Below are 72,089 nucleotides of genomic sequence, written 5' to 3' on the forward strand. Positions count from 1 at the left end.
GCGATCATCCGATTCTGCTTGATGAATCAGGGGCATTGTGTTCCTGAATAGAGAACCTCTATCCAGGAACAAATACTACAGGGCGACAAGGGTTGCAGCCTTGTAGTATGTGTTCCTAGATAGAGTTTCTCTATTCAGGAACACAGTGTGAGTCTTGCTGGCTGCTCATGAATGAATGCAGCGTGGAAAAAATCCTCTGATTTTTCCCACGGCCGCCTTCATTCATAACTGCAAGTCGCATGACTCACTCTGAGAAAAGGAGTATCACGGCTGCATTTATGAATGGACCTGTGAGAATCCTCCTCTCAGTGAAAGATCCCTGAGATCTCTCACTGACAGGAGGACTCCCACGGCTGTATCTATGAATGAAGCCGTGGTAATCTTCCTATAGTTATTTCCTGGATTTCCTGGATTTACCCGTCAGAACTTCGAGGAAATTTTGGCAAGAATGCCGGAGGCATTCTCACTCATCCCCATCCAGTCCCCTGCATGATAATTGCTGATTGATACTGCATTAAAAAGACATGTCTTAACCTATCAGGGACCCCACTGTCCTTCTGGGTAGTTCTTGCTATCAGTTTTGATAAATAATTTTAATTTTGATACATTTTAATTAACTTTCTTATCATATTTAAAACCGTTCGGCACATTTACATTTTGATTCCTAAACTTTTCTTCTATTCTGAAAATTGAGAAAGAGGGATCTTTGTATGACGGAGAGACTGTGACCATGCCCAACCTGGGGCAAGGTTATTGTATCGTTGCAAAAGTCTCAGGCCACTCTTTACTAATATTCATGTAGTCAGTTCTCCCTGCCATTTTTTCCTACTAAGGGAGTAAGGATGTCACTCCATTAGGTGACAGTATTTGGGCCCAGTGTTCAGATACTATTCATTGGTTGATTAGTTGGTTGGTTGGACAGTTGGTAGCAAGATCCAAGCAATATAACATGGGGAAGGTCATATGCTTTACAACCAGAAGCACGGTATTGTTGGTGACTGTAATTAATTCAAAGTATCAGTAAGACAAAAGGGACATTTTACTTTTCAGACCAGCTTAAGCATATTGAGGAAGAGTTGCCACATACAAGAAAGCACATTCTAGCTTTTGCACATGTACCTGGTGGCTGACCACCATCTCTAAATGCACAGGTACAGCTGAGATTTGGTGAGTCACTTGATAAACATACTTTTTAGTAACAATACAGTACTGAAAATACAATTACTAATAAAATTACTTTCTTCTTTCATTGAGAGTGTTTTAGTGGACTAAGTGAACATATATGTAAATAGAAAATGATCTTAAGACTATTTGATGGGCCGTTTGTGCATTAGAAGTGGAAAGCTTGATACAAATTGAATGCTGAACAGAAAATAATTATGTCTTTGAGCAGATTCTGCCCTTCCTGGACTACAAATTAATATTGGGATTGAGAAGAGGCAGCTGCTTTGTTATTCTATCTCAGAGTTATGTTAATTTATTAATAGGAAGAATTTTTGAGTAGTGTGGTGGTGTGAAGAGGATGTAAAACATTAAAAAATTTGTAAAGACAGATATTTAGGCATGGATATAATAGACCTGGTTGGCAGTGGGAGACCTTCAATGTCAAACCCAGGGGGACCACATGTAAAGTTAAACGAAAACATCACATAGACACATCTTCGAAGCTTAGACCATTCTGTTAACCTCTAGGGCCGTATACTCACAATTTTCTGATTACAGATGTCTGAGACTCATCCACATCTTTCTACTGGCTTTCATTCTTGGGTTTCATCCAGGAAATCATGAATCTCAAAGAAGTCCAGTCATCTCTAAGTCCTTGCCAAGGTCTAGAATCATGAAGACACCTTTTACTCTTGTAGTTTGGCTATACATATGCCAGCTATTCCATTCCTTTCAACTAACATTCATTTCACTTTTGACTCCAAGATTCTTTTGATAATGCTAATCTACAGAATGGAGTTAGGAATATCTAAGCGATCAGGAACATTACTAAATACATGCAAAATGTTGATCAGAAGATTGGGAAATATACCAGTTACTCCTTAAAAAAACCTCCCAACAGTTTTTCATTAGGAGGAACTGCACCTCTTATGAACTCAAATTCTCCTTTATATTAAAAGCACCATTTGACTTTTAACTACCAGTTTGAACCCCTGTCAGGTGTTATTTGCCACCTATGTCCATGTTGGGAAAGAAAATTCTCTCTCTTGCCTTGTTGATCAACAGCGTATAAAAATTCTAAAATTTAATGTATTTACCAAAAGAGAAATATCGAGAAAATCTTCCTTATTTTAGTGGTAACTCTCTGAACTCATTCTGGACAATTTCTCCCTGGTTTCATGTTGTGTCTATAAGTCATGATGTCAGTGAACCTTTACTCAAAAACATATATAGATTGCCAAAATGCATTATGGGTTTTACACTTCCTTTCAAGATTAATAAAACTTTACAAAAAAATTGATTCAATTTGGGGGGGACCATTTTCTGTATTCTTTTTCCATTTCCATGATTTACCCTCACTTCCTGCCCTGTATAGTGTTAGTCCAATAGCTCAGTGTTCGATTTGGCGGCTATTCGATCGAACAGCCTGATATTTTGAGAACACATATTACATTTCCGCTAGGGCTGCAAGAGCAATCAGGGGAGCTGAACTGACAGCCGATTGCTCTCGCAGCCCTAGCGGAACTGTATGTGACTCCACAGCCCGTGACACTGACAGGATGATTCCCACGGCTGCATTCTTTCTGAGCACAGCCGTGGGAATCCTCCTGTTAGTGTGGGATACCAGGGCACTAGAGGTTAAATGGGGACGTCTCCCCGTTCATCACCTCTAGCGCTCTATGATTGGCTGAAGAAAGGTAAACCCTGATGACAGCTCAAGCTTCAACACTAATCCTGTAAACTCAAATGGTATTGGGGATTTTTTTTTCTGAAATGAGAGAAATGCCCTCTTAGTTGTCACAGAAACATTTGTCCCTACCGTTGAATTACTGAAGGATTGATCTTCTATTTCTGCTAAATCCAGTGGATATTTAGAATTTCCCTCACTTTCATGCCGGGAGACAATGATCAGAACAAATAGTGAGGCTGGGGGTATTTTACTAAAGGAGCTTTGGCTGTTTACTTAGCAAAATAGATGATTAATCTGGGAAAATTAACTAAAGGGATAGCTTGCCTTGGAATGTTTTGAAATTTACTCTGCAAAGAATACTCAACCACATGTATTTACAAAATAAGAATTTTGCTTGCATCTGATTGATTGGATGGATTGGATGGTCAACAGCAAACCTGGGTGATCCAGCAAACCTGAAATACATCTGGTTCAGGATTGAAAACATTTGCTAACAAACAGTAAATGACTTTTATGAAATCTGTTTCAGGTTTGCTGAATCACCCAGCTTCACTGATGAAATTGTATCTGCTCCAGCAAGTGAACTATCCCTTGCGGATGGATTTTTCCCTTTGCTAAGTAATTAGCCCACACTCAGTTAGTAAATCAACCCTATTCTTTCTATTTGTCATTGATACTGAGAATAAAAGTGAGGGTAAATACTAACTTTCCACCATATTTGCCAAATATGCCAACAAAAGACGGGCTGTCCTACAATAAAAAACATGTTTCCCTTTGTTTTGTTTTGTTTTGGGTTTGTTTTTGGGTTTACAGGAAAGGAAGTGAAGGTAACTGTAGTAAGTCAATCCAATAACTTTCCCTAATGGGAATACAACCAACAATAAAAACCTAACCCTATCTGACAGTTTTGCCTTCAGTTATAGTTTATTAAATTGTGTTTTTCAACCAGGGTTTCTCTAGAGCCGAGGTAGCCAGTATTCCAATCTTGCCTATTGCCCCCTAGTTATTTATTGTTGGATCCGGCCTAATTGAATTGTCGTGTTATTGCGAGTTCCTGCGATATCATTGAGTTCCCGCACAGTAACCCCAATTACTATGCCTAAAGAGCAGAAGCAACGTGCAGCTACCAGTCTCCAGAAAGTTGACCTTGAACGTCGTGTCTTCAACCACGAATGGATCGACGAATTATTCTTCTTCCAACGCAGCAACAAAGACCTGTGTTTTGTGTGCAACGACACCAACAGCACTTTCAAGCGGTTGAATCTCAAGGGGCATTTCGATGCCAAGCATATGCACACGTACAGAGACTACACCGCAGATGAGTGGAAGACTGAGGCTGCTCGCTTGCAGTCACGGTTGGAAAAAACCTTCTTTGGAAACCTTGTTTCTTCTGGCCTAGTGTGCCTTCTTGACCTCCTGAAATGGCCTTGTAGTCCAAAAACGTTGCCGACACTTGCTCTAGAGGTTGCTGGTAGTTCTTTAAAAATGAGCAATCTGTGTCTCCCATGCACCCGTGATCTTTTTAGCCATCTGTAAGGGTGAAATTCTTCTTATTGCCAGCAATGTAAGAGGCATTCCCTCCACTGACTGCCATGCCATTGTACTGTGAGCTGGGGACATAGTAATTATAGCAGGGGTTTCCTGAAAGACCAGAAAGGTATTTCAATGGGTTCCCCATGTTAAAAAGGTTGGGAAACACTGCTTTATTCTATTCAACAAGAAAATTCCACTCCAAGTCTTTAAATGTCTGTTTTTACTGGCAGAATGTGGTTGGCAACATAAAACTGAACAATCTTTAAATCTGGTTAACTCTCACCGCTATAACACAACACCACGTATCTTCCCTCCACAAGCCTCCGGCTCTAGCGTTTTATGAAAGCTGTAATACAGCTTATTTTCACCGAAGCAATGACTCCCAGGACAATGATCTCCTCTAAAATATTGATAATTCTCTCCCACAAATGTCGAAAGAGTTTTGTTTTCTCCTCATTTGTTTTCATAAGGCAATGAATTTTATTCAGGTTCACAGTGAGATAAACTCGATCTTAGATTGCGGCGTTCCATGCAAACACTCGGGAAATAGATCTATTTTCACTCTTGGCTCGCCTCTGCAGGTGGTCATATTCAAGGTTTAATCACACTGTCTACAAGGCAATTCACGGCCAAATCAGGCAACAACAAATCCAAATCTATATTTAAAGTTTTTTCTTTTTGCGGCAAATAGTTTTTGGACTCATTTTGCTTATTGCTTTCAAATCCACGGCAGACTTTAATGTAAAAGGGTGTCATGGAAACAAATCACACCGCCAAAAGCATCAGGATGAAGAGCAAATAACATACAAAGAGAAGTTTAAACTTCAATGGCAAAGCAATAATGGATTGTGTGAGATGACGAGGACAAGAGGTCGGTTACAATCTGGCTAATTTTATTCCAGAATGTAAAATGGACTAAAAATAATAGGAGAAAAGGTTACATACAGTTTTTATTGTGTGTGAGTTTGAATTTTGCTTCTGGTCTGCTGGGAAGTCGGATGTTTTGCTGTTTGGTAACTTGGTGCACTGCCTAGTTAGCTTATACAGCAAGACAGTCCAGAAAGGAGAGATGGTAACCTATTGAAATTAATTACATTTCATTTTAATCCAGCCTTAAAGTGAAAGCTATACTCTCCCTAGACTAGGGAGGCTTAGATTTCTGTAAATTATATTTCTTTATTTTCAGACTCAATATTTATGCACAAAATATATTTAACTTTTTTTTTACTTAGAAAACTTGAAAGATTCTCTATCAATATCTGCTTAATAAGCCAGCAGAAGAAGTTTTACATTCCTTTTAATGTTTTTAAGTTATCGTTATCTGCTTTGCTGACAAAGAGCCTGTTTTCTACAGATCTTAATAGCTCAAGCTGAAGTTTCAATGAGAATGAGGGAGAGAGCATGAAGGCAAAAAGATCCCCTCTGTGCTCTTTCTTTTTTTTCTTTAAAAGAAACCCAAATCCTCTGTGAATCACCTGCATCATGAAAGTAAGTCTCCAATCCACCACAATATTTTGTCAGCTTCTGATGAAGCTTATAGTGATTGGTGACATAATCTCTTCCATTCTAGGAAATCATATACTCCTACATATATGACGATAAAACAGGGGCAGAAGCAATGGGTGATTCTTAAAAAATCAAGTATTAGAAGACCAGGGTAGGGAGTGAATAAAGGAACATTTAAAATCAAATGTATCCCAAAGAGTTTTACCTTTAAACGCCTCTCCCTTTGTACTTACATGATAACTACAGTATTGCATGGCCCTATTGTAGGCCTTCCTAGAAAATTCCTAGGCATATGTACAAGTGATCTCTACTATATGACCAAAATACCTAGGCAGTCTGTGTTTCATGCAGCATAGCCCTGTGTCTTGTTGTTCCTCCTATGTCACCACATGTCTATTAGAGGGGATTTGTCTGATTGAAAATACACCTTTTACATAATTCCATTAAACCAGCATAATCCTTTGCCCAAATAATAGCAAGTACATGTTGGGGTTGAGTTATTAAAGGAACATAGGCTGTGAACAGCCTGAATTTGTCCTTATATTCGACCCGAATATGGCTGTTCGAATTCGGATAGACCCGACCCCACAATAAACAAAAATTCTACGGCAACAAATTTGGATTAAAAAAAATGTGGTAAAAAAATTAATGTTAAATTAATTTATTGAGTGTTTGTGTTTATTTACCATTTTTTTTACAGGTTATTCTACAATGACATGATATCTCTGTAACGCACTTTCCAGCACAGTAATATTCTGATACATTTGTTACATTTTTCTTTAATCCACTGCAAGAAAAATGTAACAAATCTATATATAATATATATCATATATTATATCATATATATACTGTGCGTGTTGTAGAGTAAGAGATACTTGCGGGGCATCTTCTCAATGATTGCAGCCAAGTCTGCAATCATTGAGAAGAGTGTGCGATCCCTGGGCACAGGTTAATTAACCTGTAGTGCCCCGGGGATTGTAGTGGAACTGCAGAGTTCATCTGCAGTTCAGTTCCCATGGTCACATGACCGTGGGAACTTTGCAGTCACAGCTGTGACTGCAGGCGATCCCCGGACACTAGAGGTTGAATGGGGACAAGTTTTCCCATTCATCACATCTAGCACCCTGTCTTCTTGGATAGAGAAACTCTATCCAAGAACACATACAACTAGTAAAGGGCTGCAAGAACAATCTGATTGCTCTTAGAGCCCTTAATAGTCCCTAAAAATAACCCGAATTCTGCCACCATTGACTTTATTCGGCATTCGATCACCCAAACAATTTCTCGCTATTCGATCGAATAGCTGTTGAATCGAATAGTGAGATATTCGACCAACACTACTAAAGACAACGCCCGGTTATTACAGCCACTATAAAGTCCCTTTGCTTACGCATTGTGTTCAATCCATTCTTTTGTTCGGTTAGTCTTCTAATGGGCTCTTGTGTCACCCCTTTGGACATTAGCACATCACCTTGTATACCAACTTAGTCAAAGTTAGGCCAAACTATTTGGTGCTAAGCCCCTCCCTGTTTTTCAACTCCCAACTTTAAAAGCAAGTAGAGGCTTTGGCCTTAAAGTGGACCTAAAAAAAAATTGGCTTCTTTTTATGTCTAAATCTTTTTTTTTTTTTTTTTTTTTTTTTAATAGAAAAGGGAAAGACCCTTCCCTTCTGTCTTTACTGAATCGGAAAGCAGTGCTTTCTGGGAAACATATCCCAGGAGGCTTCGGAAAAGAGTCTTTTTCCTGCAATGGGAAAAAAGCAGGATACATCACCCGATCTCATGCCTGCGCAGTACAAGATCCGGTGTTGTAGGCAGCCAAAAAAATAAGACAGAAGAAGATGGCGCCACATGTGGATTCCAGGGCCAAAACAAGGCCAGGTGTGGAAGGATCGGGGGCTCTGTGAAAGTAAAGCTAAGTGGTGTTTAGGGGGCCTAGGCCAGGAGGGGTTCAGAAATTAGAAGTCAATGCTGTACATACAGAGGTTGAGAACCAAGAGAGCTCCATTAAATGGTGAATTTATAGACTAAACCAGTGCACTTCAGCACTTTTCTCTCCTTAGAAACATTGTAGGCCCGGTTCACTTTCATAGTCCTTATTGAATCTGTAATATGTACGCCAGGTGTCACCGGTTTAAAGAAATATTTACCCTTGCTCAATCACAAGAAAGTTGAATAACAAAATGACCATACTGTATGAAGAGGGTGGCAATTTTATCTAACCACCAAGTTCTACTTAGTCTGAAATACACATTTCTGAGTGGCTCGGAGAAAATGATACCATCGCTGTGTATCATTTCTCCAGCAAATCTTCCAGAAACAGATTCAAAGAGGTTGGTTTTTTTTCATGTCAGGTGAGGTAAAATGGAAAAAATACAATTTATACGCTCGCGGACTGTAATATTTTCAAATGGAATTTTAGACAAAGAAGCCAGATTCCACGCTGCGTTTTACATTTGTCATTGTGATAAGGATATTTCAAGCTCTAAGAACAGCTGAAAAGATACTTGTACATTTGCAGAATACGACAGTATGTACGTGTTTTTTTTTCTTCTTCTTACAAATTGTTCTGCTTTTTTATCCTCCTGATTGTAAGTCTGCTGCGTGCGGTCATTTAAAGCAAAGAAAAAGAGCACGGCGGTGTCCGCCAAATAAAGTAACCTCTTTTTATAAGAGACCCCATCCGCTTCCTCATTATTACAAGGCAGGACATAGTGGAGCCTATTTCAAACTCTTTTGAAAAGCTGCACCCCCATGGCAAATAATCTAAGGGTTTGGATCTTGTAAAAAACAACACAAAGGGTATATCTCCCCGGAAAATTGACAGGTAGAATGCTCATGGGGATAGTAAAATATTTATATGTAAGTGTTGTACATTCAGGTTGAAGAACTGTATTCACTCCAGCTGGACTTGGAAGGGACCTGGGTGTGCTAAGAGGCATATCCAAAGTATAACATAAGAGGCTGCTTTTAGGCTGCCCCCAGCAACTTGTCTGAAGGAGAAGGACAATTTTGCCTTGTGAAAGCTTTCATTAGTCACATGGCTCTTACCTAGTAACCCTGCAGGAAGGAAACGAGGTATATAAAAGCATTAGGAAAAATGTATTTGCTTTGAATTTCATAAAAAAACATAGCATAGCAACCTTTCTTAACCATTTTACCATTGGGGAAACTCAGGTTTTCAGAGAACCCTTCTATATTTATTGTATCCATAGCGTACAGTATATTAGAAGGTTTGTCAGCAGGGAGCATGCGTCTTTCACTGGTGGCCAGTGGCAAAATATCACCACTACAGATTGCCAAAAAGATCATTGGTGTCACTTAAACTGACGTGAGGGGCACAAACTGCTTATTATTCCCGGAACCCGTAACAACCTCTGGAGGTACAGAACTCTGGTCCGGAAACACCAGGCTATGGAATGCATTGAGGTAAGAGGGGATTTTTGCATTAAAGCTCGTGTTCATTTAAAACTAGAATTGCACTAGAATGCAGTAAAATCATTTTTCACTTGGTTATCAATCCCGAGCCATATTGGAAAACACGTATGGTTAAAGAAGGTACGTTTGGTAAAGTTCAGCTCCACTTGGCCGGTGGATTTGTCAATTTTTGATCTTCTGTGGCTTTACATAAATAAAAGTAAAAATATATAGACTGAGCAAAATGGATTAGAAATGGTCACAGATGACCTGTATTTACCCACAAAAACAAATAATTGTTCAAAATAATCATGCTGCAAAACAACATAATGACTCTGTGTTCTTTGGGTTGAGTTTCTCGTTGACCTTATAGAAGGATAAGTGATAAGGGGTGGGTAAAAGTGAAGTAAACTAGAGGAAACATAATAACATTTTGTATATTGTACCTGGTAGGGAAAGCCAGCTAGGTAATGTATGTGAGGGGTTTTTTTTAGAGAAAAGAATTAAATGAAAACCTTCGGATCCACTAAGTCTTGGCTCTTCTCAGGATGTCAGTATCCACAATACCGTGCTCATCCTGTGCACTGCAATGAAGCAGCCCATTCTGCTGACTATAAAATATTACGATAAAATATTACTCATGTAATGGTGCTGTTTGGGTTTCAGTCTGAGTATTTGAACTAACATTGTTAGTCATTTAAAGTTTGCAATTGGCAAGCTAATCAGCCTACTTATAAAGGGGGAACATGCTATTTTGCTGGAAAAATTGTGTTACTTGTAAACAAATAACACAATTTTATGCTTACTTAATTTATAAAATAGGCAATCAGCTGAAAAAAATCTCCTATTTCTTTGCTGAATGAGGGCATATTCATATAGTGGCAATCATCCATTAGAATTCTCCAGACAGAGTTTGCCAAATTCAAAGGGGAACGCCATAAGCCACTATGGGGATCAGTGGTGTGGTTGTTGCAACCACCGCAGGCCATCAGAAGCCAATGGGAGCTATCTGCTGTCTAACTAAAAGCAGAGTTGAGATTGAAATTTCTCCTCTGCTCCAATATTACTTCTAGGAACAGAATCTTTTTAAAAATGCGTACACATTATTTACACTGACTTTTATCCTTTTATACTGACATTTATTATCCTCTGATCAGAAGGGTGCCACACTCAGCTCCTGTGATTTTTTTTGGATGTACAGGTAGTTCCCGACTTAAGGATATCCGACATATAGACTACTCCTAGATAAAAGGGGCTTCCCTGCCTGGCTTGTTGGGGGGGGGGGGGGCTGCATGACTTGCAGAAGAAATCTTTTGCTAAACACAGCTGAGGTTGAGGGTGATCTTAAGGACTGAGCTCTTCTGCTCTTATGACAAGACAAACTCTGCAGTTGTTTCTTTTTGCAAATAAAAGTACAGCTCACTCCAGAAGTTGTTGAATGTCTAGGCTCCATAAAGTTTTTTTTGCTTTGTTTGTGATTAACTAACAGTGAGGATTTTATACAGTAACTGACACCACGCTGCCTAATAATATGTTGAGACAAACATCTGTCCTAATTGCATTTATTAAAATAATGTACCTGTTCCGACTTACATACAAATTCAACTTAGGAACAAACCTACATTCCCTATCTCGTATGTAACCCGGGGACTACCTGTAGATATGCTAACAGTACTTATATAGCTCCCCCTGCTGATAAATTTATGACCTTACCATGGCTGCTTCTACCACCTTTGTACTGTGAAATGGTAGAAACAAGTGTAAAGAGCCCAAGACAAATGGACAAAAAAATGATCAGTTTTCACTCCAATGTAATCTCCATTTTGCTTTATTGCAGTCTGAGTCTGCAATAAGATTTCTCCAAACACATCACAGACTGCAGCGAAATGTATTAGATGTTCCAGCTTTGCCCTGCACTATTCATGTCTAGGACATATCTAGGAGAACCCAAAATTCAAATGCTTTGCATGTTTTGAAATTGCATAGCCCCATTCAAAGCCTCCAGCCAAGGCCACACATCTTCTTTGAGGATACAAGAGCACAGCCTATAAGCAATGCTTATATGTTTTATGGGGGCTCCTTTTTTGGCCAACCATTTTTATTCATATTCTTGGTTCTGAAAATATAGACTGGCTGGTCCACCAACCTGTGGCCTAAAATGTATGTTTTCTAAATTCTTTCTTTAAAAAATGAACAATTTAAAAAATCCCAAAGAACCAAGAAGATTGGTTTTTGTAAATGGATAATGGGCTAATGGGTCTACAAACAATTAGTACTATAGGCAATAGTAAAAGTGTCTAAAGGGGTCAGATTATTGGCATTCAAGAGACTTCAACTTCAGGGAACAATGTATACTTTTCAGACTAATCACAGCCCTTAAACACGTCATGTATTTCAATTAAAAAAACATTTTTCCACAGTTACTTTTCTTAAGATCAGTCTACTGCTGACAGAAAAAAATCTTAGTGTCCCTTAGTTACTTTTGGGTGCTGTAGTTAGTGGCCTTCATATGATCCCCTTCTGCCTTTTGTTAATTCAGAATGTAATATCATCATTGTCACCATGCAGAGTTCAAACATGTCCCACCCTGATGACACGAAGGCGGAAACATAAAGGGCGAAAGTTTACCACTGAGCCCGGGGCAGACATAGGGAGGTGCAAAGTGTGCCACTGCACAATAGCCCCAGACCGTCCCCAGTCATCAGGGACCCCTAGTCAGTCCAGCAGACGGGGCCCAAATCAGTTCTGCACAGGGGCTTAGTTTGGCTATACCCGCCAGTGCTGAGTGGCTTCACATGCCAAAAATTCACAGGAACATGTTGAGAGAAGAAGAGGTGCAATATGTTTAGTGTGGCAAGGACAATTATGGAATTAAATTGCTCAAAGAATAACATAGGTTATTAATTTTTTATTATTTTAGTTATAATTTAATTCTATATTTGTAATTATTAATTCTTCTGAGTTCAGTTCCTTTTGGACACTGTGTAAATAACATTATTTTTAATAATAATATTGGACTTTTCAAGCAAACCAACAATGTGTGCACATGTTATAAAGACATGTTCACAGTGCGCTGCTACATTGCATTGTCTACAAAATACACTTTATTATCATTTCTTTTTATGAACTCTTGTACAATATTTCCCTTTTTATCTCATTTTTTCTGCCTCTTTATAAAGCATAAATGCACTTTAGTTGTTAATGAGAATATCTGTAGACTATTATCTGAAGATGTTTTTACTAAACATATTCACGCTTTCAACTTTATATGCATAGGGAACAAAACAAAGAAATAGTAAGATCAACTTTAATGACTTTTATAAGTTTTCATTTTTTTTCCTCTATAGTTCAGAATTTATAAAAGCATCATACAGAATTGTAGCTATTTATATCAGCCCCTATTTATCATAGACACTCTCAACTTTTCCCTTAAGCCCTAACTTGTTGGTAGATGCTGTTAATTTGAAACAATATTCTTATTAGGTTTATGGGGAAAATCATATTAAGGCTAATTAAAAAATATTAGGAATTACTGTATTGAGTTCTCATATTCTAGCTGATAGGAGACGTTTATCGGGCTGTCGATCTTGTACCGTGCTTGCGCTGTTTATTTTGCCCGGTGGTGTCGTATAGCAGCAAGAACAACAAGGAATTAGTTGTCTGATCAGCAGCCTGCAGCATCCCCTGCTTCCTTTCAGCCGTGCAGATGTATCTTTTTGGCATCCCCAGCACATATTTGGAGGCTGTTCACAGCTGAAGGGGATTTTAGGTCCAGATTAGTCCCTGGTTCCTTCCTGCCCTGCCTAGTAGTTTCGGGGACTTTATAGCCTTTTTCATTACAGTCACCAGATTCTTGTTGTAGCATTAAGTTTAGCTGATTTGCAGCTGGTGTATTATTTGTTGGATTTACAGTTGCTAACCCTGTCTGTTTCCTGGGACAGAGATTGTATGCTGCCTGGACAACCTTTGCCTGTGACCCGAAATCTGCTTTGTCTTTACCCTTGGATACCTCCTCTGGTGGACTGATTACCTGTATATGAGCCCTGGCTCTGTTCCTGGACTTGTCTCTGCTGCACTTACATGTGAGCTCCTGTTTCTCTATAAGTCCCTCCTGCACAGAAGTCCTGGAGGCAAACGTGTGCTGGGGCAGCACAACTAGCCTGGCGATGCTAAGTGGGGGCTTGCTGTAGGTGAAGAGTGCAGTGCTAGATTGGGGGACTGGTGAGTGCTGGCCAGGTTCTTACACTAGCATGATCCATGCAGCCTCTGATCCTCTGTAGAGACATCAACAGTTGTGGAGGCATCATACCCAAGCGTTTGTTGACCCAATGTATCTACCAGCACCTATAATACATGGTATTAAATCTAGGCATATATACCCTAACTTCAAGTATCTTCTAGCTGCATCCTGGAGGCATGGTGCTCTTTTGCATCTCTAAACTTAAATGGTCTTTAATACCATTTGAATATTGCTAATGTTGTGAAGTATGAACACCATTCTATGCAGAATTGAACAAGGGGTATGTTTCTGACACCCTATGCTCACCAGAAGGGGCAGGATGATAGTAGTCACCATTCAACCTGGAAGTGTTGCAGTGACCAGGGTTGGAGAAGGATATGGAAGACAGTCCTGGAACAAAGAGAGGGTAAGTAGAACATTTTCACGTTCTGAAAACACTTGGCAATTAAATAAAAAGATTTGGACTTAAAATCATGTTGGAAAAATTATTTACATCAAAGGCAATCACTTCCATTAGATCAGGCTTTCTCAACCTTTTTAACACGAGGAAATCCTTTGAATAATATAGGGAACCTTTGCTCTAATTACTTTACTCTATATCTCACAGTACATTAGTGTGGTGGTCAGTGGGAAGAATTCCTTACATTGCTGGTCATTGGGGAGAATGTCACCCATACAGATAGTCAGATCATTGGTGTCAGTGGTAAATAACCTGAGAGCTGCCCATTGCTCAAGGAACCCCTAACAGCCCTAGGAGGATCCCTGGATGAGAACCACTAAATTAGATATTCATTTGCACAGATTTTACATGTTTAGGCAAACACTATTTTTATTGTTTTATATCAGCTGTCATTGGAAAAACAGGTTGGATTGAAGTTATGGGCACAGCAGGCATTAAACGCTATTACATTTATAGATCTTTATGATAATTATAGCATTAAGTACCTATTTTTGTGCCATTGCATCCTTTTTTTGTGCATATTTTAGTGTATATTGTTTATTTTTAAGGTTTTGTGTGCCCTTTAAAGCAGACGCACTCACATCATAGCTACGTCACATCAAATAGCAAAGCCTCCTGCAAATCCATTATCACTTCCCAGTAGAGTCACTTTAGTTTCAGCCTTTTGTTTGTTTCTCTCATTTCTGCATGATGCGTTGAAATCGCAGTTGAAGCATTATTTGTGTGAGCACAACAAAATTAAGTGCTTTCTGCTTTAAAACTGCATTTTAATGTTGCATAATGAAACCGTCGCTGAATGTTCTTTACTTTTCCAAATGATAAAAATACGAAATAAATAGGACAAGTACAAACATTTTGTTCTTGCGGTATATTTAAACATAGCCTGCCCATATAAAATACATTAAATTACAGCTTGGGGACAATAAAATAATGTGTCACAGCTTTAAATTGCTTGATTCCGAGAGTTAATGGTGAAAATAAAGCCAGATAAGTACTCTATTCAAACTTTTAGCGGCCTATGGCCTCGTTCGCACATCTTTTTGTGAAGATAAACTTGATGTTGTGCACTTTACAGGTGTTGCAGTTTGAATTGGGTACATTTCAGTGCCTTTTAGGTGCATTATAAAGTTCCTTATGGCACCTTATGAGTATAGCTGCAAAACCTGTGAAAAGTGTAAATCATCATGCTCATTTCTCTCTCTACTACGCATAATCCTATTTTTCTTATAGAAAGCACGTCTTTCTGTATTTACATGCATGGGAGTTGCTCAGTGTAATTCCTTTAGAGGTGCATAGGAAGCTTTTTCCAAATGACAATGGCTCCAGAACACAAACTTGCTATCATCTGTAGCTTTTGGTATTGCCCACAGACTTGAGCAATACTGAGCAAAGAACCAGAATGGAAGTCACATAACTGCTGTAAAAAAAGGAATACGAAAGGCATTTATGATCATTTTTTAGATGACAATTTTTAGATATATGGCCCAATTTATGTGGATAATTACCAATACTTGAATGATTTACATATCCTTGGAATGCAATGTGACCTTGTACTAAAACCCGCAACCCCATTCATGGCCCTCCTCTCTGCACAAAATGATAAGTGTTTTCCATATTTTTTTACTGCAAGAGGAGACATTACCAACCTTTCCCATTATCTTCCCATTATCCCATCAATGTACTGGACCATGCCAGGTAAGCAGAAAGGATGGTGGCATCAGCTATGTCCACCACCGGGGAAATACAAGTATATATGTGGCCAAAAACACATAGCAAATCATCACTTATTGGCTTAATTTATTAAAAGCTCTCTGGAGAGGATATGTTTTCATCATTTGGATGATTCAGAAAATCTGGAATGGATTTCTTCAAAACTTTTGCTATTTGCTAGCAAATGTTTTGAATGCTGAATCAGATCCATTCCAGGTTTGTTGGATCACCCAGCTTCACTGATGAAAGTGTATGCTCTCCAGCCTTGGAGACCGATAAATAAATTAGGCCCATTGAGTTAAGGTCCGATTAATATTGTTATCTAGTCTTCATATTTTATTTAAAAGCCCGTCTCTGGACTTGGGCAAAAAAATAAAAGTTAGTAGTCCTTCCATCCCCCCAGCATAAAAATTATACATTGCTTGTGTTGTCCAGGGACAGGCTTCAGGCAACTGATTTTTCATTGTGGGGGAAGCCTGTGGAACCATAAAATATGGAATAATCGATTCTCCTGGCATATGAAACAAACAGTATATGGCAATATAATATAACAATATATAGCAAAATTATATTTTCAATGCAGACTTTCATTTTATTAGAATAATGGGTGTTTGTGGGTGGGTAGGTTCTGATGAAATCCTTTATACTGTTTTCTATCGAAGTCTTTCTGCACGACATAGAAGTATTTAGTATTTTATTCACATGCCAAGGTGCACCTGATATATTGCGTCGTCCGTTCTGACCATCTTTGGCTAGTGCCAGTTCTGTTTATACTGAAAGATTGATATCAAGGAAAAGACGCCTGGTGGAACCAAGATAATCATCGCAGCGCATATGCTTCTCTTTCATCCCAAATGGTTGTTATTCCGACAGGTTCTTCTGTTTTCACTTTTCATAAAGGACCCTTACTCCAAAGGCCTTCCCTTTCCATATGTTCTGTGCATTGTACCCAAATGTGCTGAGTGCAGAAGCTATACCTGGCACCATTCCCGCTTCACACTCTAGGCTGGAACAGTTGCTGTGGGGGTGTTTAATAACCTGGCTTTTGAAGAAAAACTTCCTTGTTTTTGTTGAAATAATACAAGAAACGAGAGCCCCAACAGTCACCGCCTTTCATGCACACAAACATACCATATGGCAGCCAAAATGGGAAAATAAATCAAAGATCATGTAGGTTTTGTGATTCTGATCTAACACTGAAGTGTTCTTTATTTCATGGTCTTATTTATAGCATGTTACAAGTCTGGAATTCACAGGTGAGGCCTTGCAAGAGCTTCAACTGCAAGAACACAATCCATTCCTTCAGCTCTCCGGCTAAATTAATTGTGACATTCTAAAAGAATATAACTGATTGCAAAAGGAAACAGCGGGGAGGGTAATCGGTGTTAGAACCTTTTTTTTCTTAAGTTGAAGGTAAAAATCCACACAAAGGAAGTTTCTTGTCTTCCGGTCTGTAAGGTGCTGCAAGGTGTCAGATGCAGAAGAAAAGTAGGGAGCCATTAATGAATACAGCGATGCAAATGCACCTCAGTGTGTGCAGAGGGAACGGGAACTGCGCTAACAAGGGGTGGTGTTCATTGCAAAGCTGTTATTCTGTTTATTTGAAGTGAAATTAAACACGCTGGCAGCAAAAGAGAAATCTCGTCTGCGGGAAAAACAGACATCATAATCCTAATGCAAATCATGTTTTCCTTGTAAGTCGTTTACTACAAATACATATTAGCATAAACACTCCAAGATGCCTTTTGGTGCTACTGGAAAAAAAAAAACAACATTTTGGCTGAGAAAAGAACACAAACTGTTTTTGAGGACTTTTTCGGGAACACAGCTGGGCGACATAAGTATGGCCAAGCTGTAGCAAGGTCACTCTGGGAAATAGTGTAAGAGACAGACTGACAATTTGGCATTTACTGGAATACTTGTGTGTTTTATAGTATTGGGGCTTGGTGGGTGCACCTGGAGCTGACAAAGTACGTGCAAGGCCATGTTAATGGACAAACAGATCTATTAGCATTCTGATGCCGTATTGGTGAGAGTGAACTCAATAACTAAAATTCCCAACGATCTTTAAAACTGAACTTCAGCCACAAAAACTCAAAATAGGATACAAGTTCATTTTTTTGCACTGAATGTCTTTTTGGACTTAGATATTTAGTTTGTAAAAGTAGCAGAAACATCATAATGAGCTGCACATAGCCTGTGAAGAGTACAGAACCCAGCAGGCTCACCCACCATAGACTGCCTGCAGAAAACTACAGGGGGGCGAAAATAAGACCCGTCATCGTGTGATAACAGAGCAGCAGTGACTGGTCTTTATTAATGGAAGCAACTGCACAATGGAAAAGTTTTACATGGGATTACCGCTCAGATCAGATACATAACAAAAAGGATCAAGTAAAACAAATATCTCTTTTACACAACATTTGTGTATCCTGGAGTTCAACTATAATATGTAATGTGTATTATTTTAACTCTGCAGCTTCCAATAAAGCACCTTCATAGACAAAATTGAATAATATGCATGGAGTTTGCAGGTTCTCCCTCTATCTGCATGTGTTTCCTCCGGATACTCTGGTTTCCTCCCACATCCCAAAAACATGCAGTTAGGTTACTTGACTTCCTCCCCCCCAAAAATTGACCTTAGACTACATTAATGACATATGACTATGGTAGGGACATTAGATTGTGAGCTCCTTTTTGGGACAGTTAGGGCCATGACTATGGACTTTGTACAGCGCTGCATAATATGATGGCGCTTTATAAACTCTGTGTCATAATAATAATAAATATTATTATGCCTCCTCACAGCCTCATCCAATACTAATCATGCAGAGATTGTTTTGTTTTGTTGTTTTGTTCCTTTCACAGTTCGGGTCACTTGCCAGCCCAGATTGTGGGTGCCGGATATTTCAGATTTCCCACATTGGCCGGTCCCTAACAATCATTCTGAGATGCTGCCCCATATCTCCTGGATGCTAAGGAAAACCTGTCAATAGTAGGTATCCACATAAAATTGGCAGTGATGGATGACTTATATGGGTTTTAGATAGCTCAGTGGTGAAGATTTACTTGCTCATGGTCCACTGTTGTCCCTGCCAGGAAACCCACCCTGGGAAACATCATTCAGCAATCTATAGAGTGCTAGTAGACATAATCAATTCAAAAACTTGATGAAAAATTGGATTTTAACTTTTTTGTATTCTATGCAAAATACAGAAAAGTTCAAATCCTATGTATAATTCTCTCTGCCACCACAGGCACCCCAGATCATAATACAGCCACCACAGGCACCCCAGATCATAATACAGCCACCACAGGCACCCCAGATCATATTACTGCCCCCACAAGCACCCCAGATCATAATACAGCCCCCACAAGCACCCCAGATCATAAAGCTGCCCCCACAGGCACCTGAGATCATAATACTGCCCCAACAAGCACCCCTGATCATTATACTGCCCCCACAAGCACCCCAGATCATTTTACTGCCCCACAAGCACCCCAGATCATAATACTGCCCCCACAGTCACCCAAAATCATAATACTACCCCCACAGGCACTTGAGATCATAATACTGCCTCCACAACCACCCCAGATTATAATACTGCCCCCACAAGCATCCCAGATCATATTATTGCCCCCACGGGCACTCCAGATCATAACACAAGCTTGGGGACTTTTTTGCCAGGAATTTGTACATGAATGCAGCATTACAATCCTTATAGTTTGGCCAAACGATCATGATATTTTAGCTCCTATTTGCTCTTAATGGAAGGATAATTATGTCTTCAAGACTCTTAATTAAGTACCCATAAAGTCATGCACTGCACCATATCCATAAAGTAGACAAAACCCGGACGCCTACTTAACCAAAGGTCCCAAAGTGTTTGCAACTGTACACAAGTCTATTTATTGTACAGCACTGCGTAATATGTTGTCGCTATATAAATCCTGTTTAATTAATATAATAATAGTAATAATAAAGCCTACCCAACATGGATGTGAACTTGGTGATTCTGAATGGAATGATTTGCTCCAGGTAAATACATGTTCTGCAGTGACCAATCTTGATCATCAATAGTTTAGGATCTATAGGACATTTGCAAAGATAGAAGAACACTTTGTTTTATATTTTTTGGGATTGGTAGTGTGTTCAGGTCATAGAGGGCAGCTCAACCCTTGTGGTCTAGCCAGCTTGGGAAGTGAACTTCTTGTCAAATAAAACAAGTTGCCACAACGGGTAAATGTGTTTAATGTTATCCTGGTTATATATTACAGTATCAGGGAGGATGTGAAATATATGATGATTTCTGTTTACAGGCAGAGAGAATCTTCAGTCATAATTATGTGTTTATTTCTGCTGCTGTCATAGAAGTAAAGTGCCAATTAGCGGGGTCTGAACGCGTGGTAGATGTGCAGGTCTCAACCTTCCCCTTTTCTTTCCGAGTTTTGTTTCTCTGTAGATGGCTTTCTACTTAGTGTCTCAGAGATTTTGACAGCCTGACTAATGAGTACAACAAAACCAGTGGCCAGGGAGTGGTTAGCATCATGACTTCAAAGTGCACCTGTCATATTTAGGCAAATTGCAGCAAAGGAGGAGCTTGGAAAGGATAGACATGACAATTTTTTTTAATTTTAAAGGTTTGAGGTTATATTGGAAGGCTAGTGTTCATTTTTTGGAAAGCATATTCTTTATTGTCTTTTATATACATATATTTTTACTGACTTTTACTATTTTATTATACAATACAACCATAAAGTGGCAAATAGACCTGATCTTTCTCTATAAAAGGGCCTATGGAGGTTGTTACATTGTTAATAGCTAATGTATTTTATATACATGTATTTAACATGGAAATCTCTGACCCTTTACTATTTTTTTGCCATTTTCACAGACATTACATCCATAAAGTGGCAATTAGATCCAAAATTCCCAATTAAAAGGGCCTATAGAGATTGTCACTTTGGAAACAGTGAAGATAAGTGATTTTTTTTCAAACACCCCAACTACCACTTTTGTTATGATCACCACTTTTCAAAAGTGACATACATGGACCGTTCAACTTTCCAGAAGGGCCAGAAACCAGTGGGCAGAGAAAAAAAAATTGCAGAAGGACCACATGACTGGAAGAAAAGGAGAGCAGGCCTGGTTAAACAAATAAAAGAGGGGTTAGGGAGAGTTCAGGGCTGTGATTGCAAGGGGGGGGGGCATTGTTAGGGGTGTGGGTGAATTAGGTATAGATAGAGGGGCAACAGGAAGTGGGGGCAGAGTTTTACCTTCAGGTGAAAGTTTCCTGTCCTCCATCCCCCTGGTTTGGGTTTTTCTATATCGGCGGTTTGGAGTCCTCATGGGCTGTAAAAATTGTTAAAATTATGAAGTAGGTGAGGGAACCATCCCTGGTATGGGACCTCTTGTGTGGTAAATATAACATCAAGTGGACGTGGATTGTGGTGATGGGATAGTAGTGATATCATTCTCAACGAGGTGGTATGTGCTACCTGGAACCAATAAATTAGTGTGGAGGAGATCCCAAGGTCTAGTAGACAGTTTATCCCCTTTGAGGACCTGCAGCCTAAGTCGGTTAGATTGTAAGGGTATTATATGTTATGTTATTATTTTTTTGTTTATGTAAAGTTTATTAAGGAATATGTTTACAATGTTGCTTTAAGTTCCAATGGTACGTGTAATAAACTTCCATTTGGACCATAAAAGTGGTGTCGTTATTTTAGTAGGGTAGGGGTACCAGGTAAATAGTGGGGCCTGCTAGTACATATGAATATTTCCAGTCATGTCAATGCTTGTGACCAGCATTCCCCTTATTGGCACTAAGCCTTTTAAATCATACATTCACATCTACAGCCATACAGTGATGTTCCCCCATAGCAGGCTGCATGCTGACCTCCAAATTATTTAGAGAGGAAGTGAGCCAATCACAGGTACAGATTTGTGAGGATTCCATGAGAAACTCTGATTTAAACTAACGGGTTGCAACAGAGAAGAGAATTTGAGTTTTATTTGGCACACAGAGAGAAAAACCAGTAGCTGCCGACTGAAATGAAAGGAGTTATTTATAGGGAACAATTTATAAAACAGCTTGTGTGGCAGTTATATACATCATTGTCATATAAAAAGAAATAAGCTCCTGGTTCACAGCTAAATACACCAATGAAATACATATCTGGGAGCTGTTTTACTTGAGAAATAATTTCTGTATCTGTTCTTGTAATCCAGAGATTAGGAGAATAATGTCAAATCATAGGATCAACAGCAAAATTTTGATGGGGCTTTCTTCCCTATGCTCCCCTATGATGATCCTTGTGGCCATATACCAGTCTGAGCCAAGTCAACCTCCATACACCCTATAACAGTGCAGCCACCACAACCCCACTATAGCCTTCCTATATAACCCCCATAGTGGAGTCAGAGCATGAAACCATGAAAGTGACAGCAGGTGATTACATGGCAGAGAATGACTCTGCAGGTGGTGAGTAATGGAGAAGAAGCCTGTAGATACACCTCTTCCTAAGATTTATACATCCCCTTCACACAGCATAGACAGATCAGTGATACATCTTACAGTTAATGAATACAGTGAAGTTCTATCTTTACCTCCAGCGTTCTAACTGGACATTGAAAGAGCAGGAGCAGGATGATGAGTCTTCTCTCTCATCTCTCTCCTATCAATATATTTTTTGTAACACATTTGTACACTGTACACCTCCCTTGAGGGAGTCTTGAGTTCTGCACTAAAGGGGTTTGTGTAAAGTAAATTCCTAGTGAAATCTGCACATAACTTATAAATTTAGAAGCTGTTTTACTTGCAGAAGAATGCATTCTATTCATTCAATCTTTAGATTCTTACAGCCTCGTCACACAGCATACCTATATAGGTGATTGCATTTACAATATTATAAAACATAGGTATCTTCTTTTGACCCCCAGCCTTCTAATTGGACCGTGAGAGAGCAACAGCAATCTGACAAGACCATCCCTCTGTTCATTATACTTTCTCCTTCTATCAGCATGTTCGATGTAAACACATTTATTGCATATCTGACTCAAGAGACTGTTTCCTAATTGGGTACATACCTTGCTTAATGTATTGATATAACAATATTTACAAATCAGCATTTCTTTGCATGTTTTAATACACTTGCATTAAATTCTCTAAGCCAATTCTGGTTATTTATAAAGCTAGCAACATTAATTGAAACATTCCTTAGTTGAGAATCAACTACTGCCATTAAAACACGTGGACCTGGTTGATTCTCCAACGGAGAATGTTTCAATGAAAGTCAGATTCCCTGTTTTACATGGGGCGGTTTTTTTTTTGGATACCATATGTGGAAAAGTAAAAATATTTGAAACATATGCTACATTTTGGTTGACAGAAGGTTGTGTTAGGATCAATTATTTCTCAACAGCAAATGAGATTAATGCAGTTCAGGGTTTTGGCCCAGCACAAGTGAAGGCTGTGAATGCTTAATTGGTGTTGAAACTCAAACATTGGAGGTCTGTCTGCAAGTGACCCGTGGTTATCTACTGACATTCCTCTCCAGAGACCAGCGGTGGTCTACCCACAGCCTCAGCTGGCTGCTTTCTCCTCCAGTGAGCTCTGCTCATCGTCATTTGACCATTGGGTCTAGTAAATGCCTCTCACGCTCACCTCTGTGCAGCCTACAAGACCTCGGCTTCAATGGATAAATAAACTGGCCCAGTTTATAGTTGAAAAAATAGTCCTGTCATTTCCTGTGTTTACACCATTCTTTTCAGAAGAATACAAATCTTTTGTTAGGCCCCTGCTGCTCAGACAGCTGGATAATGTTAATTATAACAGGCACCTTCTTATTGTATCCTATTACGGAACATGTTCTGGATCTCCTGGGGCTCTCCAAGAAAACCACGTGGGAGTCCACCTTTCAAGCTGTTCCTCATTTTTCTTCAACAAACAGTGTTTATCAAAGAAGGTGAAACATCCTTAATAAAAATTCTAAAGGACATTTAGATGTTCTATGAATACTTATTATTTTCCATATTCCTATACTTTTTCTTCTCATCCTTTATTTATAAAAAAGAAGCATATCTCAAAACAGTGTATAATAAATAATAAGGGTGAAAGTTACGAAGGGAGATTACCAAATCTCTGCTGTCTTTCTTTACCACTATTCCGGGCAGATATTGAAATTCTGCCCACATTTAGCTCCCACATGCCCCTTGTTTGGAGAGGATGTCCCTTTTTATTACACCAGATTCTTCTGTCCCTCTATCTTCTCCTTTCAGTTGCTGTAGAGATGTCTATAAAAGAAATGGTGTACCAAAAATGTGATACTGCATTATTTTGTACATTCTATATCTAAGTGACCCTCTCCTAATTTTCATCCTCTAGAAACCTTAAAAAATTTTCAAGGAACCCTAATAAAACCACTTTTTTTGAGGTTCAATGGCAAAAAAGGCCCAAGAACTATTCAGGCTTTATCAAATGGTGGGCCAACCAGCCACAGTTCAAGGAACCGCTAGCAACTTCTTTGGGGTTGCATTGTACCCTGGTGGAGAATGGAAGTTCTAATTTATTACATTTATAAAAGCCAGTATAAAGGAAATTAAAAAAAAAGCTCTTTAGGTTATTGTTTCTTAGTCGTCAGTACAATTGGAGGTCTGGTGGAGTGTGTCCTTTGCCTACAGATTTTGGCTAAAAATCACGTGTCCTGCGACTGAATGCCAAGAGGTACGAAAGTAGGCTAATGCTGAAAGATGTAAAAAGATGTGTTACAATAAACCATATCTTTTAGATCCATTTGCCCTTCACTGTTGTCATCAATCAGTGAGGCCTCAGGGTACTTTGCATGGCACACTTTCACTTAGTTCATTGCAAAAGTAGTTGGTAGATTTGGCCAAAGTTTACCAATCCCCCGGTAATTACTTTTTTGCCTTGAATAAGGGAATTACTTTAACAGATCCTTACCCATATTGGTTGTGGAGTATGTCATTCGACTATTAGCTCCTCTGGCTTATACAAAAAAACGAAAAATTTAAGGTCATGCATGAAGCTTTGAATGATTCATAGAATTTATAAAATATATGGGAAATAAAATATATTGCCTTCATTTATTCATTTTTGCAACCTATGAACAAACTCTCTTTGTTCTTGTAAGTGTCCTTTACTACATTGTCACAAGCACAGATTCTGTTCCTTCTATGAAATATATTAGACACATTAAAATCGCTGCAAAAAAAGCTTTTTTCTGATATCAAGGTCAACATATTTTCCAAACAGATGTAATCTGCAGCCGTTTTAGCGGAAAAAAATACAATAAAAGCTGCTTGTAAGAAAAAAAAACAAGTTCAGGATAAAATGCTTGATATAATTGAAGTTCGCTCCTCCCCAGAAAGTTGTCCTTGGCGGTGAGAAACATCACAGCGCAGTAAAAAGATAAATATTGCATAAAACAGCTTGAGGAAATTAGATAACAGCTGATAGTGAGTGAGCAATCAATGGGAAAAATCAGGAAGGGACTTATATATAGCTTTAAAGGAATCTTGTCATGAGACATGTAAGTAGGCTGTCATTAATGACCTCCTTTTAAATAAAGCTAGTTGCCTGGCTGTCATGTCTGGTTTGATGACTGTCTGACTCAGAATATGAAGAAAGATCAGGACTTCTGATCAGTATATTGTTGTTAGTTAATCAAAAAGATATGACGTCAGATGGCCAACGTGACAGCTAGATGGAGATTAGTAATGGCAGCCACCAAAGTTGGACCAGAAATTGAAGGGCCAAAATTTCTAAAATTAACCTAACCTTAGGTATTTACAGTATTTATATATATATATCATTTTACCTAAATGCATGCTAAGTATAACACCTTCAGGTAATTCTTACCTTTTTCAAAGATCATGGTACCCTTAGCAACACCTTGTATTTATCTTTTTCAATAGAAGGATAGAGCCATTTTCGTCTAGGCATCATTCAGGGTCAGCATGACCCCCATCTCTTCCTTGAACACTGTTTCAATCAACAGCACTGCCCAGGGAGTAAGAGAATTGTTGACCGCAGCAGTGTTTGCAGGGTGGTGTTGAAATGTTATAGAGAGATATGTCTAGCTTTGTGTGAGAGAACCATCCCATCTGGTCTGACTATTCCATCCCCACCCACATAAATTCACCAAGATTTACAGATGTTAGCACAAGGTGGTCTGACTATGCCTATCTTCCACCTTGACTGGACTGTTGGTAATGCTAACATTCCATTTCTACAATGCCAAAACAACTAAATTGACTGATTCCTAACCTATTTACTGCATCATATATCCTGGGGATCCTGGGGATGCGGCCAGGAGAGTTAGTACTGGTGAATTGGTGATGTCAACCAGTTGTACCATTTGGTGGTCACACACTACCCTGAAAAAAGTTATGCTACACTTCTGCAAATGTTTCTTGTTTAACTAATTTCTATAGAGATCACAAAAAAACTGTATTTGATTGCTATTGATCTCTCTAAAAAAAAACTGTACCCATAAAGTTGGATTGTGTGCTCCTCCATTATACATCACCTATAAAATTGTGAAATTTCAATTTGTGATGGAACAGGCAGACTTCTTCCTGACCATTGATTTTGTTTACCTTGTAAAAGTTTTAGATTTAGAATAGGCAAGGATGGATACCTTTGTGATCTTTTATGGTCCTCTGTTTCTTTGTTGGAGAGATTTTCCCTATTTTTTTTATCTTAAAGTCAGCACGTTATGAACTTTAAGGCAATTCTCCCCAAAGCACAAGACAGATCTAAAATCTGATAGAAGATCTAACCCTGCCCTACTGCCTTCAAAATACCAAAAACTGGAGTTTCACTTTAATGGATGAATCTATTTGAGTATGCTGATCAATCTTTTTCCCCCATCTCCATAATATCCCGTGACTAAACACATCACGTAGGGTGGCGCGACAGTCCTTGCTAGGAATCCTAAAATACCTGCCTTCTGCAAATTCAGAATTTATGGTTAATTAGCAAGCTAACAGAGAGTGTGAAGTGTCCTCCTATCCTGCTACATACTCATGTTTCTGATATCTCCAGAGAAGTGTATTTCAAAGTAATCTGTAATGAACGGAACATTTTACACTTGAGAAAAAACAAGTGGGTAATAATTATGAGAGTACAGTTATCCCACATATCATTTGTGCTAAAAATTAATAATCCCTTTTACCCTTGCTTTGTTTTGTTAAAAAATCTTTTTTTGATGCTCCCAAATAATGTGATCATTGGAATGATTGTGTTTATACTCTTGGATAATGTTAAGGATTCTTTACAATAAGATACTACCCCAAGATATATTACTATTACATGAATCTCCCAAAGAGCATACACTGAAGTGTTATTTGTGATTTAAAGCAATGGTCCCCAACCTTTTCAGACCTAAGGACCACTAAGCTTAGTTAATCTCCAAACCCCCCTGACAGTGGCCTCTAACAAGGAGTTAGGGACCCCTGATTAAAAGTACATCTAAAAGATACTATAACATGAAAAGTATGCTATGTGATGCAAAACCTCATAAATTATCAAAAACCCTTCTAATACCACCGTTCTCCTATAAACATCCCCTCTCAGACACTGCAGCCAAAGGTGGTAGGGTTTCAGCAGCACAGTCAATCCAGAGAACAATCATCCAGACTGACCATGGCCAGATGTTGATTGACAAGCTACAGGCTTATGAATTAGCACAAAACCCCTGCAACATCATATCCCACTATAATGCAAGCAGGCACAGCCTACAGAAGAACAATGCTGCTTTGAATCGATTAACAGTGCAGCACATCACAGGAAAATCGCATGACATAGACTTTAATGTGTAGATTGCATATGTTTGCGGGATACCAGGAGAAAATATTAACTGCATATGTTTTTATAATACAGTAGTGCAGCTTTTTTTTATTAGGAGGCTATAGTTCAAGTTAAAAAGTGATGTTTAAAGTGACCAATGCTACTGCTGTAGCCATCCCATCCAACAGCACCTGAGGATAGAGGCTAAATTTAGTGTGTTTTTTTTTTAATGTTTGGATAGCATGTAGGGGGAGTGTGTGGAATTGCCCCCATTGGGGATATTCATTTTATTTGTACTTATAAGCAGGGCTGTGGTCTGGGTCAGAGTCGGAGATGGTACATTTTTTCCAACTTTGACGCCTGGTAGCAAATACGAGGGGGTGCTGAGAACTTTCTGGCTTTGCCCAGAAAGAAGAGAGCCAGAGTTGAAATAACACATTTAATCAACATATTCCCCTCTGAGACTGATGCACTTGGTACAGTGTAGTTGCAGCTTTTCTAGACCGTTCAAAAAAAAGTTCATTTGGTTGGGCGGCAAATCAGCTCTCAGCAGCATTCTGGACGTCAGAAATGTCCTCAAAACATTGCCCCTTCAGGTGTTTCCTCAAATTCTGGAACAGATAATAATCCGAAGGGGCCAGCTCAGGTGAGTAGAGGGGATGGTGGACCAATTGGAAACCCAGGGTGTTCAATTTGGCAGCCACAACGTTGGACTTGTGCGCAGGTACATTGTCCTGCAAAAAAAGGATCCCTTTGGTCAACTTTCCACAGCGGTTCATCTTATTAGCCTCCTTTAGCTGGTCCAGGAGGTTAGCATAATACTGTCTGATAATACTAGAGCACTAGAGTAGGTAGTCCACCAACAGAATACCGTCTTTGTCCCAGAAAACAGACGCCATGACTTTTTTGTCCGATTTCTAAGTTCGGAACTTCTTTGGCCGCGGGGACCCGTTGTTGGGCCATTCCTTTGACTGTTTCTTGGTTCCAGGATCATGAATGTGGAGCCAGGTTTCATCCTCAGTCACTAACCTAGCCAAAAAGTCCTCTGCAGCTTCAAAATGGGCCAAAACGGCTTTGAATGCTTCAACTCGGTCCTTCTTCTGATCGCTGTCCAACATTTTGGCACCCACTTCGCTGAAAGCTTGCCCATGTCTAGGATAGTGGTGATAACAAACCCAACACGCTCCCTTGAGATGTCAAGTATCTTGGCTATCTATTTTGCGGATATTTGCCAGTCCTCAATAATCAGCTAATGGACAGCATCGCAGGTTGCCGGGTCAGTTGAGGTTGGGGGGCGCCCACTGCCGGGCTCATCTTCAACGGTGAAATGCCCAGTCTTGAAATGAGATATCAAGGTTTTGACAGGGCTGTAGGAAGGACACTTCTCCCCCAGTGTTTGTGACATCTCAGTGTGAATGTCCTTTGCTGACTTTCCCTGGAGAAACAAAAACTTAACGATGGCCCGTAACGCCAACGACGTGAAACTTGCTTGTGCCTCTGCCATCACAGCTTCTCACTAAAACAAAAAAAAACAGTTTTAAGAATCACCTGACCTGATGTTTGCACTGTTACATACTAAGATATTAGTCTGTCATATGCCCCCACACTGATTTTTCTACTTCATCTGGAAGAGGGCAAACCCAGGAACTTCTCAGCACCCCCTCGTAAGTGCTCCGACTCCACGGCATTGGCTACAACCATGGTCATCCAGAAAAAGTAATGGAAAATCCAACACATACCAATACAAGAGGTAAGAGGAAACATTCCCTTGGGGACACCAGTTCTGAAGACAGCAATCTAAGAGTCTTAATTTGGAAAAATAACCTGACAGGGGGTTTTAACCATTTGATACTTTATCCAAAATTAAAAAAGTTTTAGATGTATGAAAACTTTAATAGATCTTTATTACTCACACTACTGATTGTAAAATAACAGCAGTAAAAATAAGATTTCAAGTCAGTTCTTACATGATACCAAACATCAGCTAGTTATCTACCTAGTGCAATCAATAATCAATACTGAACACTAAACCTGGACAGACAGATCTTGCCTATACCATAGAAGGTCACCTGTGGTCAGCATTGCCACTACAAATCATTGGAGGGGCACAGAAACAGAAAGAAGCTCTTTTAATGAGTTGTCTAAATGAGTGAAACTTCATTTTTTGAATACTTTTATATTAATAAAATGAGCAAATACACATAAATTAAAATGATGCATGTCTTAGTCTATCATGCTTTGCCCCTTTATCAGACAAACAGCAAGAGCCAGTTTTTTCCCTGCTCTAGAAATTTTGTCTCTTTAGACCCGGGACTAGGTGAGCTTCTGCAAATTCGGGTCTACTTCATTCAGCAGCTGCTGTTAAAGAGTTTTATCAGTTTCAGTATTATACCCAACTTGATTTAATTATCCTGCCAACAGGCTATTATACCTGGATTGCTAACTTGCAAAGTAAACCATTCTCTTCGTTCCTTGGCAGTTGTGCCCAGGCAGCTGGCTTTGCACAATGGGAAAACAGTCACCGAACTGCTTCTGCCAGCATCTCTCAAAGACATCAGGAGGAAATCGGGAGTTCTTTGGCGACTCCCTTACTTATTATGTTATTTGTTGTTTAATTAGCAGCCAGACAATACAGCTGCTGAGTTCTCAGCCTCTTCCAAGTGATATTTGAAACACCAAAATTGAATGGGTCTTGAAATGCAGCTTTTTGGCTCTTTGAGGTGTTTCAAGATGGACTTGGACTCAATGGTGGCTCTGTAACCGTCCTATTTAAGCATAAATTATTATGAGTCATGTTGGATATATTCAGAGAACAAAATGAGCCTTGAAAAAAAAATGTTTCACTTTTGTGTGTTATTTTAGATATATACAAAATGTTTCATGCAATATATCAATAATGTGTATATAAATGCACACAGATTTAAAGCATACTTAAACTGTAAATGCAACTTTTAGAACATTCTTACTTGTTTTTTTTTTTTTTGTTTGTTTTTTGATTGAGTGACCCTTCTATCTCACTATGTCTTTCTTCCCTTGTTGTTTCCCCACTATGGATACTATTATGCAACTTTGACCTTCAAGATGTTGTATATTATACTCACTTTGTTGTAATTGATTTTTACTTAATTTTCTAAATAAAGAACAATTAAAATAGAAAATCAACTCCTTAAAATTTAACTGAAGGTAGATAAAATACACCAATTCATGCAGATTTGTATTCATTAACAATCAATAGTTGTCTGTTTATGAGTAACCAATCAGGCAGTCTCCTGTACAGCAGGATGGGAGATGAATAAGCAGCACATGAAAATAATCAGTTGAGCTGCAGTGCTCATAAGCAGGAGCATGCCACTAAACGTAGAGAACAGATGTTAGGATACATTTATCTGGCCGGCTATCCTGTGTAGTGGGCCACTACAGTTCAGCTTGCCCTGTTTATTTCCTTTGACTGTGTTTCTTACAGAGGCAGTGGAGATTAAGCCAATAACTGTCAGTCCTGCAGTCTGCGGCATCCCCAGTTTTCCTTTGGCTGTGAGTGGTCTCTCTGCATCCCCTGCTCTCAAGCTGTATGTAGCTGAAGGCGATTTGGAGTTTATACTGAAGCCAATAAGTAAAGTAGTTCCTTGTCTAGATGAACTGCCATCAGCTGCTGGGACTTTATAGACTCTCCGCTCACAGTCACCAGCTGCCTGTTGTAGGTTGTATTGGTTACATTTACTGTTGTTGACTTTGCCTGTTCCTGATGCTGAGATTGGGGACTGGCGTCTGGCAAGCACTCGTGCTTGACCAGGGCCTTACAGTGGAGTGATAAAGAGCTGAGCAGTTTACTGTCCAGTTACAGTGAGCATTGACAGAGCTCATGTTCACTTTAGGGGACTTACAGAAGAGTGGTCAGGGACAAGTTTATCTCTCTCCTCTTGTGTACTATGCTCCTCTGGGCAGGGTCCTCTCCTCCTCTAGTGTCATTGTTACCTATATTAATACAAATAATACCTACGTCACGCATCCCGAGAGGCTCTTTGCTGCTTCTACTGCGCACGCCCTTTCATCAATAGAAAAAAAATTGCCAATCTCACATATGTGCAGTGAGATCTGGAATTTTTTCCCAATCTACGTCACCCAATCTCCCGCCTGTGCAGTGCGAGATGGGGTGATGCAGGAAGAAGAACCTGGAAGAAGAAAAAAGAAGATATCGGCCCCTGTCGCTCTCTCTCTGGGCGGGGCCAAAGACAGATACCGGGACAACGCGGGACCGGATAGAAGAAACCTCCCAATGGATAGACCACTCTGCCAGGTTGAAGGTAAGTGTGATTTTTTTGTTTTGGGTTTACTTTCACTTTAAAAAAAAAGCAAATAATACTGAGTAAGATATAAAAGGTCAAAGGGAAAAGCCGGAGCTTGACTTTAAAATTTGAGCGTTTTATAAAGTTTGAGCGTTCTATAACTGAAGGAGTGTTAAAACCTCCTGGATGCTCATGAAAATATCTAGAAATATGTACATGTCATGTTAATTATTAGGTGATATAGAAAGTTTCCTTTAGAAACAGGTTTGCAATAATAAAAAGTGCTAAAACAAAAAATATGAATGGTTTATTGCCTGTGGTTGCCAGTAGGGCACTTTCATGGTCTTGTATGCTAGCTGCCATCTTTTGTTCTTCTCAAGATGTCCTTATTCTTCTGGGCATCATTCAGTCTGAAACACTACATGCTTTGAATAAAGCAGACTTTCTCAACCTTTTATCATGGGGGAACCCTTGAAATAATTTTAGGGTCTTTAGGTAACCCCTTCCATAATCACTAAATCCACAGCTCACAGTACATTTGCGTAGTGGTCATTGGATTAAATGCATCCTACATTGATGACCATTGGGAAGAATGTCACCCTTACAGATAGCCAAAAAGATCTTTGGTTTCACTTAAACTGATCTCAGAGGTACAAATTGCTTAAGAAGCTTCAAACAAACTTTGGAAGAACCCTAGTTAAGAAAGACTGGACTAAGGGGTTTCTTGGTTCTGCCTTTTGGGGATGTAGTGGCCTCTATAATACCTTTGCATGAAAGTATTTTCTTGCAGAAGTAGAGTAAAAAAAGAAGAGGCCTGCCCCACTACACTCCTGCCTATGTGTCACTCAAAGGGGAATAAACTTCACCCAGAGTGACGTCATGATACCAGAACCCATCCACTCTCCCATCCCAGGTCTGAGCCTGCGATGAGAGAGTGGACAGGTTGTGATCAGAGAGACAACCCTCTCACGGTCCTCACCCTGCAATTCCATACGGGAGACTTGATCCGCGGCTCTGACCTGTGCACCCCCAGAGCCGCAGACCACCAGAGAAGTCTTTTCAAAATAAGAGTGGGCACATGTCCCCATTCCCGAAAAAAGTGAGGGCACAGCAGTCCTACTCGTCCCTGCCCCACTACACTCCTGTTAGTGCTTATACTGTCACGTCCTTGTTGATTTCTGCAAGTGGAAGTTACACTCTACTGGGAGAAGATTGAAAAGGAAGAGGGCCCAAGTCATCATGTCAAGACTTTGTAAAAAGTGACAAAACGAGGGCATCACATACTATGGAACCCTTGTCTTTAGCCAACATATTGAGCACCAGAGAGAAAGAACAGAAACTATGTGATATTTAAAGGCATTTGCAAGCAAAAAACAGTAAATATTATAACTTACGATGGTACAGGCTACAAAGAGAAAAATGTGAGACTTCATTTGGGTTTTAATGAAAACCCAGAAACAATCACAAAGTTCAGCTCCACCACAAGTGTGTCTGAAATTCCTCTCAAATCACAAAGAAATGTGTATCGCTAAAGTTTGTTTTTCATTGTTATCATTTACAGATGAGGTTGCATTTTATAGATACTCCAGAAATTACCAAAGACTCTTTTTTGTTGTTTTGTGGAATCTATTCTGTTGTAAAAATACATTTTTGTTAAAACTGCACCCTATTGTTCAAAACAGTGTGAAAAGAAAACTGAATTCTGTGATTTTTTAAAAAAAATCTTTATTTATGTTCTTCTCAGTTCACACAAAATTGCTATTGAAACAATAACGTGCTCTATGCAGGCATAAAAACATGAGAAGATAGTAAAGAAATGAATCAAGGTCGGACGCAGCCAACTGTGAACCCAGCCCAAAGCTTCATTCCCAGCATAATAAGGCTTTGCAATTCCAGCATGTGAACAATGAGTAAAAATAAATCAGACATGAACAAAAAATCAAGTACAAACATAAACAAGCTTGGTCTGTCTGGTGTCTTCTATAAATGAAAGTTGTTTGAACATGTTTCTCAGTCGTTTCCGATGTACAGTAACAGTAAGACGTTAGCTTCATGAAAGGTTATAACTTTGTAATATTTCCAAAGTGGCCACATTTCACAGAACCTAGAGTAGGTATTTCTTAGGCCATTTTAGACTTGCGGCTGACTGTAGTTTTTTACCCCAGGCTCAACCGTGCTCCCAACCAATTTCATTTAATTGGAGGTTTATTGTTTGCATGCAGATTGCACTGGGGTTCCTGAAAGTGACAAGTAGTTTCTGGCCATGTGGTTTTTTGTTCCTCCAGAACTGAATCTCAACCACACTCAAACTCAACAAACCAAAACAAAAATCACACTCACCTTTACTTCCGAAGAGCCACCAAGTGCTCCTGCACCATCCTGCAATCCAAATTCGTTCAGGCGCAGAGAAAGCATTAGATGCCGCCATCTTCCTCTCTCTACTTCTACTTCTTCTGGCTACATCACCCGATCTGGCGCTGCACAGGCATGAGATTGGATGGTGTAGCCTGTTGTAAATGGGAAAAAGAGTGCTAATCTCACTCTCCATGTGCTGATCTCACTCTCCATTACAGACAAAAAAATTGGGCATGTTCAGAAGGAGCAGCCAGAAGACTCTTAGAATGTGTGACAAGTATCCCAGGAGGCTCTGTGTTCACCCTTATTTAAAAAAAAAAAAAATTTACTTTACATAAAAGGATTGTAAAGTAAAAATTTTGATGGTAGGTCCGTTTTTAACTAAATTTCAACACAGTTGTCAACCTCCTGTTGATGACAGGATAATAGTTGGAGAGTGGAAACTGAGAGTAGATGACAACTGTGGATTTCAACCACAAGTCAGAAAGGGACCTTATTCTATGTACCCATGTCTCAGCCTTCATAGTTTGGCTTCTTCTAGCCAGCCATTCTCCCATTGTGCTGACTACTTGATGTTCACCTAAATTAAAATTTCTTCATTAGTCAACTGCATGTGTTACTCCATAGATTATCCTTTAATTGTTTCTCCAAAGGCACATAATTGGGTGGTCACAGCAAAGCTGGAGGTTTCATATTTCCCACAGGAAGCAGAAGGCACATAAAGGTCTTCAATGTATCTGTCCAAGGTAACTCTTGCAGCTCTATTGCATGCAGTCCCACAAAAGTCAGTCATACGTATCCCTGTCCTTAGGCCCATTCACAGGAAGCATGTGAATGCCATTTTAAGTGCAGGAAATCCCCAGGTACATTGCAGCTGAGGAGTACATTACAGTATATGAGAAATGCCACTATTGGACAGAAAGTATGCTACTGGAAGGGTCCATGTGGCACAGTGGCACAGTGATTAGCACTTTGTCTTATTATTATTATTATTATTATTACACAGTATTTATATAGCAACATCATATAATGCAGCGCTGTATAAAGTCCCTAGGCATGACACTAACTGTCCCTCAAAGGGGTTCACAATCTAATGTCCCTACCATAGTCATATGTCAATAATGCTGTCAAAGGTCAATTTTTTTTGGGGGGGAGGGAATCCAATTAACCTAACTGCATGTTTTTAGGGCTCAGGTTCATATCTTGGCCTGAGCAGGATTAGCATGAAGTTTGCATGTTCTCCCCGTGTACTTATATTTCCTCCCACATACCAAAATACATGGTAATTGACTACTCCCAAATTGAGATTAGACTGTAATATAGACATATTACTATGGTATGTACATTAGGTTGTGAGCCCGTTTGAAAGAAAGCTACTGACTTAAAAAGCTCTGCTTAATATGTTGGCACTATATAAATACAAGATAATAATAATAATAACATAAGGCTATCATAGAACAACCTGAGTAATCTGGCAAACATGGAATGAATTTCTTAAAAGTCATTTGCTATTTGTTGGCAAACATTACCAATCCTGGACCAGATCCTCAGCCATAGTCTAGCTCCAGTCTTTAAGAGCTTTATAAATCAAGCCCAATGACGGAGCTGCTATACCATACTGTCCCTCAAGGCATTTCTGTAAGTTTAGACACAGCTCCCTATCATACTTTACAGTAGTTATCCATAAATACAATTCTTAGTTTTTAAATAAACCAGAACAGTATGCAGGTTAAAATGTCCTCGGCCAGGCCATGCAGTGCAGCCTAAAGATGATTAGAGCAAGCAGAGAGATATGATGTCTTGTGGGGTCCTGTGTGAGGACACTGGGAAAATATATGGGATTATCATTTAAATTGTGTTTTTTTATACTTCCATAATCTAACCTGATGCGAATATATCCAAAATGGGATTTACAACTTGGCTACATATTGTATATTTAACTTTTGTCTTGCTGAGTTAACTAGAAGTCACTCTAGGAAAGACGTAGTCATTGGCTCTCTCCACGGCTGGAGAGCATACACTTTCATCTGTGAAGTTGGGTGATCCAATTATCTGTTGTAGAAATGGAATAGATCCTCTGTCACATGACTACAACCTCTGTACGCTTCAATGACATTCATTTATAGTTGTACCGTGATGATGCTCTGAATTATTTTAATGATAGATAAACATTCATTATGTTCAGCATGTTGGATATGCGGGGAAGTGTAATATTCAATGGATAATAATTTATAAAGCACAGAACTGGATTCCTAACATATTCTATGAGAAACAAAACTTGTGAATAAAGATTGAATTAAAAAATAATAATAATAATAATAAAAATAACAATCCTTGTTTGAAAGTAAAAAAAAAAGTATGCTGCAACCACAAATAAAGACTGGTGAAGTGCTATATATTTTTTCTAGGGTTCACACATACTTTTAAATATCGATCCTTCTAAGACCAAAGACAGTAACTCCCTTGACAGTGACCTCTTTTTGTTGACAGAAAAAGTCACAAATAGGAAATTTATAAAAAGAACAAATATAAAACGTACTTTGGGAACAATGCCTGGTTTATGCCAAATTTTTTTGCTGAGAACTAAAATAATGCCTTAAAATGTTGTCAGTCGAGCAAACACTGCATACTGAATATATATAAAAAATTAGAAACTGGTGTTTGTGAAATGTTACCCGGTTTATCTAGCATGTCGATCTGGCTGAGAGGCACTCCGCCATTTATTCTGTGAACCGTGAATTTAAAAAATGATGAATGGAATAATCTTTTAAATTTTTTATCATTTTTTTTTTTCAAATAGCTTATGAAGATTATGTTGTCTTAAGACCATCAGGATCAGATAACTAACAAAGATGAATTGGGGATTAATCTTCAATTACTCTTCAGATTGCTGTTCCACAACTTGTCCTGAATATCTATCAGACATCAGACGTGTCAGAGGAGAGCATCATGGAGGATGTGTTTATCAGTTAAAATGAGAAGTATTCCAAAATAAGAAATGGCTCTATCAAGAGAATCCAAGAAGAAGATATAAAGTAACATTTTTTTTAGTATCCTGATATAGAAATGGGAAGTTACAGAGAATTTATCACAGAAAAAGAATGGTTTATTAATATGGTAAATGGCCAAAAAGTTGTGGACAGCTGGCCGTCCTACCTGTTATATTACCAAAAAAGTTATTCTGAACTCAGCACTCCCAAGCAACCGGGATGCGCCATTGCTGTCAATAAGTTGGCCCCTTTGTGCCTCACTCCCACAGACCCCATGTGTTTTAAGTGCCCCAAAAGGTCCAGATTTGAAATCTTTTCTGCTTTCCTGACTATTCATAGTTGCGTATGAATTTCTTTCTACTGCTTCCAATATACTGCCTTATGCTTTTTGTGGGACATTATCATTATTAGTGAATTTTTTAGTGTATTTCAATATTAAAACCAAGTAAATCAGAGTTTTTCAAATGTTATAGTATGGGGAGGACTCCCATCAAACATTTCTGGGCCGTATACTAGGTACGCTTTCTAGGCCTCCCTCCCCAATGTCTAAACGTTTCAGCATTGAAAAAGACTGTCTCTTTTGATCATAGCCCAGTACAGAAGTACCCCTTGTTCCCCTCAATGGCAACCCTGGAATGTGGTAAAGAATTATTTTAATAGTAACTCTAAAGCAACCAAAAACTACATTTATCTGAAACCTACCAATCCCCATGAGTGCAGGATAATGAGGAGTTGTGGACACCCCATACATAAGTATAAACCAAAGTATGTGTTCCATGCGTACTGGACATTTTAGAAAATTAGGGCAAGTATGGAGAATGCTTCTATTCCACCATGGTTTGATGTGAAAGAACTTGAGGCCTTCACAGAACCCTGACCTCAACTCTACTAAACAGCTTTGGGATAAAGTGGAGCATGTCATGTCATCCAATATCAGTATCTGATCTTAATCCTCTAGAGCAGTGTTTCCCAACCTTTCTTAGTCGCGGCACATATTTTACAATTAGAAAAATCCTACTGAACACCACCAAAAAGTCAGACACGTAAATTAGCTACCTGCTGCCATCTAGTGGAAGAGTTTTTTTTGGTTCTGCCTATCACTATACATCGCTGGTATAGATAAATGAAGACAAATTTTTTGCAGTAAATAAATCATTTTGGGAACAATTAACTGAAATTGGATAATTTCCCACGGTACACCCGAAGATCTCTCAAGGCACACTAGTGTGCCGCGGAACAGCGGTTGAAAAACACTGCTCTAGAGCAGGGGTGTAAAACTCAAACACACAGAGGGCCAAAAACAGACAAAGTCGCAGGCCAACCTTGAAATTTATTGAAAAAATTGAGGACATTTTTCCTTCTCATTAGATATAAAACCTTCATATGGAAACAAAGAGGTTGTGCTTCACATTCAATCTGGTACAGGCCTATAATAGAGAAAGAGGCATTAAAATGAATTTTATAATTACATTTAAGAAAAAATCCTTTGCCTCTTTCTTTATTTGTAGCCTCCTAAGTTAAATTTCAATGGTAACCTTTTTGCACAGGCTAACAATAATATTAACAATTGTCTTCTATGAAAATCCAACCATTCAAGTCCATGCCTTGGAGTAGCAAGGAAAAGCAAAGCTAAGGGGGAGTGCTGGAAATGCCGGACGCGGCCAATGCGGAGCTAAATCCTATGAGTGTCCTGCCGCTGAAACTCCCTCTTCATTTAAATACTGCCGCTACTAAAATTCCCAGCATTACTTGCGTCTATAAAACAGTCCAATGCGGGGCCATGCATAGGCAGAGAGCCCGCTGATATATAGACGTGAGTAATGCCAGGAATTGTGGTAGCAGCGTTATTTCAATGCAGCGGCGGGCCAGCTGCAGTTCATATTCAGGATTCCTTTGGGGGCCGAAAAAAGGACGTTGAGGGCCAGATGTGGCCCCAGGGCCAGACTTTGACACCCCTCCTCTAAAGAACCATAAATCTAATGAGCTTTTGGCTGAATAGGCTGCAAATGCACTTGCAGAATTCACCTGATAAGAATAATGGAAACAAGGTGGGAGTGAGTGATAATTCTATAGAAATATTCAAGTTTTTGAAATGGGACAAGTTAATGCATATGTGATGGCTTTTTAGAGTACATTTATGTTGTTTTGCACAATTTTGGTTTGGGGGCCCCATTTGGCCCTTCAGTTCAACTTTGGTGCCTGTGCTGTCTACCTGTTTCCATAAACCTATGGTACAAGAGAATGAAGTCAGCAAAGGTTCAGCCTTGTTTCACTTATATTACCAGGCATAACATCTGGCATAACTGGCTCTGTTGCCCATGTCTTCTTTGGATAGACATTCCAGATAGCGACAGTGAAGATTCCTGTTGCTGGTTGTCTCCACTTCATTATATTGTTGTTCAATGCACTATTGAATAACGCAGAATGGTCAAAACATCTACCCAATGGGGACACAAGAAGCTTTTCTAAATTTTACTTTTAGTAGGTGTTGCAGTTTAAACTCCCCTTCCAAAGCTAAAATAGGGTACACATAACAACTCCCTGCATCCTAATGCCTACAAGAGCCCCCCTTGTCCTCAGTGACAACAACGATTAGGAAGTTGCATAGCTTTGTACAGCTCTGAGCTTAGCAAAGCATTTCTTTAATTGTATCCAGAGGTGCACATGCCCTAAAAGTTTCCTGCAAGGACTGTTTCACTTCTGATTCGGCTGATTGATTTTTATTGCTGCTCCCTGTTGTGGGAACATTTGGAAAGTGGGTAGGAGGCACTGAATGGGTTTTTATAACTACTGTATAGAAAAAAAGCCTTAGGATGGAAAGTAGAAGTACAGTCAAAAAAAGATCACATATTTGTCAAATGAAAAAGCAAATTGCATAAATGTTAGTTGATTTGCATATTCATTCAAAGTCAATGATCCAGCCAGTGCCCGGGACTACCTTTAAAGGATGACAACCTGATACCCGTGCAATGAAACTATTGCAGCATTGTCACCCTATTGGGCACTGCACCATCACAGATGAAGAAGGATGGATCTCTACTTTATCACTTGCTAAAGCCTTCCTCTTTAATGCCAATCAGATCTGGCCATGTCTATCTTCTCCCTGGGTTTTGTAAGAACATATTACGTACTTCAGGGGAGAAGAGTAACAAAGGTTCCCCCGCTTTTCATTCCTTCTTTAGGCTTTAGCAGCTAATAGATTCCTTTAGCTAAATTTTAAATTGAAGCCCAGGGTAAACTTAAATATTAGCTATTCACTGTGCACAGTTAGCATGGACTTATGCAATTTGAGTGGATGAACATTGCAAGTTGTGCACCTATACAGAAAACCCACAGCTGTTGTTTAGTTTGCCAATCCCAAGGAGGTTGTCAAAGTAAACATTCAAAGAGTACCTTTAAAGGAGTCACCAGGACCAGAAAAAAAAGTGCCCCTACCTATCAAAGGCACAGCAATAAAAACCAGACTGTTCAAATAATTCATTATATTACCCAGTGTTCTCCCCATCCCCTTTTAGCACTTTTCAGTAATCTGTTTGTTTTTGGGTGGTTTTTGGGTGGTTACTGAAAAGATGGGTTACAATACAGGGGCCGCTACCCGCCTACAGCTTCTTTCCACCCAGCTTAATAAAAATTCTGGGGAAAATACTGTTATCCAAAAGCATTTAGGTTTGATATATTTATATTATTTTTGTTTATTTTACCATGCATTGTCATTTTATCACAATAGCTAGATTTGACGTGTCATCTGCTGCACGTCTCGTGGGTCAGAAAGCCGTTACCGGTCATAACTTGCCGGCATGGCACAATATTTGTGATGTGACTCAGTACTCTGCGCTCCATTGGCACAACATATTTATTCCGATTAGCAGCAAATATCCCCAGAGCTCCACCTAATCAGTGCAGCGAGCTCGCCTGGTGCCATAATAAAAGGACGAGCTGGAAAGGCACATTCCATTCCACCTGATAAAATATCCTCCCTGTATGCCGAGAGGGTAAAGAAATATATCCGAGGCGTTTTCTGTGGCGGACAGTCTTATCCAGTAAATCTTACGCCTCCAATATGAGTTTATTTTGCCGTTGCAAAATGAGAACATTTTAGGGCCATAATGTGCCATAAATCTGAGGGATCTCCGTATTGATCATAGGACATTCCGACAGCTGCTATTAAGGCATCCGTCAGTCCTGATTTTCCACCTTGGCTATTTAATAGCTGTGCGGGAAATGTATTTAAAGGAGAATAAACTTTATCCAGGCAATATAAGGAATGGCTCATTGGAAAAAACAGCTAAAGTAAAACTTTAAAGCATTATGTTTAATTTAGATTTTTTACCTGTGCCACCAATGGAAAAGCTTTTTATTACCTTTGTAGTCACAAATACAGGAAGTTAGTAGAATTGTTTCTCTCGAAAAACCTGGCCAAATGTTCAATACTTTCTCATTCTATGGCTTTAAAAATCTTTAGAACTGAACTCCAGCCTTCCCTGTAGTCTTGCAGAGTTATGCATAGGCTCCTCTCCTGTACTGAAATTGCTTACTCTGATTTCACACTATGAGCTTCTTGCACTATGTGCATTAAAAGCTGCAGTTAGGTAGAACCCACCTCTGAGTTAGGTAGAATCTTTTTTCTGGGTTATAAACTTACAGCATCAATTAGCCCTTTACTTCCTAGTCTACGGCCCCTGGCACACCCCTATCATCTGTAGAGCTTCAGTTTTTCCAATAATAAAGGCTCAGCATCACATGTGAACTTTAAATTATAGGAAGTTGTATGTACAGCACCCTGATGGTCTCTCCAACCAATGATTTGCCTATATTGCATTGATAAACACAACAAAGACCTGGTAAATATGTTACCTAAACAAGGTATATACTGAAAACCCAAAGGTGGTAATTGAATTAGCCTGTTGATAAGGGGAGGGGTAGAGAAATAAGGGGAGGCAAAATGTAAGTATATTAAGCCAGAAGTCAGAGAAATAAATATGCAGTCTCACAAGTATTGTACTTTCAACTTTCCTTTTATAGTCTTACCTCCTTTTTCCTTTTGTGGGGGGTGGGGGGTTATAAATATGCCAGTGCAGTTCAAATAAGCATCAGAAAGAACTTACCAACCTCAACAATCCAAGAGCCCTGGTCAGACATGCCAGTCTTCTTCTCTGCAGTGCAAGCCTGACATCAGAGGGAGTGTATGTTACTGTTACTGCAAATGCCGGACATAAATACTATACCTATACCATGCCATGGTACAGGAAAGTAAATGTAAAGAATCATACAACATTAAAGGGTCAACAAAACCCATGAGCATTTTACAGCATACAGAAGATCCCTGCCCAGGTATTATATCACTAGTCACCAGAAATATTAGATACTCACCCGTGCTACGCGTTTCGCAGTTCAATGTAACTGCTTCAGGGAAGGTAGAAGTATGCATGCCAAATTCGCAATAGGTGGCACAAGTGTTAGGCTGTGTTCAGATTGGCTATAAGGTTGCAGTGTGGTCACCACTTCATCCTGCCATTGAACCATTGCCTCGGGGGAGATGCTACATGTACCCCCTGCAGCCCCATTGTGAATGACATTGGTTATTTAAGAACCAGTGTACCGTGTAAGTGAACAAGCTACTAGCAGGTTAATAGTCACTGGGAGGTGCATGGAATTACTTGATCCCAGGACAGGTCTAGCTTTAAAATAGGGGCAGGGTATATGGCCAGATGCTGGGCAGTATATGGAGGTAAGAAAAATACTGTAAATACTGGTCACATGACTAATAAAAAGAATTACCCTAACAGCCCTAACATTGTCAGCTGTGTCATTAAAATGAGTAATGTCTAGCAGGAGGAACCTCGTTTCCCATGCTGGTACCAGATCTGAATATTTTGTTACTGATGAATACTATACCAGTCAATGGTATGGTTCAATCAACCCGGACACAAGCCTACTAAACCTGTCAATGAGAGCTGTCATATTCCGATGTCTGGAGAGCCCTACCATACAAAACAATCAGGGCCACTATTGGTGGGGGGCAAAGGGTTCTTTAATGCCAGGTCCTGATCAAAAAAGCTTAACTTTTACAATGCTAAAAGCAGTCATTTGGGAGGGGGACCTGATCCTTTGTTGGAATCAACCCCAATTTGAATTTTCAAGGCACCAAAAAGCTTACAGCAGGGAAGAACGCAATAAAAGCAGATGAAGGTAGATGCTTGGCCAGACTGTGCTGCCCTTTGGCAATGGCAATCAGTGACTTGGAACTGCAGTTTGGTAGTAAATCTCAAAACCAACTGAACAGAAAAATACACCTATAAACCTGGCAATATTATTCAAACGAATATGTGAGCATTCCAGCTCTGTATTTAGCTGTTTTCCTGGAGTTCGTCTTTAAATAAGCCTTCCACACAGAACACCTAATAGATGTTTTTTATCATTTTTAAAGTCTGACAACACAATTTACCTGAGACGTACTGAATGCACATGTCAGATATAAGAATATTTATCATGAGAAGCAATTATGTCAAATGGCAATTTACCATTTTCCAGCTCGACAAAATAGAGAGAACTGACTGAGAATTATATAGCATTTCACAAAGGTACCTGGTGTGCGAGCTTAATGAAGATTGACTTGTGCGTTCCAACTTTCCACATACAGTATTGACTGTATTAATAATGAGGTATCAGCAAGGCATGAAAATACCTTAAGAAATTTTCTTCTTCTAAAGAGTCATGTAAACAGAACGTAAAAGGGCCTTGATTTTAAATCTTGTGTCAGTGCAGGCAAATCAAACAGTAAATGACTAAATATCATGCTGCTAAAGTTGTACTTCCGCTGTACCGCAGGCCCTGCAGCTCTCCTGCACCAAGCAATGAGGTCATGTTCCTGCCTTCCTCTCCGTCTGGTCATTCAGAAAGCAAGCAACCCTTGACTGCTTATATGATTGGCCAAGGGGTGAAGGAGACAGGAACATGAGCCAGGCACTGGGTGTATGATAGCTGCAGCTAACGGCCTGGAAGTACAGCAAGATTATATTAAGTTTTAAGGGCTTTAGGGCAAATGCTGAAATAGGGGTCAGTGCTTCCATGGAAGAGGAAGGAGGCTGCGGATGCACAAAAAGACATAGCACCCTAGGGTTCAGCTTTAGAGAACTCTGCTTATTTATGTTTGCCTTGGCTTCCATAATTTAGAGAGTGACATCCTCCAGCAAATAATATCCCATGGAATGATGAGCAAAATTTTGTTAGATCTTCTTCTTGAGAAAGACAATGTCATCCTCCTGATGGGTGGAAGCTCAGGGAAAGGTAAGTATCCTAAATAACTTGCTCCCCTTTCTTTATGTTTTGCACATTGATGCAGCATATAAGCAAGGAGGAGGGTGGTATGAATTTGCCTGTATATTGGAAAAGCATCGAAAATAGAAAAATAGATGACTGATGGCAAATTGATCCTTTATTGTTTTTGTTTTTACATTTTGTAGGTTGATTAATGATCATCCCAAGTATGTTCAATGCCTATATAAGCCTTATATATAGTTGTCTCTTATGTTATGGTGCATTGTGGTGCTCCTTTTTAAATTTTAAAGGCATTAGGAGTTTGCATGATTTTAGTGACTGGGCTTCTACCTCGTCATGTTAGAAAAATGGAAAGGGATGCATTACGGGTTGCCTACCCCTGGCAGGTGACATGGGATTAGCTGAGGCATGGAATTTAAGTCACCAGCGCACCCCACAAAAGAGTGATGGGCTGCGGCCCCCAGGCTCTCCCTACCAGCGGGTGACAGGGATCAGATGACTTTAGCAAGCCAAGGTGAGATAGTTGTACAGGCCGAGGTCAGAGCAGGTAGGAGACAAGGCAAACCAAGGTCAGATCCAGAGAATCCAAACAGTGAACTAGCTGGCAGAGAGGCAGGAAATGCACTAAGGATCCAGCAACCTGAGCCCGGAGCTGGAAAGGTTTTAAAAGGCCTAACAGCCAATGGCAGGACAGATTCCAGAATCCCTTTCACCTGTGCACAGCCTCAGTTTCTGTGCCGGCAATGCCGAGAATTATGGAACCTCATGGGATTAAAGGGATGCAGGTGATGCTGCAATTTGCTGAACAGAGGATCTGCGGCGTGGTACCAGGATAGCAAACATCTTGATGGAGACAAAAACAAGGACACCTGTTATTAGGCTCAGATGTGAGGTTACAGTGCTGGTATTACTTCCTTATGCCCATGAGCCACTTCCTTCCTTCTAAATGTAGCGTCCCACCTACAGCAGCCCACAAAGAATGAATAAGAACCATAGCAGCGGTGCAAGGCAGCTGGGCAAATAGGTATTCACGCAGAAACACCTGTTGCAGATCGGACTTGGCCATAGAAGAATGGGTAAGGGTTAGAGAAGTGATTCTGAACCAGAGTTCTAGGATTTCCCCAGAGGTTGTTAGGAGTTCCTTGGGCAATGAGCAATTTGTGCCGCTCAGGTCAGTTACCACTGACCCCAATGATCTATTTGGATACCTGTAAGTGTGATATTTTTTCCCAATGGTCAACAATGTAAGAAGCATTCATTCTATTGATGACCGGGCAATATACCATGGATTGGGCATATCAAAAATATTGGCAGGGGTTCCGTGAGACCTAAAAGTTATTTCAAGGGTTCCCCCATGTAGTTTGATAAAGGCTGGTTTAGATCATTTGTTCGGTGACAGCCACACCTACTGATTTTTGGTCCCGATGATACCTGAATAGGAAGCAAGGTGAATAAAAAATAAGAAAGACTTGACAGAGAGCTCTGTTCCCACCCCAAAAAAGGGAAAAAAACAGCTTAAACAATTGAAGTCTTTCAATTTGAAGCCACTTTGAAGTCAACTTCCAATTGAAGTCACAGCGACATCCATTCTCCTGGTCTTACCTTTCCTGTTTCTTTTTTTTTTTTCTTTGATAAAAAAGATAAATATAAAATGTACTTTCTAAGGAAACATGTTATATCGATATTAGAGAACAATGGAGGCCAACGACCTCAGAGGGGAGTCCCATAGACTTCTGTGATGTCAAAAGTGGGATCCTTACTAGATACAGCTTGGGGACCCGTTGGCCAATTTTATTGGTACACCAGTCTGCCCTTATTTGTGCTCAGTAAACAATGGGTGATCCACTTCACAAATTTAATTGCAAATAGGTTCATTAATATCCTCTTATATTGACTATGCATGACCATTCCTCCAACTCAACACAATTACACTAGGGTTGGAGTCGCAATATTTTTTAGAGTTAAATGTCTCCCATTGCAAATAGAAAAAAACTAAAAGCAAAAATTATTCATTTTGAGATTTCAGCTTTTCCTTTTTAGTATGCCTAGGTTGAAACCTCCAGAAAATAGTTCTTAATGGTTATCTTCCTTAATTAAAAAAATTGGTTGTCCCTCTTTACATGTGAAAAGATCAATGCAGCAATCAGTCAGTCATACTTTCAGCAAGACAGAATAGACAGCAAGAAGTCATAAGGGTCGACCAGAGCAGCAGGCATCGCAGCTGCATTACCCTTCTGATGTACGTCTGAAAGATGTGATGCAAGGCTCGCAGCCCACTTAATTATTCCAGAACACCTGGAAAGAAGATATTACCTCCGCCAACCTTGATGTATGGGTTACAGAAGTTCAACCACTGACTGTATGCCTATTAAAGCGGGGCATTGTTCTTCTCTAGGTTAAATGCTAACCAGTGCCAAAGATTATCGGCACCCATAAAGCCTATACTACTAGTCGGAAGGTGAATGTGCCTACCAGTCAATGCATTATAGTAGCGTGGCAAAACATGTCCTTTTCAGATGTGTGGTCAAAATCTATGTGGTTAGGAGCTCCCTGGGGGACTTGTATGCACCCAGGAGCAATTTTTAGTGTCAACCAAAGCATTAGATGAACAAATTCTCACAATGTTGAGTCTGGTTGCAGTTTTTGTGTGGTTCATTACAAAGGATTGGGTAATTTCCATTTCTCTAACAAAACAGCAATGGCAACACAATCTAGTTCAATCACAGCACACACCAGTTAGAATGTGTCTGCAATAAAGTCAATGGAAGGGTCTGGAAACTTGAGGATGGCCGGAAGCAACATGTTGTACCCAGAAACCGTGCCACAAACCACCACAATACAAACCCAATGCATGCACAAAATGGTTCCCAACTTTTCTTATATAGTTGAATAGGAACGGTTGATAGTGCATTATACTTTGCGTAATGGTGATAAGGTTCCATTGCTGTACAGTGCCAGTACCAAGCTTTTCTTTCCTTGTTCAGTTTTCCCCAATGTTTTTTGTTTGCTTTTGTTTTTTTTATTGTGTGTTTCTTTTTTTAGAATCATGGTTTTTCTAATGTTACCCTTTGTAGAGTTCTCCTTTAAATGCATTGGCAGGATAACATTCTGAGATTGAACTTAATGATTAAATTAATAGAGTCCAGGTTGAAAGGAAAATCCAGTGCTTTGCATTTTGTTGAATTCAGCAGAGTTAAACATACTTGGAATCCAGATCAAAGCTCTCTTTGATTTATTTGAAAGTTATAAATGAACCATTTCCAGTTTTTGAACCCCTAAAGTTTGTTTGCTGTGTGTTAGCATTCCATTTCTGAGTCTCCAAAAGGAATACTCGATTTGGTAATAAGAAGAAGTAAGAAAAAAAACAGCAAAGACATTTCGAAGGAATTCGGACTTGTGTGGCCTCTACATAATGCATCACAAAAAGCTGCAGCTGCTGAGACTGGAGGCATTCAGAATAAAAATGAACCAAAAAGAAAGAAAAAACTGTTTTAAGAGTTTTCCAGAATAATTCAATTCCACCCCTCTGTGTGGCTATTACTGCTTATATGGCACCTTAACACAATTAAAAAATATACAATATTTATACATAGTTTACATTATTTTTGGATGTCCCTGTTTTTCTAAGTAAATGGCACACAGCCATATATACATTTTTGCCATTCTTTGCTATATCTAAAAACAGTGGCTTTCCCCGCCCATGGACTTCAATGTATCCTTAATTTCTGTAGTCTGGCAATGCACCCAATATGAATTGAGGAGTTGCAGTGCCATTCCCAACACAGCTCTTCCAATGCACTTTCTTTGCAGGATATCACAACGCAGGTGTATTGAATTTGTTAAAATAGTACATGCACTTTTGGTGTGTTTTTAGAAACTCATTTCAATCAATAGGCTGCCCCAAAGCAAATGACAATGCTTAATCAATGCATGCACCTTTCCACTAAATTAACAAGGCTCCATTTACATGTTGTGGTGTGTTAAAGGTTGTTACATTTGTTCACTTTTTTGTTGTAAGGCAGCTCAATTTTTTAATGGGCTGTCAAAGCAACACATGGCCCAATTTTCAGCAATGGAGCACCCAACAATACATAGTATGTGTACGATGACTCCATGTGATGTTGCTGCTTTAAATATTATCTTTAGGGGGCATCTATGACACCCAGGACACGGGGAAATGAGCCTGATGACTCTGGATGTCACCCAGCAAGGAAGTTTCTCAATGACGGGTTACAATGCAAATTCTCATTACCTCTGTGTACTTATTTCTTTTTCACCAACTGTGTTCCCATCCCCTGCTGTGAGCACTGCCCTCGTCTTCTTCTGCTCTTCCAGAATGCCATCTTGATTGGCTAGTTTAGAATGATGTAATACCTGAAAATGTGCGTGAGAGTTGATTCTATAGCAGGATACTTGGCACATTCCCAACAGCATATGAATAACTTGGCTAAAGTGTGTCCAGAGCATCAATATGGTGGATTTACTAAAGGAACATAGGCTGTTCAGTTTGCAAAGGAATATGTCCCTTAGCTTGATAAATTAGATGAAACTCTAACTTGCATGTAATTGGGTATTCTTTGCAAAGTGAATCTTTAAATGTGTTATTTAACTAAAGTAGGTGAATAGCCTTCATTCATTTAGTAAGTTAACCCCATGATGTGTGCATCATGTGTGGGCAAAGGCTGCACCACATTTTAAGGCAGTTCCTTTAGGTGCATTTAGTTAATAAAAAATTCCAGTTGCTTCTTGTTGGGGCAATTTCTTGCAAAATGCATCTCCCATAAGTGGAAATAGTTAAATGTGATACACTCATAAAATACATTGGAAAAGAAAACGCCCACTCTGCAACTTCATCAATGTGAATGTAGCCTAAACTAAAAGAAGCCGAGACCACAACATGGAGATTAGAAGAGTCCACTGGCATGAGATTGGGCTACTGATTCGGCTTAAGGAAGGTATACAGGTGGCCTGCTGTGAAAATCCAAAAGAGAAATCATCAGTGAAAAATAGCCGCAAACCCTCTAAAAGCAACAAACAGAGAGAGCCGCTGCTACATTCACCCAGGTTAGTGCCCGCTGTCTCATGAGAGACCATGCCAGCTGCCTTGTCAGTGATCTTATACTGAGTCTGTGTTCTAATAGCATTCCTGTGAGCATGTTTTACCCTGAGAGGTTATCTCTGTTCTGTTTATTCTCCTGCTACAAAGAATTCTGCCTGTCAATCATCTGCTTTATGCAGTAAAAGAACTGTCACTGTTTGAAAGTCCAACCGCAGGGCAAACATGATGGGCTGGCATTGCTGACTCCTACAAAGGTGATGTTAAAGGTAGCTATGGATGGATGAGACATAGATAAAATGTTGGTAATGGTGCCTTTATTGCTGTAAAGGAACTGCGTTCCCAGCATGCCAGACAGGCGATGCACTCTGCAGTCAGGGGCAGCACATAGAAGACTGGTTAATGCCTCTTAACTATTGGAGTATTCTCTACCAAGGTTCATCCGCTGTTGTGGCCTCCAGCTCTAGACTTTGGGTGAGCTATTGACCCAATGGACTTCACCGTTCTTCTTTCTTTACTTGGCTGCTGCTCAACATTTGATGCTTGCAGACATTGATCACTCTATAGGGCCACAACCAACTTAGTTGTATGAAGGCAAAGTATTCCCAAAATGCGGCACCCCTAGCTGCTCTACAGAACCTCCCCAATATCTGCCTTGCTATGCTCAAGTGTGTATTTTATATTTTTTACTTTTTTAGGAGTTTTCAATCTGGTCACAATATGGTCTTTGAGGTCATGTATCTCTTTGCCTATTCTCCCAATGGTGGGAACTCCTTGATGGTGCAGAGCACACTCTGCAGTCAGGGGCGGCACATGGAAGACTGTATAATGCCTCCTAATTATTGGAGTATTCTCTGCCAAGGTTCATCCACTGTTGTGGCCACCTCCTCTAGACTTTGGGTTAGCTAATGACCCACTGGACTTCATTGTTCTTCTTTCTTTTCTTGGCTGCTGCTCAACATTTGATGCTTGCATACATTGTTCACTACATAGGGCCACAACCAACTTAGTTGTATAAAGGCAAAGTATTCCCAAAATCTAGCTGCTCTACAGAACCTCCCCAATATCTGCCTTGCTATGCTCAAGTGTGTATTTTATATTTTTTACTTTTTTAGGAGTCTTCAATCTGGTCACAATATGGTCTTTGAGGTCATTTATCTCTTTGCCTATTCTCCCAATGGTGGGAACTCCTTTATGGTGCAAAGAACGGGGCTTTCATGGTGACACCAGCTCCACTGCGCTCCGAGTACAATGTAGTAGCAATGTAGTCCACGCAGCTTTGCATTTACAATAGGTCTCCCAGCTAAACATCTTAAACCCAGAAGGCAACCTGGGCAAAAAGAGATTACTGCAGTGAAAAATATTGCATCCAGTTGCTTTATTCTTTATCCTAATGGACCTTATTGAAAAAAAAAACAGCCCCATGTTGGGTTTTTAATACTTGCCTTGGACATGTCACACCCACACAATAGGTGCAGCATTTTTTATTAAGCTTCCAAGAAAGGATGGGGAGGGGGTACCAATGAAGGTTCGATACCTCTTAGTCTATGTACAGGTTGAAGTAATAGGTTTGTATTGTTATCTTTGGAGCCATGTTTTTATCCATACAGTCATAGTCAGAGATCTAAATAATATGTTCTAAACATAGCCTTCTGTCCTCTGATAAATGATCCCTTTTATAACCATCTGTCTCGAACGGTCACCAGAGAAACACGCACTGACTTTTCGATTAAGTGCCTTTTACGTCTATTCTGCATGATGAATCTATAAGAAAAAGATATCTTGAATGAATTCATTGTTGAGATGTAACTTATACCAGAACACTATTAACTAAATTACAAGTTAATTAGGCTAATTACAGTATAAAAGAACTCAGCCTCTCCATAACAAGAAATATGTCTTTGAAATTTGCTGTTATATTTTAGTGCTGTTTCTCATGCAATTGCAAGATTTTATTACAAAGAGAACATTTCTTACATATACCTCCGGAAGCCTGCATAACTTATCTCTCCATAGAATGGGGAAGGTGGAGGGGGGGAACATTCTTTGTACCTGAAATCACAGAGACAGAAATACAATCCACTTTAGGATAAGCAATCTATGCAACATTTTACATTTTTCTAATATTAAATACGTCAAAAAGAGACCTCTAGTGATGAGTGAATAATGATAAATCCACTGTAACAGCTGTTCTCTCTGTCTGCTGATAGCTTTCTTCTTTTTAATTATTTCAAAGTAAACTTGTTAGTGAACTTGTGAATATTAGATTATCAATGGAGCTGAAATGCGGCATTACTCACTGGGTGGCATATTAAGCATTATTGTTAAGTTCTTATTATTCTTTATATATAAAGCACCAATATATACTCACCGGCTACTTTATTAGACACACCTGTTGAATGGCTTAATGGAAATATTTAATCAGTCAATCACGTGACAGCAACTTAATGCATTTAGGATTATAGATATTGTCAAGACGACCTGCTGAAGTTCAAACCAAACATAAGAATAGAGAAAAATTGTTGGCTTGGTTGTTGGTGCCAGGTTAAGTGTTACGTACTGCACAAGCAGTGCGCCAGTACGCCAGTGATCACTAATGGCAGTAACTGATGCAAGATCCCTGATGGGTGCAATCAAGTTTATTACAAGAATAGTGCCAATAAGGACAAATAACGTGACAATCCAGAAAACAACGAACACCACTAAAACAACTAACTAACAGACTTATAAGAAACAAAGGTTCGCAAGCTTGGGTCAGATCAGTTCAGGTTAGGATGAACAGGTCTTGGGACAGGAAAAAGGATCAGGGCCAGAGAGCACAGCAGGTAGAAGGACAAATAGCACTGAGGATCTGGCAAGGACTCGAAGAAGGGCAAACCCTTAAATAGGGAGCTCCCAGCTATTTGCATGATGGGTTCCTTCTGGATGTGGCCATCTGCTGGTGGACAGTGGAAGTTCATCGTTACCAGGTATTCAGCACCACCAGCAGGAGAGGCAGATAACCACAAGATTAAGAAACTTCTGATCTTTTGGAATTTCCACGTACAATCATTTTTAGGTTTTACAGGGAATGGTCTGGGTGAACATACGTAGTTGATGCTAGAGTTCAGAGGTAAATGTCCAGACTGATTGGAGCTGATAGAAAGGTAACAGTAACTCAAGTAACCACTTGTTACAACCGAGGTATGCAGAAGAGCATCTCAGAATGTAGTACATGTCAAGACTTGAAGGAGATGGGCTACAGTACTGGGTGTCACTCTTGTCAGCTAAGAACTGCAAAACATAAAATTTGTATTGGCTCAACAAAATTGGGCAAGAGAAGGTTAGAAAGACTTTGCATGATCTGATGCCAAAGGCCAAAGGTGAAGGGCCAGACTGATTGGAGCCGATAGAAAGGTAACAGTAACTCAAGTAACCACTTGTTACAACTGAGGTATGCAGAAGAGCATCTCAGAATGTAGTACATGTCAAGACTTGAAGGAGATGGGCTACAGTACTTGGTGTCACTCTTGTCAGCTAAGAACTTCAAAAAATAAAATTTGTATTGGCTCACCAAAAATTGAGCAAGAGAAGATTGGAAAGAATTTGCATGGTCTGAAGCCAGAGGTGAATGGCCAGACTGGATGGAGCTAATAGAAAGGCAACACTAACTCAAATAAGCCTTTTTACAACTGAGGTATTCAGAAGAGCATCTCTCAATGTAGAACATGTCCAGCCTTGGAGCAGATGGATGATTTCATGCACAATAATTTCTAGGTTGTACAGGGAATGGTCCAAAAAATAGAAAATATCCAGTAAGTTGCAGTCTCATGGGTGAACATACCTTGTTGATGCCAGAGGTCAACGGGAAATGATCAGACTGTTTAGAGCTGATAGAAAGCCAACAACAACAATAAAAAAACCACTTGTTGCAACCAATGTATGCAAAAGAGAATCTCCAAATGTAGAAAATGTCCAACCTTGAAGCAGATGGGCTTTTCATGGGCTCACCATAATTGAGCAAGAGAAGATTGGAAAAATGTTGAATGGTCTGCTAAGATTCATTTTCTACTGTGATATTCAGATGGTCAAAGCAGTCTCTCCATCCATCAGAAGCATCCAGTGCTTGCTGCATAGCATGTAACCTTCTCACCTTTATGACCGGATACCTGGGCTTAAGCATCCAATCACTATGCTATCCAATCACACTATGGTGCCCAACCCTTTGTAACCTTCAACATTGACACAGGTGTCTGTTGGAGGAACACTAACCATGGGACGAGCCATTTAAGAGTACCTGTCCCTTCGTACTGAATCCATGCAGTAATATTTGGAAAACAACAGCAGTATAGAATGTGCGTGTGCCTGTAAAAAAGATACAAATAAATAAGTGAATGTGAAATTTTCTCATCTGTTCTCTAATAACAATATTAAAATTCCCATTAAGCAGAAATAAACACGTTCAATTTGAAGCTCAGTGTAACCCGGCTGTCCTCCTGGTGATAAATGATTCATTTGGCATAATGTCTGGGAAGGTACAGCAGGGCGATCGGAAGACAGAAATCTGTACTTAAATACCAATATCCTGTCCTTCTGTCTGCAGTTTATGACTGCCTTCAGATCCTATGCACTAAGCCAATGGAAGTTTTAATAAAAGAAAGCAGCCATCTCTAATAAACTCCTGCCGAGATGTGATAACGCTAAACTGCTTTAGCAGCGTGATATTTTTTATTATTATACAAGCAGTATATTAATATGCCAGTATTTGTAAACTCCCCAGTGCCTCCAGATTTATTTGAAAGGCTCGCTCTACACTGTCTTAATATAACAAGTTTATACAACAACATTTTGTCCTTGAATGATTACTATTTGCATAGATTGTTTATTTCTTTTTTGTTTATCTTTCTTAAATTTTTATGGTAGTGTTCTTATTGTAAAGGGCAGCTCCAGCAGAGCCATACAATCTATAGTTAAAAGAAATCTACTGTTTTACAAGAGAGAAATGGAAGTATATACGTACAGTATTTGATTCACCTGTTCTGATGTGCCAAATGGCTGCATGCAATAGGAAAAGTTCCAGTGCTTTTTTGGAAACTGATTGTGCAGAACTGGTGTAGCTGCTCCACCCCGTGCCAGTTCATTACAGTAATCATCTTAATTGGCATTGTGCCAATCAGAGCCACCATCTGGAATGTTCTGGGCTCCTCTCCCCATGTCTAAGACTTCTACCATTGCTAAAGTCAAGCTCATTTGTTCAGGCCTGGATCAGAAGTACCCATTGTCCCCCCTAATGGCAGCCCTAACCAGGCTCTCTTTTGCATGAGTCCATGGTACTAGGACTATCCACTATCCAATTTTGGTCTGGCACGTATCCTTCTAGCAATTATACCAGCCTTGCAATATGATTTTTAGATTCTGAATTGATAATGATCCGACCAATTATTTCTTTAAATCAAGGATCAATGGTAGCAAATCAGAGGTCTTTATTGGCAGGGTTTACATATCCTGTATTAAGCCAAATCAACACCAATTTCAAACTCCAGCATTCCCTTTAATTTGTCCAATTGCATAGGCCCTTGTTTTTGTACTGAAATCACTTACTCAGATTCCACTTCACACTGTGAGCTTCTCACAATGAGCCTGATTTATTAAAGCTCTCTAAGGCTAGAGAGGATACACTTTCATCAGTGAAGCTGGGTGATCCAGCAAACCTGGAATAAATTTCTTCAACGTTATTTGCTGTTTGCTATCCAAATGTTTTGAATCCTGGACCAGATCCATTCCAGGTTTGCTGGATCACCCAGCTTCATTAATAAAAGTGTATACTCCCCAGCCTTGCAGAGCTTTCATAAATCAGGCCCAATGTGCATTAGAAGTTGCAGCCAGACAAAAAGACCCCACTCCATTTCCTGGTTGGAGAATATTTAGGAACATCTGACCCTTTCCTCTCCAGCCTGACTGTCCATATTCATTGAATTTCAGTTCTTCAATTATGGAAGCTCAGCATTATATGTAAGTGCCACCTAAGGTGGTCTGCATGTAAATCACCTTGTCTAGGATCACCGCTCTCCTCCAGGCTGGCATCCAACCAGATCAAAGCAACAAGGTTCGATGAACTGATGAAGTTGCTTGGAAAGCTTTGAAATGTCTTCAACTTCACGAAAACTGGTCCAGTTGAATGTGACTGACTGACTGAGAACTTTGACAGGCATAGTGACTCTAAATTATTACTATTATTTTATTTATATTATTATTATTTTAAGTAAAGACAGTTTAGTGAGTCCTCGGGGGCAGGTCCATAATGCCCTACACTCACAACCTTACTATTCAACCCAGATGACTGAGGACATCTAGTGTTAGAAAGTGAAGATTGCGATGGACAACTCCAAAGAGCAGAAAAAAATTGCAACCACGGTCTTTATTTTTACCACCCTCTGAGTATTCATTACCAAAAAGAATTGGGCTTTCAATGTATATGTTTCACTTTTCAATCTTAAGAAGAAAGAATGAAAAAGATTGCAGACACATTTAAATTACAACACATACACATTTCCCTTTTAAGAGATCAATTCTATTTATTATGTACAAGATGAGATCACAAAGCAAGTTGTTTTGTCTACATGCGTGTGCAGAGCCTGTGATACTATAACACACTTCGTAATCCCATTCTTATATGGCTACCTCCATTTCTCTAATGTCATGTCATTACAGTATTCCAATGTACAGACATCAGCAGGTCCTCTAAATGATTACATGTGCCATTACTGGAGACTGCAAGAAACTAAAAGAAAAAAATACTAATGAATTCTAATTCAACAGGTCTGTAAAATAAGGCTACTAATTCGTTTAGAATAGAGCGATGACAGAATCAATTTGCATATCTGCCCCATTGCAAATACACAGAAGGCTGACTGCGATGTTTCTGATTATCATCATCTCTATATTAGTATATAACCAGATAAAAAAAAGTATGATTATGAGAAAGTAAAGGAAGTTTCCTTCCAAGGCAAGGACGCATCAATGTCACCAGCCTGTTTCATGTCACTTGTTCAGTTATTTCTTTTTTCATCATTTGATTCTATTAGAGAAGTGCAGTTGTGCCTATTATAATGACATTGCGATGCAATTCTGAAAAAAAAAAGAAAAGTCTTTTCAAGCAGTGCTAATGGGCTCCTACTCCTTGTTAAAACATTATTTTCTTTGCTGTTATGTTGTAGAGGACACTTGTGGGAAGAAAATGATAAATGTGGTCAGTGCAATTTGGAGTTTCCTAAATTTGTAGGGTGGTATTTAGACATTGTACTGCCTTGGAGCTGAACGTAACAATCTTTTATATAAGCCTTTTGTATCATCCAATTATTTAATGTAATGGGAGATTTTGTTATGTGAGATGGCAAGTTATCTGTTCTCTTTTTTCTTACATATTTTTCAGGAAGGTTAATGTCCAAGTTTACTGCAACCTGGGTTTGTGGCAAACTTTACAGCTCTTTAGGTTTGCAAGCTAATGCAAAAATGGCGAATGTCAATGCCAGGGTAAAAGAAAGGTGACTAGCAAAGGTGTCAGGCTCAGCAACTGTAATACCGACATGGGTTCTGACCCTATTATTTACAGGTAGTCCCCAGGTTAAGGACATCTGACATACAGACGCCTCCTAGATACAAACAGGGCTTCCCTGCTTGCTGCGTGCAGAATGGAGGCTTGAAAGGAGGAGGGACCATTTGTATGACTCGCAGAAGAAATCTTTTGCTAAACACAGCTGAGGTTGTGGGTGATCTTAGTTCTTTCTTCAGCCTTTTGTAACTCTTTAATGACCAAGACAAACTATGCAGTTGTTTCTTTGTGTTCCAGAAGTTAATAAATGTCTAGGCTCCAAAAAGATTTTTTTTTTTGCTTTGTTTGTGATTAGCTCACAGTGAGGATTTTATACAGTAACTGACACCATGCTGCCTAATATTATGTTGAGACAAACATCTAATTGCATTTATTAAAATAATGTTCCTTTTCCGACTTACATACAAATTCAACTTAAGAACAAACCTACAGTCCCTATGTCGTATGTAACCCGGGGACAAGCTGTATATGAATCATAGGGTTTATTTTTATAGTTGTCAAGTCCCATTAACAATTTTTTCTACTTCTTCCTATAATTATATATGATTAATATTATTATCCCTGGCCAGCCAATCAGGGCATCTGAGGGTACCAGATCTGGAAGGAGCTTGGGTGGAAGAACATGACAAGTTATTAAAAATTGCTTCAACTGCCCAAATACCTCTGGCGGTGTAATCTACCTTTTAAAACTGCACACCTAGCAGCTTCGGGCGCACAGCAGGTGATAAAATTTGTAAGCAACTGCAACTTACAACTTTCTGGAACTGTACTGCAAACTGCCCCAACTGTGTGTAAAAAAAATTGGTTCCCACCCGGTCCTATTGACTTAAATGGGAGCAACTGAGAAAGAGCCTGCGGAAGAATGCAGTGGGTCACGGCAGGTCTGAAATATCCCTTACTTCTTTACAACAGTATATAGTATTAAATAAAAGGTGGGTTTGTGTAAGAATATGTTAATATAGCTACTGCAATGTAAATAATTAAATATATATTTTTATCAAAAACTAATTTACCTTTTTTTAATGAAGATTTTTAAAAGATATTTATAAAAAAAATGTTTATGGAGTAGAAACAGAAATTTTTGGTCTATTATCAGATTTGAATATTTTTTTTCCCTAACTTTTCATGTTATAGAGCTGTAATTCTCACTTCAATACACCTATGAAGTTGGGGCTGTGTCAGCCAATACTTGAGGCATCACCTAGAAGCGATCGCCGCACTCTAATCTGCAACTCCCCTAACATTTACGCTGTCATTGCTCTGATAATTTCAGATATGAGGATTATGTTTATGCAGCCCTCTATGAAGATACATAAGTATGTTAGAAAATGTCAAAGCATTCATTCAAATCAAATTAATTTGCATGCCTTTGTTTTGCATGTTTTCTATATTTTCTATGTTGTTTTGTTCTGTACGGGTGAAATTGGTGGGCGCAGTTAAGCTCCCAGCGTGCAGTTTTATTTCCCACATATGTCAGAATTATCCTGAACACATTTACATGTGGATGTGTTTTCTGATGCATTTACAATGCATTGCTTAGCATTTGCTATAACAGAATTCCTTTTTCCCCCACTGTAGAACAGTAGGTCCGGACACATTTCAATAATCACACCACAATGCCGGCAATAAAAAAGCCTTTGTATTTTTTTTTTTAGAGTGAATTAATGCAAAAAAAAGGGAAAAGTTTTGCTAGCAATAAAATATGAAAGGATTCTTTGTTAAAGTGTAACAAATCAAAAATAACATATATAGTTATATCATTTTATAACCTAGGGTTCCTGCAAATGTATCTGTTATTTTACAACTTAAATAAATAGTTAATATAATTATATATGAAATAGGGTGACAACATTATTTCTTCATAGCAATGTTATCATCATGTGGACAGGGTAGCTTACATGGATATGTATTATCAAATAGACATTAAATTGGCATCAAATTAGGAATGAATATACTTTTTATTCTTGTGTGTTGTGTTAACATATAAACATTACCAATCATTATAATATACATCAATGTGCACTACATTAAGGCATTCTATGCAATTTGAACGAGTTTCATCCAACAGGGATGGAGCAGATAGGGAATATGATGGATTTTTGCTGGCACAGTACACCACAATGCATGGTAGCTACCTGCATTTGCCTGTGTTACCTTTGTTGTGAATTACCATGATACGTGTGCATCAGAACTGCATTACTTTTATGTATCAGGGTGCTTTTTTGAATGAATGTCAGGTAAGGTTTGTTGCAGGAACACAAAGAAGTGTTTCAGGCCGCATTCCCAACTCCAAGTAACACTTGTTAAGCAGTTACAGAAATATTTTTTTTCTTTTGGAATAAAAAGTTTTAAACTTAACAAATAAAAACTGATCATTATGAGCACCTCCTCCCCGTGTTTATAAGATTTCCTGGAATTGTCACTTTTGCTGGACAACAATAGAAAGTGACAAAAATAATAAACTTTCAAGCAGGCATATTAATTTATCAGAACAAAATTTAAAACACACAAAAAGCTACCTAAAAGTATATCTGAACCTAAAGCAAAAATACAAAAAGGATTTTCTTTCCCTAACAGGGAAAATTTGCATAGTTTTTAATGGTGCCAAATATCAACAATAATAACACAATATATGTTAAAAAAAATAATTTGTTGCAATTTATTATACAATATTATAAAAATGTATCACAAAACAATAAATACATGCAAAAAGCAACAAATAACAATTCAGTAATCACATGGTTTGTAATGATACACAATAATTTTTACAGTCCTTAACACGTTTCACCAATAGGCTTCATCAGAAGGACAGAACGTTATTAGTACCGCATCTATGTATATGTTCAGATATTGGTTGATGATTAGGTTGGTATTATGTCATCAAGCATTGATGTTGGAAAGCAAGATTATTTGTTTAAAATCCATAACACAAACTTTCTTGTGCAGTTAAGAGTGATATGACCCCATAGTGTTATAGGTAGTGCACCACAGTGTATATAATCAAAAACATAAAATATCACCTTTAGTAGTATTGTCTTCAGATTTAGAACAAAATAGAGAACCTTTTTGTTCTTTAGTGGATAATTCTACTGGGGTCACTCTTTCACTGTTGTATAAAAAATTTTATTGTATAAAAAATTGCAACAAATTGTTTTTTAACATATATTTTGTTGTTAGCGTTGATATATGGCACCATTAAACCCATACAAATTTTCCCTGTTGGGGAAAGAAAAGCTTTGGTATTTGTGAGTATTAGTATGGGGTGCAATGTAAATTCTCCCAGAGTATCCATTCAAAACTAAAGCAAAAATAGAATATATCTGCCTTTAGATGTGGTGGTTGAAATGTTTTTTAATTTTTCCTTTATCAATCCTACCAATAACAGATTTTCTGTCTTCGGATGATGGGGTTCACTTGCTGCACCATCTATAACAAAGCACTGTTGTCACCCCAAGCCACTCTCCTGATTTAGATTTAACTGAAACTGTATTTTAAATAAAAATGGCCAGTTGTTTATTCCAGATATGACAGGTGATGTGCCTTGGCAAATGAACAAATGTACCTGCCTGTTTGTATCTTTTTCTGCTATGTACATTACAGCTGTGCACGATCTGTCTGAAGATCTTGAACCTGGAAGAAGAAAAGAAGACTCCAGTGCCCACGATGGAGCAAGGACAGGTGAGTGTACTTAAAAAATAGCTAATAAACAGGTACATTTATTTTATGGAAGATTCTCCTCCTGCTATACAATAAACTTACCTGTCTGCTTGAAATTCTTTATTTTTGAAGTTTAGTTCAGCTTTAAAAAGTTCTTCCATTACATTTGTTTGAGCTATCAGGTCGGTACACAGGAACTTACGAGGATGCTGGCATTCTTTTGGGATCAACAGGTTTTTTAATTCCTGAAAAAAAAAAACACAGCCACCACATCTTAGAACTGGTAAGCTTTCAAATTTTACATTTTTGTTCTTGGCTTTAGCTTCACATTTTTTCCTCTTTCCCATTGACTCCAATAAATTTAGATGATGAAATTTCACAGCCATCTTTCTGCCAGAACTCCCAATTTCCCTCATCCCTACTCTTTTACCTGCATACTGGTTCCAGTTGATCAGAAAGCATTAGCATCCTTCATCTTCCTCACAGGCAGCTTCCCTTTAAATGAAATCTCTTCCGCACATGAGAATGACTTACAGCATCCCGACATGATAGCAATAATGGCATATGAATCTCTTCATTCTCTCAATTACTGGGGATCGCTTCAAAACCCTGAGACATTCCTTCCCCGTGTGTTCCCCCTGATGTTAGATTTGTGTCAAACTGCATTTTAAGAAATGACAATGAAATCATTTCCGATCCATCCAAAATACTAGGGAGAATAAAAAAAGTGAATTTCATTTTTTTTTTCGCAAGCTGACGGCACCAGTAATTAAGCAATGATGAGTAAGTGTCAGTTCTCCGTGCTAGAGTTACGGTGAGGAAATTACCATATTAAAGCCATAATATTATCTTGCACGGCTTTAATAGACAGAATAGGGTGATAGATGGGAATACCGGGCGACCATTAAATTACCTACTGCACCATAGCTTCCCTATCTAGGAGTAGTCACCGATTCTAATTAAAAAACGTAGATTCTGAGCCAGCGGTCCTGATAAACTCGATATATTATTTACAGTTCTTGAGATACTTGAGGCTGTACAATTTACAATACGCCGTTACTGTACATCTTCTGAAGACAATTACAAACTGGATTCCATATGCAACATTATAGTTATATTAAATAACCCAATTAGCGCTGAATGCACAGCTCAGCAATTCTTAAAGTTTAACGTGAACATTTGAAAAGTGATGAAGGTTTTCTGCTTCTCTACCTGCATAGAAAAATTGAGATAGCTGACATTTTTGTAGTTTCCATCTATGGCTCTATGTTGGTGGCAAAAGAAGGCAGCAGAATAAGAATAGTTCTACTTAATGGTTGAAATTTTGACAGATTTAAGCTGCGTACACACGGCAAATTTTTCTCGCCCGATAATCGGTATCGACCAATTATCGGGCGAAAATCTGCCGTGTGTACAGTCGGTCGTCGTCCATCGTCCGACGACCGTCCTGGCGGATCCATGGACGATGGACGACGACCGATCCTAATGAAAGGGAAGGGGAGAGCGCGCAGCAGGGTGCCGCTCCGTCGCTCTCCCCCTCCCCTCTCCATAGAGCATGAACGGTGCTGTATGTACAGCATCGTTCATGCATCGTGCAGTCTTTTCTCGTTGGAAAGGATCGTGAAAGATCCTTTCCAACGAGAAAAATTGCAGGTGTGTACGCAGCTTTAGTCTTTACGTTAGAAGTCCCTTATCTAGTGGTTTGCTTTGAAATCCCTTTGGTGTTTTTCAGTGACAGCCTGTTTACCCAATGAATACGGGAATGACAACCCATTTACCCAAAGAACCTTAAATTACATGATCCAGAGAATCTTTACAATTTTTCAGAGTAGGGTAACAAGTTCAAGAGCAAGCTTTAAAGTGGAACTAAAACTACATGTAGACTGCTTATGCAAACTTACCTGCTTGTTTGTATCTTCTGCTGAATGTGTAATGAAAATGTTTACTTTATAACCTTGGCATACCCAAGTATCCAAAATGAATGGCCCCCTGTGTGCATGCCCAGCTTAGTGTTTGATCCTGGCCTACCTGGGTGCCAGGGATGAATGAACTCCTATGCACAGGAGCTAAGTCATTCCAACTTGGCAAGTCAAGATGGCAGAAAATTCCGAATCCAGAAATAATGCCTTTGTGAGTTTAGTTAATTACACTTTATTACACGGCCTTGCATATGCATGTCTAGATTCTGCCACAACCCCACTAGAACAAAAGGGACTTTCAGTGATATTACATTGGTTGCAGTCTGGCCATTCCGTCTTATGTATGGATTCTACTGTGTAATAGCACTGGATGATGCTGAAATACATAATCCTGCTGATCCATATCTCTTGATCCTACCAGAGTTCTATTTGAAAACAGTGTAATGCAACTATGTAAATGTGTCCTAAATGTAAGTTGAATTTTCATTGGTGGAGATCGAATTAAATTTCTGATCATTTGAATAAAATTTTGGATGAATTCAGTATGGTGAATTCCGTCATCACTATCCTTGGTAACAAGTGTGTTTGTTATGAAAGAGTTACCTATTTCCCGACATCTAGGGTCATTGACACATAAATCCTAGAGCAGTGTTACCACCAAGTGGAACCCCTCCACAGTTCATAGTACATTAGTGTGGTGGTCAGTAGTGGTCAGTGGTAAGAATGCCTCTTACATTGCTGGCCATTGGGAAGAATGTCACCCTTACAGATAGCCAAAAGAGACATTGGTGTCAGTAGTAACTATCTGGAGAGGTCCAAATAGCTCATTGCTCAAGGAACCCCTAGCAACCTCTGGTGGAACCCTGGTTGGGAAACACTGTCCTAGAGAGTTTTGGGCACGGGGATAGCTATGAAAACAATGGCATTTACTGAATGCAAATAACTTTCCTGTGATTTATTGATCTCCTGCACCTGGAGAATACGGGCTAGGTATTGATTAAGGTTATTCTTTAAATAGTGAAGTGGCAAGATCTGGAGGAGGAATGTGTTTGTGGTAGACCATGAGTAGGTAAAAAGGTTGGTTTTGAGGACTTGTTTGAATTTGTTACAGGTCAAAGCAAACTTAATGGTAGAAAGAAGGAATCACAGCAAATAGGAGCACCTCTGAGCTTTGAATGGAAAGAGGTTATGAGTGAGGAGGTCATTGGTAGGTCATTAGAGGAGAATAAGGGGTAGCTAGGCGGCATTTATGTGTCTGGTCTGAAATGAAAATTGTAATGCAGTAATAGAGTGACCCAAAGGCATAGAACAGTAGCCTAAACTTGATTCTGAGATAAAATGTAAAAGATTTGCTGGAATAATGAGAAGGATAGTGAACTCCAGCTACAGCGATATTGATATGTTGTAGTGTCTTGTTAGTTGACTACAAGATAAGAGAATGTTGCAGCCATTTTTAATTTTATAGGCATAGCTTTTTCTAGAAATTAATGATACCGTTGCAGTATATTGTGACATGTCATGAATTTATTCATGCAAACTTTGTAATGTTATTAATAGATCTTCTTTACCCTCTCTGATGACTGGTTATGCACATCCGATGATCTCTTTCCCCAGTTTTCCTCCCTGTCTTTTCATATTCTGTAAACAATTCAGATTTATTAAAACTGGTTACATAAAACTCACTCTTAAGCCCCAATGCCACCAGCGGTGTTCGCTATAATATTGCAGAGCATTGCTTGTTGTTCTGTGACACCATCGTAGTTGATAGCGTAATATCCTCGGTTTCTCCAGGCTCCAGAGTAAAATCATGACAACTTGTCTGGTAACAAATAAGGTCATAAATAAAGTGAATTTGGAAATATGGGACCATTACAGGATATAATGTCTCTTCACGGTACACGCAGGCAGACAAACCGACTTGGTCAACAGTATGTATGAGGGGCCCTGCCGAATAAGTTATTATTACTGGGTACAGAAAACAAATTTACCTCCTGCTGCATATTCATCGCTTCCATCCCCGCGAGGGTGTTTGAGAAGCAAATTGTGCTATGTTTAGCAGAGGAGGACATGTGTGGCACACAGATTCCGGTTGGGCAATGGAGCAGACGGGAGCCCCGGAATAGTGGGGGTGCTGGTGTGCCGGAGTTATGAAATCAGCACAGATTCACACAACAGAGATTTATCGACCTTAAAATGAAAACGCACAAACTTTACCCGTCCCTTTCAGATATTGCAAAACAGTAACTGCTCATTAGAATTTTCAGTGGCCAAACTGCGGACAATTAAAATTCACAATTCCAGGCAACAAGTAATATAAACTGATACACTATTCATGTTGTGCAGGATACAATGCAGCTGTGTTGATGCCATAAAGGCTGCTCCAACAATCCTTGAGACCTACGCCATGCAACGATAAAATAACCGAAAATGTACTCCAGGGGCTGATGAAAAATGTAATGCTCAATTTTCCATGAGATAACCCAGAAATTAGTAGTATTTACTCTGCAGTCCCACAGTCTTCTTTCCCATTGGTCCTGATTGTGATGACTGGTCTACTAAGGCTGCTCTTCTTGCTGCAACTGTCTCAAACTTTTATTGTGTCGCTCCTTTTATGAAAGGAGCTCATTTTTTTTTCACTATATAATGAAGGATTTCCAAAGCCACAGATACTCACCCCTCCAGCTTTTTCCAAAATGCCCATGTAACCTCCCATGATGCAATGCTCACTGTTACATGATGAAGCGGGTAGCGGTATAGTTCTCTCCAAGCTCTAACTGTTGCATTGCAGCAAAGACTGGCCAAGGATCATTGGAGTGGCGAGAGTTGGTGATTTCAGGAGTGTTCCCCCTAAAGTTAGGCCCCTATTACAGACACCCCAAAGTCTCCACTATTTAATTTATCAATCAGAAAATTTAGTTGGTTACCGGTCTTTTTTCAATGTTAATGAGTATGTAATTATGTTACCTTTATCTGTGCACCTGAACTCCTGGTTTAAGTTTTTTATTGAGAGTTTATCTACTAACTACCTGGTCCACCACCCTCATCCAGTAACCGCATCTCAATATCCGGTATGGTCATCCTCATTAAAGCAGAAATTGAGGCCAGGCAGGTCCTTTAATGCAAATGGGACAGGCAATGTCCCTTCTGCAAGAAAAAAAAACTTACCTGCCTAATCATAATTTTTTTTATTTTACTCACTTTTCCCTGTTTTGTCATGGGTGCTGCCATCTTCTTCTTTTCTTCTTCCAGGTTGTAATCTTTGCCTGTGTTGATTGGCAAGGCAGAGATGATATATGCTAGAGTTCATTCAGTCTTGGCAGCTGAAGGGGAAGCTGGGATACCCCAGGCATGTACAGCTCAGCGTTTTTAACAAAAGAAGGCAGCAATCAGACAAGTTCAGTATGTTTTTACGTTACCTGTCCCTTTCCACAATAAAGACCTGCCTGATCCCAAATTTTCAAAGCGGTCCTTTAGTTCAGTCAGAGGGGAAATAGATTGGCAGCCAAATGCTCAGAATTTAAACTAGGATAGAATCCAACAAATAAGAACTTTTTACAAAACTAATATTGAGCACCTCGTGTCACTTTTCCTAAAAGTTTTTAAATGACTTCCACATTTGCAGCAAGAAATTACTAAAGGACAAGAACACGGAGCCTGCTCGGTATATTCGAGTTGGCAATCAACATTTACGTGATAATTACGGCCGTCATAAAATTAATACCTTGGCTGGATATTGCCATCTAACATTAAGCTTCATTAATATGTGTTTTCCATCCAAAAATTTTGGCTAAATGTGAAATCTAAAAATGCTCTAATCAGCCATTGTCTTAGGATTATTTCATCTTAAAAATTATGCTTAATAAATTCAGCATTATCGGATCGCTAAAGTCATTTTAATGAGGGAGCAGAGTTGTGTCTAGTGAAGCAGGCGCTCCACACTTTTCATTTATATGAATATCTATTAAAGCCCCAGCAGGATAGCTACGCGTGCTTTATGCAGAAACTGCAAATGATTTCAAGAAGAAATCGGAGCACCCAAAATAACACAAACTACTCTGATGTCATACGGCGAGCTGCACTAAACACCGTGGGGCTTATTTATTAAAGTTGAACTCTAGGCAAACTGCTAAACATTCAGATGACATATCTATTGTATGAGGCGGTGGTTTTACCTGTCAGGGAATTCGTATTTTCCATTTTGTATTTAGATAGATAGATGATAGATAGATAAATAGATAGATAGATAGATAGATAGATAGATAGAGGGATAGATAGATAGATAGATAGATAGATAGATAGATAAATAGATAGATAGATAGATAGATAGATAGATAGATAGATAGATAGATAGATAGATAGACAAAATGAATACTATAAATAGATAATGAAAGAAAAATAGAGAACGAATAATATATATAAATAAATACAGAGATAATGAGAGAATAAATAAGAAAGAGGAGAGGGGATGGAAATGGAAGAGGCAAGAAAAAAGAGATAATATGAGAGAGATAGTGAATAAAAGAGCCAAGGGGGGAAGATAATACATATCTTACAATATCTTACATATCTTATAAGGAACGAGAGAGTGAAAGAGGGAGAGCAAGAGAAAGAATAGGATAGAGATAGATAGATAGATAGATAGATAGATAGATAGATAGATAGATAGATAGATAGATAGATAGAGAAATAATGCAAAGATTTTAAAACTTACATTTAATGAAGTATTGCAAATACAGAACTGCATTATTTTTTTGTCCTTTTTTTTTCTTTTTTCTTTTTTCTTTTTGTTGTTATAATATTTGCCTCTAGTTGATTTTAGGGCATCCAAAAAAATCTGTAACAATGTATCAACTCACTAAAGCCTCAGTTCACTGCCATCAGATCATTAAAACAATTTTCATAATCAATACAGCCAAAAAAAATCTAACAAAGAGTAGGGTGGCATTGGTAGCCAGAATTCAAATTCAAACAATTTTAAATATATTTGTGCCTTATTGTATCAAAACTCAATTATTTTTTAGGAATTTAAATAAACAGATTTTCTGTAAATAAAAAAAATCATTCATTTCTGTATGTAGGACCGGGCAAAAAGAATGTCAGAATATTCACTTACCTTAACTATTGCCAAGTCAATTATTTTTATTATTTTTTACACATTCTAAAATGCACAAACCATTATAAATCAGGGACCAGTGGACCTGTAAAATAAAATATTGGCAGCTATGATATATATATATATATATATATATATATATATATATATATATATATANATATATATATATATATATATATATATATATATATATAAAAAATACATTCTCGCCTTTAATGTGACTTATAACCTATACAATTAAATTAAAAAACAAACAAATTAGTTAGGGAAAAATAAAAACATTTGATAGACTGTTTGCATAAGTGTGCAATCCTTGGAGCTAATACTTTGTTGAAGGACTTTTTAATTTAATTCCAGCATTCCCTTTTTTTGGGTAGGAATCTATCAGAACGGCACATCTTGTTTTGGCAATATTTGCTCACTCTTCAGTGCAAAAGCGCTCCAAATCTGTCAGAATTCAAGGGCATCTCTTGTGCACAGCCCTCTTCAGGTCACCCCACAGATTTTCTATTGGCTTTAGGTCTGGGCTCTCGCCGGGCCATTCCAAAACATTAATTTTCTTCTGGTGAAGCCATTCTTTTGTTGATTTGAAATTATGCTTGGGGTCATGTTGAAAGATGAAATTCCTCTTCATGTTCATTAAAAAGTGACTGGTATTTGGAACTGTTCATTATTCCCTTAACCTTGACTAAAACCCAAGCTAAAGAAAAGCAACCCAAAAACATAATACTGCCACCACCATGGTTCACCATAGTTGTGCCAAACATACTTTTGGAATTCTGTCAAAAGCAGACCATAACATATTTTCCCACAGCTTTTGTAAAACTTCATCTATTTTTTTTTTTTTTTTTGCAAGTGTTATCCAGGACTGAATGTTACTACTAATAATAATAATACTAACTATAGAAGGGATTTCCTGTGGACCTGAAAGTTATTTCAAGGATTTGTATTCATTGCACTTTGTCCAAGCAGATCGAGGACATTTTATTTTATTTTCATTATTTTATTTTTTATCATTTTCCAGATTCAACTAGATAGCTCTGAAACCAAAAATGCTTTGAGGTGACTGGATCATTGGGGACCAGGGAACAAACATGAAACAGGACTGTACATGTACAATAATGGCATAGAAGAACATTTTCAGCTTTCTTGGTGTGAGCACAAATGTTTGCTTTCACAATCCCTTTCTCTGATTGATTCAGAAAAAGTTTTCATTGTTCTGAAACATTAAGGTTTATTTACCAGTGGAGTTTAGACTGATTACCTTTTACATGGTAAATGCTCACTTAGCTTAGTAAACAAGGTAAAGATGTGTTTACTAAATATTCCATACTATGAACAAGGGGAAAAATGGATTTTTACTGCACATGATAAGATCATTAAAGGGCACTCAGCCTAATTTTATTTATTATGTTTATATTGCAGTTTCCACTCCTTTAAAAAAGCAACCTAATTCAGATTTGTGTAAGTTTCATCTTGAGCTATTGAACCTATAAACAAGGAAGTTTATGCCAAAGCTAGTAAGTGTGGTCCTGATCACATTAAAAAGGATAATATATGCAATTTTATAATATCTTACCATACAGATACCAATCAAAAATCATCATCGGAGCCTAATTTTAACTGTTGTGAGTTGCAGCAAGTCACTTTGTCTTGTCATTTTCATGATAACATTTATTTATATACATTTACTTAAATTTTTATTACAAAATGAATGTCATATTTTATTCAACCCATGCATTCTTATGTTCTGCTGTGCAAATACCTTCTAATCCCATGCATTGTTTCATGTCGATAGAGAAAAATATACAGCATGTCTGTTCCTCTTCTTAAATATTTGTATAACGAGGATTTCTAGCCCAGCATTATGTACACGGTACAAGCCAAACAAACCTCAGATCTTTTTTTATTCCCTTCTCAGTCCCACAGGAGGATGTGGTTAAATTTAAATCCATGTACAGCATATAAACAGCGCATATTGATGTACCGTATATTTTCTGTTTAATGAGCCATACCTAATTAGTGCAGGAGGCACATCTACTCAGCTATAGTATTATTCTATACATCCGTGACGAGTGATTCAAGTCCCTTTGTGGGAGAAAATTAGAACTCAATCTTCACTTTAACATTGGAAAAAGATGTATTCTGCAACTAGGTAACCCCATGCCCTCTTCAATCACACATGTAAAGTGTCATTTTATTTTTGTGTGTGACTGTACTACTCCAACTACTGGCGTCAGATGAATATATTAGGAACAAAATTAGCACAGTGTATGACATCTGAATACATATATATATATATATATATATATATATATATAAAACCTGCATATTCTATTCAGGAACCTATACTCATAAATTATCCAGAGGAAGGCAAAGAAATCATTGTATGCATGGTCCAATTCCTTCCCAATTCTTGGAGACCCATTCTGTCACAGCTCTCCAGTAGCCTAGGCTCTCAACCTTATGACTCCAGAACATGGAAAACAACCCTTTTTGCTGTGATCCCTATCTGAGTTTGCCTTTCTTATATGCCTGATGCTATATCCAGATCAGAACTTATTGGCACTAATTGGAGCAACCAAGCAATGGCTGGTAAAATTGAAAGAATTCCTTCCCAACCTGCCCAGCGCACAATTGTTCTTCCAATATATTTCCTTTACCTGATCCCCCTCCAGAGGCCAGCAGCACAAATTTACAATCCCAAATGATTAAAGACAAGAAATGCTCAATATTCAGCTTTCCCATGTATGGCGGGTCTGTTTAACACTTTTACAAATGTGTTAATTAAAAAGGAGCGGAGAATGTCTATTCTCCCCAGCAATATCTTGTCATGAGTATTTAACTCCCTTTTTTCTTTGACCTCCTAACAAAATAATCACCTGTCACCATTACTCATGTTGATACAGTCACAAGTCCCCCTCTACCTCATTCTTCTGTTATTTTCCAGTCTCTTTTCAACACGTTTAATCAGTCCAAATATGACACATTGCAGTTACATAGCGTGCAACTCAACTCACCCCACATAACCCACCAACGTCTCCTCCCTTTGACTAAGGAGAAAAGGGCCCGGGTGTTATAATAGAAAGCAGGACCTTAAAACAATGCAACTATTTTCATCCCTGAGCACAGTTGAGTGGCCTTGTAATTCTGGCAAGCGATATTACAAAGTAAAAAGGGCGATTAGCGTCTGTTTATTTTTTCATGGCTATGAAATTTAATTGCTAAAAGACAGTGGCCTGAAATTCTCCATTCAGCTGAAGATGATGTGGAACAGAGCTAATGCTCGCTCCGACAATGGAGGTTACTGTTATGTAGGTCAGTGATTTTGCCAGCGGCCTGCTGGAGACAGTGTCTTTAATAAAATCAGCCACTTTCCTATGCCTTTGTTTCATGCCCAGTGAGTTAATTAACCCAGTTGTTACATGGACACGGGTTATCCAATGTTTGTAGAAGGATGCCAGTCCATAGCGCCCAGCAGTCTCAAGCTTTTTGGTACCAACGTTTTTAGGAGGAGGATTCAACTTTGCCCCCTACTAATCATACTTCTATCACGCCTGGTAAATAACAGGTATTTACAATTAGGGTACTATTATTAATGGAGATTGGATATTGCCATCTGCACTATGTTGTCTACCACAATATTGGTCATCACTGCTGCCTGCATTTCCTGGCCCATTTATAAAATGCAAGCCATGGTGATGAGCCTGCAGTATCCCCAGGATTTCTTTCAGTGTAACACAATATGAAAGTATTGGAGGGGAAAACAGACGTAAGCAATGTAGGATAACATGGCCATGCTCTTCCCAGTCTTTCTTTACAAATGTATTCCAAAACCAGAGGACTACTATACTCATTTCTAAAGTATGCTGGTAGGATATGAAGTGTTGAGAATTCTCTCCAATAGTGTCACATAGAAAAGCATTGTACTCACTCCCCTTTCCTTTTATTTCTTCTTACAAGGACAGGAAATTAGGAAGAATTGCCCCAGTGGATAGGTTCAGAATCATACAGATTGATTATGAAAAAAAATCAGACGGAAATGTTAAAGCGGAAGTAATCCCAAAACTAACCCAAAATTAAAAACACTTTCCTTCAATCCCGCAGATCGGTCTATCCATTAAGAGGTTCCTTACATCGGGTCCCGTGTCATCCCAGTATCCGTCTTTGGGCCATCGGATCGGATCGGATGTCATCCCAGTGATCCATCTTCTCCATCAGGTGACATAGATTGGGAAAAAAAACTTGCCAATCTCACTACGCATGCGTGAGATCAGCAATTTTTTTCTATTGATAAAAGGGCTACGTTTTG

This window comes from Pyxicephalus adspersus, chromosome 8 (genome assembly GCF_032062135.1).
Source record: "Pyxicephalus adspersus chromosome 8, UCB_Pads_2.0, whole genome shotgun sequence".
Lineage (NCBI taxonomy): Eukaryota > Metazoa > Chordata > Amphibia > Anura > Pyxicephalidae > Pyxicephalus > Pyxicephalus adspersus.